This window comes from Jaculus jaculus, chromosome 11 (genome assembly GCF_020740685.1).
Source record: "Jaculus jaculus isolate mJacJac1 chromosome 11, mJacJac1.mat.Y.cur, whole genome shotgun sequence".
Taxonomy (NCBI): Eukaryota; Metazoa; Chordata; class Mammalia; order Rodentia; family Dipodidae; genus Jaculus; species Jaculus jaculus.
Window position 1 is genome coordinate 5,124,699 of NC_059112.1, and position 72,089 is coordinate 5,196,787.

At 43.1% G+C, this 72,089-nt stretch overlaps 2 protein-coding genes across 3 annotated transcripts; one reads left to right on the forward strand and one right to left on the reverse strand.

Annotated features, from left to right (window-relative positions):
- Positions 1-9,820: 9,820 nt before the first annotated feature.
- LOC101616154 (UDP-glucuronosyltransferase 2B1-like) lies at positions 9,821-27,571 on the reverse strand. Its single transcript, XM_045130186.1, has 6 exons — positions 26,843-27,571; positions 22,625-22,773; positions 18,286-18,417; positions 16,341-16,428; positions 13,975-14,194; positions 9,821-10,606 (listed from the first exon to the last, which is right to left on the reverse strand). Exons 1-6 carry the CDS (start codon positions 27,564-27,566, stop codon positions 10,327-10,329), a joined length of 1,593 nt encoding a protein of 530 aa, XP_044986121.1. The 5' UTR covers positions 27,567-27,571; the 3' UTR covers positions 9,821-10,326.
- An 11,556-nt stretch (positions 27,572-39,127) lies between these two features.
- On the forward strand, positions 39,128-54,710 carry LOC101606602 (UDP-glucuronosyltransferase 2B4-like). 2 transcript variants are annotated; one of them, XM_045130187.1, is made up of 7 exons: positions 39,128-39,136; positions 42,804-43,527; positions 45,350-45,498; positions 48,161-48,292; positions 49,750-49,837; positions 51,223-51,442; positions 54,154-54,710. In XM_045130187.1, exons 1-7 carry the CDS (start codon positions 39,128-39,130, stop codon positions 54,431-54,433), a joined length of 1,602 nt encoding a protein of 533 aa, XP_044986122.1. In that variant the 3' UTR covers positions 54,434-54,710. The 2 variants fall into 2 exon arrangements, with proteins under 2 accessions (XP_044986122.1, XP_044986123.1); XM_045130188.1 differs by lacking the exon at positions 39,128-39,136 and having other exon boundaries at positions 42,804-43,093; positions 43,451-43,527.
- The last annotated feature ends 17,379 nt before the right edge of the window (positions 54,711-72,089 follow it).

Here is a 72,089-nt window from a genome sequence, read left to right on the forward strand (position 1 = left end):
CTCTTCTCCAATGAGGTCTTTCTTGCTTATATGCAGAGATAAATCAATCAAGAAGCTAATATGTAACTTCCACACTTCAAAGTTCATCAATGAAGTGATAACTTTGACCATGTAATTTCAGATCTCTATACATAAGTGGCAGGTGAACTCAAGGTGACGAAAGTTTGTTTGTCTCCCTTATTTTTATGCTCTCTATCGCCTAGCCGAGATTGAAGAACATTACACATGCAAAACACCTATGTTAACTGTGGCATTTTGGAGTAGTGTGAAGGGCAGTGTGAGTTGACATGCTTTGGTGCCTTCTAAAGAGAAAACAAAGACACAGAGCAATCAGCATTCTTTAGATGTCTGGGCATTTGGGGTTATGTTGCTGCAGGCCATGCAACTGAGGGTCATTCTCTAACCAGAAAGCACTTACATAAGAGGGAATCACAAGGTTAGATGTTTTTGTGATGCTAGTCTCTACATTATGATTCTGATATGGCAGGACAAATGGATAAAATGAGGTGAAGGTATTGGTTGGATATTTCTCACAGCTGTTGGGACACAAGGGAAGAAAATGGAAGTTAGATCAATGTTAAAAACATTTTCTAGGGTTCAAAAATTTAGAATTCATTGGAAGAAGCTGGTAGTGATGATGGGAATAATGAGGTATATGTCACAGAAGAGATCCCCCACACAAGGTACCACTGTAAATTTTATTTATTTACTTTGTCGTCGTTGTTTTTCAAGGTAGGGTCTCACCCTATCCCAGGATATCATGAAATTCACTATGTAGTCTCAGGGTGGTAGACAAGTAGGGGAAGAAAAGGCGTGACTGAGGGAACAGGAAGGTGAAAAGAGAGCTAACCCACAGGCCTTGACCTTGAACTCACTGTGACCCTTTCATCTCTGCCACCCGAGTGCTGGGATTGTAGGCGTGTGCCGCCACGCACGGCTTGTTTGTAATACTTTATTGTTGTTGTTTTAAATTTTAACACATTGATTTGCAAGGAGAGAGAGAGGAAGAGGAGCAGAGAGAGTGGGCACGCCAGGGCCTCCAGCCACTGAAACTAACTCCAGACGCAGGCACCACTTTGTGCATCTGGCTTTATATGGGTATAGGGGAATCGAACCCAATCCATCAGACTGAAACTAAGCTCCTTAACTGCTGAGCCATCTCTCCAGCGAGTCCTCCACAGCTTGACTCACGGGAGCCCTCGGGGACACTTGGCTGTTGTTATCTGAGGGGCCCACACATTTCAGACAAGTAGAGGAAGAAAAGGCGTGACTGAGGGAACAGGAGGGTTCAAACAGAGCTAACCCACAGGCCTTGACCTTGACGTGGGCCTTCGGGGACTTGTCCACGTCCCTTGGGGGTGGTATGAGCAAAGTGAATGTTGGGGTGAAAACAGTGCAGCCAGCAGCACTGGGACAGAAAAGTAAGGGGGCATGTGGGCAAGATGGCTTGGCAGTTAGCCTCGCCATCGTCCCTTCCTGCCCAGGCTCCTGATTTTCTTCTTTCCCTCTGCGCTCTTGCTACTTTCCCCTAGGTTCAGTATATGCCGTGTTTGTTTCTGAGTCTGAGAGGTGAAACCAAACATGACGATGTCTAGTTACATGCATTTTCCAGCTGTGTTGGAAACACAATTTTCTTTTTTTTTTTTTTCTGTATGAATACCACATTTTCCTTACCCCTACCGTGACCAGTGCTGTGGTTAACATAGGCATATGGGTGGCTCTAATATGTGCTGACCTTGACTTCTTCATGAATATTTCAGGAGTGGTATGGTATTTTTATTATTACTTTTTGAGAAATTTCCATGGTGATTTCTACAGTGGCTAGACTAATTTATGTTCAAAGAAACAGTGTAAATTCATTCTTCCCTGCATACTGTACAGCATTTACAATGTGCTGTGTTCTTGAGGACAGCCAGTTATGATTGTGGTGAGATGGAACCACAGTGTATTTTTTTTTTTTTTGAGACAAGCCCAACAGACTGGCTGATTTTATTTGTTTGTTTCTTTGTTTTATTGGAGAGAGTAAGAGGGCCTCCAGCCACCGCAATCGAACTCCAAATGTATGCACCACCTTGTGCACATGTACAACCTCGCGAGCTTGTGTCAACCATCAAAATCCCAACATTGTTCTTTACAGAGATACAAAAATTGATCTCAAAATTCATATGGAAAAGCAAAAGGCCTCTATATCCAAGCATTTCCTGAGCAAAAGAAACACCTCTGGAGGCATCACCATACCTGATCTAAAGCTATATTACAAAGCCATAGTAATAAAAACAGCACAGTACTGGCATAAAAACAGGAGTATAGACCAATAGAATAGAATTAAGGACCCAGACTGTGGGTCAAGTAACTACAGCTACTTGATATTTGACAAAAGGCCCTAACAATTTGCCTGGAAAAAAGACAGCATCTTCAACAAATGGTGCTGGACAAACTGTATAACCATATGCAAGAAAATGAAATTTGATCCACACATCTCACCATGCACAGCAATCAAGTCCAAATGGACCAAAGACCTCAATAAAACAACAGAAACTCAGCTTCTACTGGAAGAAAAATTAGGAGGAACATTTGATGATTTAGGAATGGGAAAAGCAACCCTTCACAAATTCTCAGGACATGGGCATAACAGCAAGCATCTTACACAAACTGCTCCTAGCCCATAAGCCAAACCTCTCAGTCCATAGTTCTTATTGCTTTCAGGTCATTCAACTCGGACCAGAATAACCAATCAAGTTGTACTTACAACACTGCAAGGCGTCTCTTAGGCCAAGGTTACAAATCCTCCCACATTCCTCATGAAAATCAGCTCCAAAAGGCCAAGGCCACTCAGTCAGGAGTCTAGTAGCCAATGACACCACTCCTCAGTACCAACATTACTGTTGCAGTCAGGTTTCCATTGCTGGCAGAAATCACCTGACCAAGAACAACTATGGGGAAAACAGGGCTAATTTTGGCTTATAGGATCGAAGGCACTCTAACAGAATCAGAAGTTCTGAAGGATGATCCCCACAATCAGGCCTGTATACAGTGTAAGACAAAAAAAAAAAAAAAAACAAACAAACTAGGATACGCTTACCTAAGGTAGAGGTTTGGGTGAATTGCAGTGAATTCCTCCAACAAAATTAAAATTTGTTACAATCAGATGAGGAAATTCCAAATCCTAATGGGTCTAATTGAGCCATATATCTGATTTCCCCATGGTCTTACATGACATAGTGGGATCTCTCTGAAATGGAAAAAGTACCACAGTCAGGGGAAATGACAAGAATATCAAGCAAATATTAACACACCAGGTAGTTTTCTTGAAGCACTTTAATATTATAATCAACAAGGTCAACCTCACGCCTTGGTTGGCACAGGGTGTCTGCTTGCTCACTGCTCCATCTTAGGCTTTTGGGGAAATTCGCCTGTCTACATCTCCTTTTCTCACTGAGGGTGCGCTGGGCTTACGGAAGCCTGTCACAGCTTCTGGAGTTCATGTGCGGGGTCAGGGGTCTGAAGTCAGATATTCAGTTACGCAGCCAGTGCTCTATTCAGTGAGCCGGCTCCCCAGCCTTCCTGAATATGTGTAACGAAATGATCTGCAAAACCACCTTTACTCAAAAATATAGAGGACACCCCATGCATAGTCGTGGGTTTATTTTCTGGAATCCACAAGTATCGAAGCTGAGTACATCCTAACAGTCAGTTTCCTCGTGTCCTTGCTGAAAGTTCATACTGGTTGGTCCTCAGATAGACTCTGTGGCTGGGTTCTATGGGCCACACCACCACATGTCCACCACTCCCGGATCCAAAATTATGTATTAAATATATTAGCAGAACTGATGTCCAGTTCATATCTATCACTTGCAGTATCCTAAGTTCTTTTTCATTTGCTATTCCATTCTGAATTTTTTTTAATATGATTTATTTATTTACCTGAGAGCAGAGAGAAAGAGAAAAGAAGAGAGGTGGGAAAGAGAGAAGAGTGAGAGGATGGGCACACCAGGCCTCTAGCCACTGCAAATAAACTCCAGATGCGTGCTCTACTCTGTGCATCTGACTTGATGTGGGTACTGGGGAATGGAACCTAGGCTGTTTGGCTTTTCAAGCTGGTGTTTTAACCACTGAGCATTTTCCCAGCCCCCATTCTGAATTTTTTTCAAGTATAAATCAAACAAGAAGGGGCTGGAGAGATGGCTTAGCCTTTAAGGCATTTTCCTGCAAAGCCAAAAGACCCAGGTTCAACTCCTCAGGACCCATGTAAGCCAGATGCACAGATGCCCATGCATCTAGAGTTCATTTGCAGTGGCTAGAGGCCCACTGTGCCCATTTTTTATCTGCTTCTTTCTCTATCCTTCTCTCTCAAGTAAATAAATAATTTAAAAAAAAATAAATCAAACAAGAAGTTAAAATCTAACTTCAATGCTTGCTTATAAATCAATAAGATTTTAACTTTTGATCCTGCACATGTCTAGGAGCCAACTAGAACCTAGGTGACCTTAAGACCTCCAAGGTTTGTTTATAGTTCATATTCATCACTAGGTCTGCAGTCTCCTTTACATATAAATATAGATAAAATAATGATACAGTGGAGTCAGAATTTTTTCACTGTCAGTATAAAAGGGGTCTTTCAAAGAACTTGATGATATAAAAGAAACATCAGTTCACACAGTTCATTAGTGCAAAACCCATAATTCCCTGTTTCACAATATATTCGCAGAATCATGAAATCTCATTGATTTGAAGTTTAGCCCCAACACTGCTCGTTGGTTTAGTGTGACTTACCCATGTCAAAAGGTAAGTTGTAAGCAAGAAAGGTACATTTTGCTCGCCGTCGCCCTGGCTGGAGTCCAGACAGTGAGGCCGGGGTGGTGATGCTCGGGTCATGGTCTGATAAGGCAGAAGCGGCTATGGTGGTCGCGCAGGGAGAACGGGCCGAACCGGGGGCGTCAGGCTGGTACCAGCCTGCTGTTCCATGCATCAACCATGCCAGCCTGACAACCACTCCCCGAGTTAGAGTCGGGCAGCTCTCGAGGACTCTGACTGCGGGACAAGCCCCCGTCAGAAGCAGTTGGTGGGTGGCCGGGTTTAGTTCGCAGGTTCAGGGGGAGTTTCACCAGATCGGAAAGCTTGGGGGGCAGGCACCCCGAGTGTGGAAGGTCCTCAGCAGCCAGGAGGAAGAATGGGGGTGGCAGCAGCTTGGGCAAGTGGGCTACAAAGCCCCAAGGCTTGCCCGCAGGGACCCCTCCTCCAGCAAGCCCCCCCCCCCCAAATGCCAAGGCTTTCCCGAATTGCCGCCAGCCGGGGAAACGCGAGCCTGGGGCGACGCTGCGATCAGCATCCTTGCTTCCTGCGGAACGTGCGCACATCTTGGAGGTCATGTGCGTTATTTTCATTATTTATTCTCTCCTCACTGTAAAAAACCCAACAGTCCTTTAGCACATGCATGTAACATTTTCTTCTTTCCTTTTCTCTTTTTGGTTTTTCAAGGTAGGGTCTCACTCTACCCCAGGCTGCCCTGAACTTAGACTCAGGCTGGCCTCAAACTCACAACAATCCTCTACCTCAGCCCCTCAAGTGCTGAGATTAAAGGTACACACTTTATTTTATTTTATTTTATTTTATTTTATTTTATTTTATTTTATTTTATTTTTTGGATTTTCCAGGTAGGGTCTCACTCCTGCCCAGGCTGACCTGGGATTCACTATGCCGTCTCAGGGTGGCCTTGAACTCACGTTGATCCTCCTACCTCTGCCTCCCGAGTGCTGGGATTAAGGGCGTGTGCCACCATGCCCAGCTAAAGGTACATACTTTAAAAGTGTTCCAATGCACTTGGCTAAAATGTAATATTTTCTATACTCATCACTGAGCTAGAGTTCCTATTCTGACCTATTTTTAGACTTTTTTTTGAGTCAGGGTCAGGAACTCACTCAGTAGCCCCAGGCTGGCCTCAAACTCACAGTGATCCTCTTACCTCAGTTTTATGAGGGCCAAGACCACCCATCTGACTCTAACACAATTTTAAAGTCAACATAAAAGATACAGAAATCTTCTCAGATGATGGTCATAAAGACTACGTTCTTCAAACCTGTTGCATTAACCTTGTAACGTCCTGGTCAGTGGGAAACTGTTGGACCACTGCTAAGGACCAGGGTGCTAGCAAGTTCACCAGGCGGCCTGTGGGATGCGGGCAAGCGTGTCACCACACGGTGACCAGTGCTCAGTGCTCCCTCACTGTTCAGAGTTTCTTTGTCCAGGCTGCAGATAACAGTGCCCTATAGAGGTGAAAAATAAAAATAAGAGCTCTGTTTGTGGATTTGCTGTCTCATTTGTGGGGTATCCGTATGAGAGCAGAATTAGCACAATTTGAGAAAATTTAAAAATGTGTGAAAGAGCATAAAAAGTGAAAAATGATTCACTCATACTCTCCACCCAAATATATCCCAAGTTATAAATTTGTCTATTCATCCTAATTTTTATTCTGTTCATATGATGCATGTGTATTTATGCCTTATACTTGGGGAATAAAAAACTTACTACACACACTTTCTCATGATAAGACAAACTGTGGACTTGCAATATGGATTCCTAGCCTAGCCCCGCCCTTGCAACTAGAATCATAGAAAAGCTGACTTAAGATGAATAAACATATTTTCATGAAATTATTTGTCATGCTGTAGTATGTGCATACTATGTTTTAAATTAGCAATTAATGTAAGACATGTAGGGTATATTAATATTAAATTTTTCTTTTATGAGTCACTGCCCTGGCTTATTTTTCTCTACATTTCATATGAGGTCACTGGCTATATTCCTTTTCAGACACATGATGCATTTTACAAAACAAGCGTCCTTCTATAACACATTAAAGGTATTTGAGAATTTAGTGGTGAGTGAGAAAAGTACGCTGTTTTAATCGATATATACATTAAATCCAGTGTGTCGGCCTCACGGCTATTGATTCTAATTCAAAACCCACAGAAGGACTAAGCGCAGCTGGCAATGCTGTCAGCACCGCGCCGACTCGGCCTCGTCCTCCTGTGCGGCTCCTGCTCTGCTCTCCCGCCGCTGACGCTCTTTCTCCTGATGGGAATGGAAACATCGTTCAGGAATCAGTGTAGACTGAACAGAGCTGTCCAGAGCCTCGTGTTAGCTCTGGGGCCCTATCATATCACCCTATAAAATTTAAGAAATTTACACTCTGTATAGATACTGGATTTTAGTCTTTAAACAAAATCTCAAGTCTGTTTTATTTCTACTAGGGAGATAGACAAAAAGGATCTCTTAAGAGATTAAATCATAATGGCCTAGTAACAAATGGTTGGTCTTTTTATATGTCTGATAAGTGTGACATTGAGTCAATACACACATATTCTTATGGAATATCATCCCACATGCTTTCAGAGTTTATGTTCAGGCATAGGTGGTAGGAACAATGAGGTCTTGAGTATATATGTCCTGTGAATTTCACCTTGTCATCTGTCTGACAACTGTGACAAAGACATGTTCCCCAAGTTATCTTCCCTTGTCAGCGTGGGTTTAACCTTCACAGCTTTGCATACAGTAACCCAGAAACTCTATGGAGGTTACCTGAGTGTGTCTCGTGCCGCTTAACCTAAGAGCTTTCTGAAACCTTGACGTAAGCTCCATGAGCCCTGTCCCATTCTGTTAACAGGCAAAACCAGTCGATTCTACTTCCAAACTCTACTTCCAGGTGAGGAGACAATGCAGGGGCCAGGTCTTCCCTGGACAGTGCTGATCTCTTTAACAGTCACATCTTCTTTCTCTGGACACCCTGTCTGTTCACAACTTTAACCAGGTTTGCACTGCTTTCCTCACCAAACTACACATTTTCCCTATATTCCTGCTCTACTTTTGGGGTTTCATTCTCACCATAAACCTTACAATAGGCACTGAATAGTAACTGTGCCATGGGGTGAAAGTTACATTGCTGTGGTATTTGGAAACAACCTTGTTGTTTTTTTGTTTGTTTGTTTGTTCAGCCTCAAAATTTCATGACAGGAGTGGAGTGTAGCCCAGTGTTTTGTCAGAGTGGGACATGAGTGGCTTGTAGTCCAATAGCCAGAAGTCATTGTTTATCTTGAAAAGTTCGCAAGCACAGATTTGACTGCCTAGACTCACTGGCCCAGTAGGCTCAGCTTACAAGCCAGGGACTCCTTGCTCCTAGAGTTTCTCCACATGGCAGCTCTCAGCTCCTCCGCATCCCTCCCACCATCCAGTTCCAAAGACTGTGACTCACAAGGCCTGGCTTCTCACATCAACTGCTTCATTTCTTAGAACAAACTTCTGTGTCCATTATTTTTCTCTTCACTGGGACCAAATACCCAACAGAAGCAACTTAGGGCAAGAAGGATTTACTTAAGCCCACAGTGTGGTGGCGGGGGGGGCAAGGTACTGATTGCAACAGGAAACTGTGACATGACCGCTTCCTTTATGGCAGAAACAGAGACCCCAGGACGGAACCAGAGCTGTCGGGAGCCCCCCACCCCTGGCCCGGGAGCCCTACATATGCCAGGTAGACTGCATGTTCATAAAATTACCGACATCACAAAATAGTGTCACCATATGGCAACATTGTATATTCAAACCCTAACAGTCATGTCATCTGCTAATAGTTCATTATGCCTATCTTGTATTCTTTTTATTTTATAATTTTATAAACATATCTTGACTAGAACTTAAAATTTCATTCTTTCATTATTATTTTAAAATTTTAGTTCACATATATTAAAACAGGCTCTACTCTTATTGCCTTGCCCTTACTCCTGATACATTGGGGGTGCTGATACCCTGGGGGTGCTACTCAGTGGGGTTATGGTATTCACTGGGGGTCAGAAGGCCTCACTTAGTCCCTGGGATAGCAGAAACGGGGAACCATGCCTCAGGGTTTTCCTGCGCTCTCTGTGGCTCTTACAGTCTTTCGAGGCCCTAGTCTACAGTGCTCCCTGGGCCACGGCAGGCCTGTTGGCAGTGATTCCGTGTTGAGTCTCTGAAGCCTTAAGATCTCTGCTTTGATGGGTTTTGACTGACCACTGTGTCTGTCACCATGACCCTGGAACAGGTTGTCGGTATTCATGACATCACTTCCACTGCAATTTCTCCTGGGTCCTGGCAGATGTGGTAGAGGAGGCATGTCTCATGGTGGGCAGTTAGGTATCTCTTGTCTTATTGATGTACCTTTGTTCTTTCCCATTGTTTCTATCATCTGTATAATAGAACTGTTTCTCCAACCAAGAGTGAGAGCAGCTTGGATTGTAGTTGGTATGTAAACTTATTTGAAATACTTTTTTGCTGTTCAAGCCCTCTCTTTTCCATAGAGCAGTGGGGGCTTCTCTCTGATGTCTGAGTTCTCTGGCCATGGGATTCTGACTTGGTTTCCGGTACCAGGTGTGAGTTCTCTCTCATTGACAGGACCTCATGTCCAATCGGAGAACAGTTGGTTACCTGAAGAAGCTGTGTACCTCTATTGGACAAGTGTGTACTTCTTGTCCAGCTGGTTGATTTTGTAGTCTGCAGGTATAATTCCATTTGAATAGAAGTAATGAGTAGGACTTATTTGCTTTGGAGTGCATTATTTAGAAAGCATTATTTTTCAATGAAGTATAATACATGATTCTTTATAAATGGCCTCAATTTGAAAATTTTTTCAACTGTTGTTTTTCCCTTAAAATTCTGATATCTTTAGACAATATTTAAGCACAAATATTTAGATGAAAATGCAGTATTTTTAATTGGTTTATTTTATTTATTTATTTGAGAGAGAGAGAATGGGCACATCAGGGCCTCCAACAACTGCAAATGAACTCCAGATATATGCTCCCCCTTGAGCACCTGGCTTACATGGGACCTGGGGAGTCAAACCAGGGTCCTTAAGTTTCACAGACAAGAGCCTTAACTGCTCAGTCATTTCCCCAGCCCCCGTATTTGTTTTAACAAATTAATACCATGTGTTTATTAACTGGCTTTGAGGTGTGAACAGAACTCTGCAACTGCTAATAGACATGGTACGCAAAATTCAAAGCCAATACCAAAGTTTACAGATAAAGGCAAGGCCATTTCAAGCTTGAAAATTCACTCATGGAAGATTACCTTTTTCTACATCCTGATTCCCATGTTTATTCATTGTCCCTTTTGCAAATTTCTCACACACAAAGATTCAAAGCAGATCAACCCTTGACACAGTAAGTTTCTGTTGAAAGAGGAACCAGAAAACTTGTCTTGCTCCAGAAGGAACAAAATCTGGAAACTCCACCTCTTCCTGCTGGAGAACACCTGGCAGAGAGGCTTATCAGGACTTCCGCTTCCAGATTCCACACACTACGCCCTTTTCTCCTTCTTTCCAGTTTTCACAAACTTCCCACAACAGAGCAGACAACACTTAGTGATGACAAATACCACAGACAGCACACAGGCCAGCAGGAAGCCGAGCACATCCAGCGAGTGGTACTGGAACCAGGAGAGGTCATGCAGGGCTGGGCGGAGGTGCTTGGCCCCCTTGTGGCGCATGACAAACTCGATCCAGAAGACGGCGCGGTCCAGGGGCTTCACCGGCTGGTCGTGGTGGATTCTGGATAACCTCATGGCGTTCTCCTTGTAGCTGATGGGGAAACATATACACACTGATATTACAGAGAAGTTGATCTGCCATAAAATATTTGGAAACAGCCCTTCAAGTTGCTAAAAGTAACTGACATATATGTGCCACACTGTGCTGTATATTTTGCGGGGAAGAAGTGGAGGGCAAGTTGAGACAGGTTCTTATTTAGTCCAGGCTGGCCTTGAACTTACTTTGTAGCTGAGATGTCCTTTGGACAACTGAACTTCCTGCTTCTACCTCCTGAGTGCTGGGATTAGAGGCATGCACCACCATGCTCCAGAGTTCAACTATAAGTGCTATCATTTTGCTTTCATCCCCAGACAATGATTGGTTGCTAGTTATATTTTTCTGGTTGAGCAGTATTTTTCAATATGTAATAGAAATGTTGAGAGAAAAATAAACATATTTCATCAGAAGAAAAGGCAATGAATGAATTATATCTGATAAGTGAAACAGGAATAGACTTCAGAATGATTACTTCAAGCTGTTAACCAGGAATTGGATCATGGTAGATGATACATCTACTCTCGAGGCTATTTCCACTCGTCTTTTATCTGTTTGCTATCTGCCACCTAGTGGCCAACTTAGTCCAATTATGAATCTACCTTACTCAAAATTCCACCTGACTGCTCATCACAATCAAAAACAAATATTGAGAGATCTTGCTGAATCTGGAAGGAAGCCAGTTCCCAGATGGTTAGCCCACGTAGTTCTCGAAAGCGCTACATGAGCTGCTGGGGGGAAATTGTCAACACCGTGAGCAAGCAGGGGACACTGCTGTATGAAAGCAGCCAGCTGACACGATGCACGTGCCTGCGCAATGGTGGCACCCGGCCCAGGTGGGTAAGCGATCGCTCTTTGGTTGGCTGTGAGATCCACTCAGTGGCTGCAACTGGAAACCAAGTCAGAATCTTATGGAGACCAAGACTATGGACTCCAATGAGAAACGCCTACTAATCTTTGTCCAAATATGAGGCTACACCCATCAAAATTTCTCTAAATTAACAATGCTTATTCCTTTTAACCTATCCTGATCTCATTCTCCATTGGAGAGTTATTTTTCTTTTTCAAAAAGCAGCAAAAACTGAGGATGACCAAAATCTGTCAACAAGGCAAGGATAGCTGACTCCCTGGCAGGAGATGAATTGCCCCTCACACAGCAGCCAGGGCCCAGGTGAAACCACAGAGGAATTGGCAAGATAAGCAAGAGCGCTGCTTCCTGGGCCAGGGTGATGGAGACAAACACTGGGGATACTCAGAACACACCAAAGCCAAAATCCAGAAGCTAGCCGGGCATGGTGGCGCACGCCTTTAATCCCAGCACTCGGGAGGCAGAGGTAGGAGGATCGCCGTGAGTTCAAGGCCACCCTGAGATGAGTTAATTCCAGGTCAGCCTGGACCAGAGTGAGACCCTACCTCGAAAAACCAAAAAAATAAAAAACAAAAACAAAATCCAGAAGCTGCTGAGAGCTCAACACTAAGGTGGATTTAAAGCACGGCCACCATGGCTCAGGGAAGTTTGCAGAAGAAGGGGTGGAAAGAATGTAAGAGCCACAGGGTGGGAGGCAATATCCAGAGGCATGGCCACCCCCACAATGACTGACTGCTGCTCTCACAGCTCCTAACCCACAACTCCACGGTGAACACCAGCAGTACCACTAACGATGGCCCTCAGTGCAGTGGGGACAGGGAGGAGAGAATTGATGGCACCTACATATGAGGTGGCCATAGAATGTTTCTAGTTAATAAAGAAAAAAGTCCGTTCTTGGACTAGACCACTCCACATGGCGAAACCTAGCAGCCTCTTCCCATGTCCCCTGGCTCTATACTTCCTGCCCAGGTGTGTCTTCCACTCACCAGTGCTATCCCTTTTAGAACTTTCATACCTTCAATTATCTTCGTCACATCTCTAGGACATTTTCCCTTGGGCTACTGTAATTATCTCTTGAATCACAATTTGCAGGTATTAACTCAAGTTTTCCCACATCAGAGGTACGATTTATTGGCAACATTGGCATCAAAGCCCTAGATGTTGAGCATAATAACCTCAATGCCCTGTGAAATTTACTCTTATGTGATAAAATATACTACAATTATAGAATTCTATGAATGTGAAAAATATAAAAAACATACCATATATAACAGAACTTTCTAACTTAAATAGAAATGTTTTATAATTTATGTGATACATATCACAGCTCCATTGGCCAATGCTATTAATGATATGTTTCATGGCCCCAAACTCATGTAAAGCCACATGCATAAAGTGACACATGTATCTGCAGTACGTTTGCAGTGACAAGATTCATTCTTTTTTTTTTAAATTTTTTATATTTTTTTGGTTTTTCAAGGTAGGGTTTCACTCTAGCTCAGGCTGACCTGGAATTCACTATGGAGTCTCAGGGTGGCTTCAAACTCATGGAGATCCTCCTACCTCTGCCTCCCAAGTGCTGGGATTAAAGGCGTGCGCCACCACGCCCGGCAAGATTCATTCTTTATCTCTCTCTCTCTTTCTCTCTTTCTCTCTCTCTCTCTCTCTCTCTCTCTCTCTCTCTCTCTCTCTCTCTTTCTCTCTTTCTCTCTCTCTGCCTGCCAACAACTAAATGTATACATTTTAAAAAATAAATTAAATTAGAATCTGTCAAAATGGTAGAAGCAACAAAATACATTTTGAACAAATGTTTTATAGTTTCAGAAACTATAGATAAAATTGACACAATTTTGTCATTAATCTTCCAGTTTGTAGTTCGTTTCTTATGTGGGTTCTATAATATTTAAAAATAAGCTGACCACTTGGCAACTTCCAGCTGTGGGTGAGTTTTTCCTGTGGCTGGACGTTGGCTTCCTCAGCCAGACTCAGGCAGGCCCCTAGCCCTTACTCTGCACACAGGCTCTTTACGCCCTCCAACACCCCACACGGCATGAGCTCCTTGAATTTTCTTTTCTTTTTTTTCTTTACACAGCTCATCCAGGCCCTCCACATGGGATCTCTAGCCACATGTGGGCCTTTCTTTGGCTCTGTACTTCTCCCTCAATAAATATAATAATTTAATAAAAAACAAATAAACAAAATATATAAAATAATATAATATACATTACATAGCAAGGACACATGCACGCATATATATGGCAATTACATTTATATATTATGTCAAAATTATTTGTATGTGTGGAAACTTTTCTACTGATTACCCATTTGATCCATGAGTTTAATAATGACTTTATTGTTGTAAATGAGCACATATTTGAGACAGAGAATCGCTTAAATTCTTTCAAAATTAATCAACTTATGAAAGGAAATAACTCACCCCCACTGGAGATGAGAAGCCTTCTATAAATAGCACTGGTAAATAAGTAGTAATACTCACGACGGGTCATTCAGGACTGTCCTCAGGGCAGAGAGGAGATCAGCACTGGATATTGTGTTGAAGTCCACTCTAACTGCTGCTCCCTTGGAAATCATGTGAGCAATGTTATCAGGCTGATCCGCAAACAGAGGAATGCCGACCACTGGGATGCCATGATAGATTGCCTCATAGAGACCATTGGTGCCACCGTGAGCTATAAAAGCTTTTGTTTTGGGATGACCTACAATGGGGAGAATTCCATAAGTAATATTAATTACAAATATTAGACATGGATACAATATGAAACTCTAAAAAGAGGCAGTATTCAATAGATTATTATTAGAGTCATGAAATCACTTTAGAATTACAGAGCAAGAAGCTCTTGAGCACAATGGAGAGGTAAATGAAGAAACTGCCTGTAGGGCTGGAGAGATGGCTTAGCAGTTAAGGCACTTGCCTGCAAAGCCAAAGGACCTAGGTTCAATGCCCCAGTACCCATGTAAGCCAGATGCACATGGTGGCACATGTATCTGGAGTTCATTTGTGCATCTATTCTCTCTCTCCCCACCCCCCCTTCTTCCTCTCTTTCTCTCAAATAAATAAATAAAAATAAAAATATTTTTTAAAAAGAAGCTGCCTGCAAAAGTGGGTATGTGACTCAAAACCTTTAAAAATGAACAGAAGATTTGCAGAAGAGAATGTGAATAAGAAGATTTGGGGTAAAACATGCAGAATACACCCATAAATGTAGTTTACATCCACAATGAGCTATTGATCAGAGACCTACTAGATCTTCTAAAACAAACAAGACAGGCTTCTGTAAGAGCACTTAATTACCCACCAGAGGTTAATGGTAAAACCCTATGGCTGAAGACACCATATGCAGTCAGCAAGGACCATGGTGAGACCTGGTTGGAAACAGGAGGAGAGCCAGTCCCCAGACAATTAGCCCATCTCATGCTGGAAGGTGCTACATGAGCTACCAAAGGAAGTGGCCAACATCTGCCCAAGCAACTCAAAGTCTCAGTGACTCAGAAGCAAACAACCTGACATGATGCTCACCCAAGTGCAATAGTGGCACACAGCCACGGAAGGTAACCAACTGCTCTTGGATTGGCTAACAGATCAGCTCATTGGAAAGGAAACCATATCTGGAACTGGGAAACAAGTCAGAATCCTACCCAGGTTATGATTCTGCTTTGTATTGTCAAGCTCCCACTAACCTTGGGCTATAAGAGGGTCTGCACCCTTTTAATTCTCTCTAAATTAATAATGGTTATCCCATTTAACCAGTGCTGACTTCATTCTCTGTTGGGAGAGTCTGCTTTTCTTTTTCAGATGGGAACTGGAGCTGAGGAGATAAACAACCCCAGCTGAAACCACAGAGGAATTGGGGAAATGAGCAAGAGTGATGCTTTCTTGGTGAATCTGATATCAGCACAAGGGTGAAGGAGACAGACACTAAGGACACTCAACACCCACCAAAGCAGAGACCAGAGGCTCCTAAGTGCCCATCACTGTAGTAGACTTAAAATGCTCCCAGCATGGCTTAGGGAATTTTGCAGAAGAGGGGGCAGAAAGATTGTTAGAGCCACAGTTTGGGAGATTTTGCACAGAGACATTGCATCTCTCCCCCCATTGTGCACAACCCACAAACCCGATGGGGTTGACCTGCATCCCCATGGAGGAAGGCCTCTTCAGAAAAGGGGAGGTGAAGAGGGAAAGGATGGTACCAACGTATGTTGTTTACATACTAAATGTGTTCATATCTAATAAAATATAATAAAAAAGAATACACCCATAAAATGTCAATATGAGCAAATTAGTAAGTGAGAACATTTTTTAAGAAACACTGAAATCACTGAATTTAATATCATTAGTTTGTTCTTCTCTGTTTCTTGTTTATGAAAATGAATATAAATACTTTTGCTTTATTTGAGTATTTATGTAACAATTGTTCACTAAACTTGCTTCCTTTTGCACACATGTTCTGATTACATGTCTCTTTGCTATCACTACATTATCTTTTTTGTTTTTTTGGTGTGTGCATACGAGAGAGAAGAAAGAGCAGACACAAGTGAGCACGGGCACCTGTGTGCTGAATCTCTTATGTAGAGGTCAGAGGACCACTTGAGAGTCAGCCTTGCCCTCTCCCTGTTTGAGCCTTGGTTTCTCATTGCTCACCTCTGTGTTTGCCAGGCCAGCTGGCCCAAGAACTTCTGAGAGATTCTTCTGTCCCCACACACTTTCCCTTTCCCTTTCCCACAAAGAAAGACTGCAAAACCAGACCCTTGAATTAGAACATGACTGTCTATGGGCTTCTGGGATGTGAAACATCCTGTAATCCACCTTCCTACTCCCACACTCTTCACTCTCCTGAGCTTTACCAAGAAGGTCGTTCTGGGGGATCCACTTGTAGAGCCGAGTATTGGAGCCCAAGGTGTCTGGCTTCTTGCCATCAAATCTCCATATAACCTGTTACATACAGAACATATCTTATTCTAAAATTTAAATTTTAAAGTTTTACAGTGTTTTAATTTCACAGAAATTAAGAGCTCATCCATTACACATCATTTTTTTCATTTTTCTTTTATTTGTTATTAGAATAATAATTATTATTAGATTTGGTTTTTTGAGGTAGGGTTTCATTCCAGCACAGGCTGACCTGGAATTCACTATGTAGTCTCAGGGTGGACTGGAACTCACAGCGACCCTCCTACCTCTGCCTCCCAAATGCTGGGATTAAAGGTGTGCCCCACCAAACCTGGCTTATTACACATCTTTCACATGGCAGATAAGAAAATACAGGTAGGCCAGCTGTGGTGGTGCATACCTTTAATCCTAGCACTCGGGAGGCAGAGGTAGGAGGGTCGCTGTGAGTTCCAGGCCACCCTGGGACTACATAGTGTATTATAGGTCAACTTGGATTAGAGTGAGACCCTTTCTTGAAAAGAAAAAGAAAGATAGAAACTACAGGTAGTAGATCACAAGTAATATGAAAGTCATTGAAATATTGAAATAAATATAATAATTCCATTTTCTGTACATACGTTTATAATCACTCAATCATGAAGTTTTGTCATAGTAATTTACAAAACTGTGATGATTAATGACAAATTCAAGTATTTATATAGTTTGTACACAGCCAATATAATTCTGGTAGGAGAAATGTAGCCAATTTACTATTTATGAAAAAATAGATGTATTTTAACTAGGAAGTACATTTATTTGGTTTTAGGGAAAATTTTTCAGGTTTACCTCCAAGAAAATTACTATAGGAAGTTTTTATCTAATTCCATAGATTTACCATTATTGTGGTAAAGAAATGAACTATTGGCAATTTTTAATAATAAAGCTGTTGAGAAAAAAATGACCAAAAGTGTGGTATTAAGGGGTATTTTGGTCTTTAGAGGCAGGGTCTCTCTGTAGTTCAGCCTGACCTGGAATTCACTATGCAGTTTCGGGGTGCCTTGGACTCATGATGATCCTCCTATCTCTGCCTCCCGAGTGCTGGATTAAATGAGCATGCCACAGTGCTGGGCTGAGTTTTGCTTAATTATTAGCACTCTAATGATGACATTGATGTGATTATGGTTTATAATCTCACAGAGGAGGTTATTACCTCCACAGAACTGCACAATATGAAGGCCATCAACAATATTATTTAGAGGACAGGAGGACACAAAAGAATGACACATCAGAACAGGACTTTTTCCTCCATGAAATAGGGGTAGGAAAGCTGAGGAAAAAAGAGGAGAATATGAACAAGTTATAATATGTTCATGTATTAAATGTCTCAATTAATTGTCTTAACCTTCTGAAACATTTTCCTGAATTGGCCAATCTAAAATAAAGATGAATGCGCATACAGGGATTACAGGAGATGAATAAAATGTACATAGCGTTACAGGGCTTTGAGCACCTGCTTAACTTCATCTCCTCTTCCCATTGTCATCCAGCACTGAGTTGCTTTCTGATGATGTCTGTGATCAGTACAGTTGCCTCTGAAGTTTGCAAACAACTGGAAGTTACAGTAAGGCAAAAATTGATGGTTGTTGTATATTTTTCTCAAATACCACCTCAGTGCCAATATTTTAGTGTGCCTACAAAGTAAAATATTTCTAATAAAAATATGAATAAAACTTGGTTTCAGTCAAAACTCACATTTTATGGCCTGCCATATTTACATGGATATTATTAAGGGTGATTCATGAGATGAAGAAAAGATGTCATAACATTTCACTTTTAAACCAGACATTTCCTGCACTAAATCCTTACAAAATCTAGAAGAATGACTGCAGACCTGTGTACCTAGTGGACACCTTATCTCACCTTCTGTGGAATCTGTGCCAGGGCTGATGCGATCAAATTGGCCTTTTCTTCTGTCAGGGTACTGACCATAGACCCCAGAGAAAATACCACAATGCCATCCTCTCCAGAACTCTGCACAAAGTCCTCCATTTCCTGTGAGTAAGAATTTATTCCATCACAAAGCAACGCCAGTTCAGCAAACACTAAAGGAGGGGTCCAGCCCTAAGGTATGGTGGTGGATTTGCAATGCCAGTGTAAAGATGCAAAGCACCCAGGGTTCCTGAAGTGTGTTTGTTGGTGGTATGGCTTTTTTCTCTCTGTGCTTCATCCTGTAAGAGCAGGCTACTTCTTCTGCCATTATGGAAATTCCCCTGGATATGTAAGAGTCAAATAAATATATATCCCTTCCTCCATGCCTGGTCTGGAGGTTCATCTCAGCAACCTAAAGCTGTTTGCTATAGAAATTAGTACCAGGACTGGGGTGAGATGAATCTGACCATGTAGTTGTGGGTCTTATAGAACTTTTTTGTGGTTTTGCAAAGTAGGGTCTCACTGTAGCCCAGGCTGACCTGGAATTCATTATGTTGTCTCAGGATAGCCTTAAACTCATGGCAATCCTCCTACCTCTGGCTCTGGAGTGCTGGGATTAAAGGTGTGCACCACTACCCCCGGCCTTATGGAACTTTTGATTTTTAGGAATGGGCACAGACTTGGTGCTTGCAACTGAAGATGCCTTCTGGAACAATAAACCATGTATTATGGACTATTATTGTGAGAATTTGAAAATGCTAATATAGAGAATTAAACTTGAAGGCTTGGCTTATGAACTTTCTAAGGGGAAGGAAAGGCTGCAGAGGACTTTGTTAGAATTGGGCTGCTGGCATAAGGGCTGGCTGCATTCTGCTGCCCAGACCTAGAGAGTTTAAACAAGGTTAAATTTGTAATGGACTTATATGCTTGGCTAAATATATTGAACTGGAGATTTAAGATTTTAAGTTAGAAAAACCTTAAGCAAGATAAAATTACAGCCACAGAGACTACTTTTCGGTTACTATAGCTGCTATTGTCAAACACATTAGCAGTCTTTCTTTTGTTGTTGTTGTTGTTTATTGGTTTTTCAAGGTAGGGTCTTATTGTAGCCTAGGCTGACCTGGTATTAGTCTCAGGGACATTAGCAATCTTAAGGAAGATGGCCCAACTGCTTTACATTACAACAATGAAGAGGATTCCTGAGAAACGACTATGATAGAAATGCAAACTCTTTTGGAAAGAGTTGACAAGAGTAGGAACCTACTCTTCCTTCAAGGTTATGATTTATTTATTTATTTATCAACAATTTATAAATAGGACAACATAACATTAAAAGCTTCTGAAAGACAAAAGTGGGAAAAAAAACAATCCAAATAGTGAGACAGCCTATAGAATAGGAACCACTAGGCATCTGATAAGAACTGACCTTCAGAAAAACAAAAGGATGTAAAATGCAAACATAAAGGAACAAGTGATCTAATCAAAAACAGTGAGATGAGGGCTGGAGAGATGGCTTAGCGGTTAAGCGCTTGCCTATGAAGCCTAAGGACCCTGGTTTGAGGCTCGGTTCCCCAGGTCCAACGTTAGCCAGATGCACAAGGGGGCGCACGCGTCTGGAGTTCGTTTGCAGAGGCTGGAAGCCCTGGCGCGCCCATTCTTTCTCTCCCCCTCTATCTGTCTTTCTCTCTGTGTCTGTCGCTCTCAAATAAATAAATAAAAAATTAAAAAAAAAAAACAGTGAGAAGAAAGTTGGGTTTGGTGGTACACCTTTAATCCCAACACTAGGGAGGCAGATGTAGGAGGATTGCTATGAGTTCAAGATGAGTCTGAGATAGTGAGAACAGACCTCAAAAATACAAACAAACAAAACAGAGTCGGGCTGAGCATGGTGGTGCACGCTTTTAATCTCAGCACTCAGAAATCAGAGGTAGGAGGATAGCTGTGAGTTCGAGGCCACCCTCAGAGTACATAGTGAATTCCAGGTCAGGCTGAGCTAGAGCAAGACTCTACCTCAGAAAACAAACAAACAAAAAAATACCAGAGTTGGGCTGAAGAGAGGGCTTAGCAGTTAAAGCACTTGCCAGTGAAGCCTAAAGACCCATGTATGGTCTCTCTCCATATCCCATGTAAGCCAGACACACAAAGGTGAGGCAAACAAAAGGTTGCACATACTCACTATAGGTGGAGCAAGCATCTGGAGTTCAATTTCAGTAGCTGATGTCCTGGCCACACCACTTCTCCCTTTTCTTTCTCTCTCTCTTTCTCCCCCTCTTTCTCTCTCTCTCTCTCTCTCTCTCTCTGTCTTGCTCTTGCTGCCTCTAAAAATTTTAAAAACAGTCAAATGATCTCAGCAGATATTTCTAGAAAAAAAAAAATTAACACCTGGACAAACAAGAAACATGGCCAGGCCACAAAACCTCACAGTCTACCCCCAGTGACTTCAGTCCTCTAGAAAGTCTCCACATCCTAAATGTTCCCTAACCTTCTAAAACAGCACCACCAGCTGGGAACCAAGTGTTTAAACACATGACTCTGGGGGATGTTTTATACAAAAACCACAACAGCCAGTCTGAGAACACTCAAGGGTCAAGCAGACCTTGTCTCACAAAATAAAAGCTGACCTGCATCCCCAATGAGAAGGGTCCTTTTGGAAAGGGGCAGGGATGAGGGAAAGATGGTACCAACACGTGTTGTTTACATACTAAGTATGTCCATAACTAATAAAAATAAATTTTAAAAAATTCAGGCTTACTAATCTGCAGGCAGAATGAAAAACACAAGCATTTCAATAGTTAATTGAACAATATATAAAATAAATACTGTATGTAACATGCCCAAAAAAATAAGATAAAATAAAAACAAAAGGCTAGCCAATGAAACAAAGAAATTGAGATTCTACTGCTCTAGTCAGGATGGCTGTTGTCAAAATACCAAACAATAAATATTCCCAAGGAAGGAAAAGGATCCCTTACACATTATTAACAAAAGTGGAGAACAGTACAGGCAGTGTGGAAAACATGAGAGTAGGTCCTCAAAAATGCTAAAAAGTGGGCTGGAGAGATGGCTTAGCGGTTAAGCGCTTGCCTGTGAAGCCTAAGGACCCCGGTTCTAGGCTCGGTTCCCCAGGTCCCATGTTAGCCAGATGCACAAGGGGGTGCACGCGTCTGGAGTTCGTTTGCAGTGGCTGGTAGCCCTGGCGTGCCCATTGTCTGTCTGTCTCTCTCTCTCTCTCTCTCTCTCTCTCTCTCTCTGCCTCCTTCTCTGTCTGTTGCTCTCAAATAAATAAATAAAAAAAAAAATGCTAAAAAGTGAATTGCCATGTTACCTAGATGATGCACCTCAGGGCATGTATTTGAAAGAAATAACATCTGCATGCAGGAGAGATACCTGTGGAGTAGGATTTATTGCAACACACTGTTCACAACAGCAATGTACAAAAACAGTCTAGGTGCCCATCGACTGACGGTTGGATATAAAATATGGTCTATGTACACAGTAGGATATTTATCAACTCATAGAGAATTATATCACTTGCAAGAAATGACTGAGATTAGAGGGCATTATGATAAGCAACAGGATCCTGAAACAGAAATATAAGTGTTACATGTTTTCTTTTATATGAGGGAACTAACTCCAGACCAAAACAAATCAGTGAAGTAGAATGATTGAAGGGGAAGGGGCCAGAGGGAGTATTGAGGGGCAGAACAGTAGAAAACAGAGGAGAATGGACGTGATCAAAGTGTGGTGTGTAATCTAATGTCACAAGAAGCACATTAATGTGACTATTAATGTGTTACTGAAAGTGACACTAATAATGACAAAAACGATGCTTGCTTTCTGCTTATCTCCTAAAAGTATGATGTTATTTTGGAATGTATTAGATTATTTTACTACTTCAAGTGAAATAACATTATATGAGTTGACAGAATTCTATTCTGATTGTAATTTAAAGGCTGTATTCAGAAAGCAATGGTAGGAACTGGAATATGTACAGGATATGTTTTCTCTTGTAAGTCTCTGAAGGAACCTTTATTTTGAGAAACATGTTACCTGATGGAGGATGACTGAGGTGTCCCAAAGCATTGTATTTGGTAGGCATCTAATTCATAGTTTTAGAATGAATGAATGATTCTTTTTATGAATTGCATAACAGAGGCCCTAATATAATTGACCATATCCTAAAAGGATCCAAGAGAGCCTAATTTTTTTTTTCTTGACAGTATTAAATGCAGAGACTTGTTGAGGCATGAAGATATATGATTATACATCTGGCAGAACACTTTATCCCACTTTTTAGATGATTTTTTGAAGCAAACAAGAATAGGGCTACCTTCGGCAGAGGTTTGGCAGGTTTGCAGTGGAGTCCTCCAACAAAGTGAACATTGGGTAAGAGTGGACGAGGAAATTCCAAATCCCAGTACATCCGAATGAGCCATATGTCTGCTTTACTCATTGTCTCAAATAATGTCGTGGGTCTTCCTGTATGAAGAAAGAAAGAAAATTGCAAGACAGTGACAGGATTATGTCTGAAATGCTGCATGTGATTTCCAGAAATGAGTTGTTGTAGACATGATATTAAAAGGTTTTACAAAGCTGGACATGATGGTGCATGCCTTTAATCCTAGCACTTGGGAGGCTGAGGTAGGATGATGGCTGTGAGTTCAAGGCCAGCCTGAGACTATATTGTGAATTCCAGGTGAGCTTGGGCTAGAGGGAGACCCTACCTCAAAAAGAAAAACAAACAAAAAAAAAAAAAAACAGGGCTGAAGTGATGGCTTAGTGGTTAAGACATTTGCCTGCAAGCCAAAGGACCCAGGTTTGATTCCCCAAGACCCATGTTAGCCAGGTGCACAAGGGGGCACAAGTGTTTGGAATTTGTTTGCAGTGGCTGGAGGCCCTGGCGCACCCATTCTCTCTCTTCCTCTTTCTCTGTCAAATAAATAAAAATTAAAAAATAAAACCCCAAAATCTTTTTTACACTATTATCAAATGACAGATCATCTAAACAGAAAATATACAGAGAAATAATGGAACTAAATGACACCAGAGGTAAAATGGACTTAGTAGACATACACAGAACCTTCCATCACTCTACTAAATACAAAGTCTTCTCAGTAGCTCATGAAACCTCTAAACTACACCAAATTTTTAGAACACAAAGCAAGCCTCCACAAATTTAAGAAAATTGAAATAACTCCTTGTATTATACCCAATGATGATGCTATAAAGCTAGAGACTAACAAGAAAAAAATAACAAAAGAAACATTCAAACTTTTGGAGATTGTTCCAGGAATACCTCATTGAAGAAATCAAGAAGGAAATCAAAAGATTTCTGTATCTGAATGAGAATGAAAACAAAAACAACTGACACCAAATCTCGTGAGACACAATGAAGATGGTTCTAAGAGGGAAGTTTATAGCTCTGAATGCTTACATACTAAACTAGAGAATTCCCAAATAAATAACTTATCCATCTTAAGGCATTGGAAACACAAGAACAATTCAAACCCCAAAGTACCAGTCAGAAAAAAAAAAAAAAAAAAACCTTCAAGATCACTGAGATCAGTGAAATAGAAATAGACATAGAAAAACAGTTTTTTAATATTTTGTTTTTACTTATTTATCTAAGAGAGAGAAAAAGGGAGAGAAAGAGAGAGAGAGAAAATGGGTGTGACAGGGCCTCCAGCCACTGCAAACTTCAGATGCATGTACAACCTTGTGCATCTGGCTTATGTGGGTCCTGGGGAATTGAACTGAGCTCCTTTGGCTTTGAAGGCAAATGCTTTAACCACTAAGCTATATCTCCAGCCCAAGAAAATAATTTTTAATTGATAAAACTAAGCACTGGTTCTTTGAAAAATTAAATATTGCTGAAACCCAAGGAAAAGTAACTAAAACAAAGAGATCCTAATCAACAAGATGAGAGATGAAAAGGGGGTTATTGCAACAGATAACATTAAAATTGGGAGACTCTACAGGGCACATTTCAAAAACAGTGGCAGATATAAAGCACAGTGGTAGGGAATTCAGTCATGCCTTATGCTGAGAAGGAAGTCGGAAACCTGTGGCTCTGAAGGTCTTAGGCCCCAGAGGGAGGCCTCCACTGTTAATTGGCTAAAATGAGAGGTAATTCCTGTCAGAGTCTTCTAAGTGGCTATGTTTATCCCCTTTGGTCCATACAGCTATCATTCTTGGCTAGAAAAATCTGCTTCTTACAGAATGGAGACCAGTGACAATGGTCAGAAAAGAGAGCCAACTGTCTGGCGCAAGAGCGGTTACCTCTATCACACCTTCCAGAGCGCAGGGAAAGTGGACTAAATATGAGCGCTGTTCTCACAGCCAGCCAAGGAGTCTTTTCTAGGGAAAAGGCAGTAGACACTGAAGAGACTCTGATCTCATCCAAGCAGAAGCTTTGAGAAGGCTGCCAAAAAGCCCAACACTAAAGGACACCTAACATGCTCTTCAATGCCCAGGCAATATTGCAGAAAATGGGAAAAAAGATGTAATAGCCACAGAGTGGGCATTGCCTCCACCATAGAGACTGACTGGTGCATTCATGAACCCACAATGAACACAGATAACTCCACTGAGGATGCCTCCAGGGGAAGGGGGAAAATACAATTTTAGCTTGCCAAAATATGACCCACAGGCTGGAGGGATGGCTTTGTGCCTAAGGCATTTGCCTGCAAAGCCAAAGGACCCAGATTCAATCCCCCAGATCCCATGTTAGCCAGATGCACAAGAGGACACCAGCATCTGGAGTTTGTCTGCAGTGGCTGGAGGCCCTGGCATCCTCTCTCTCTCTCTCCCCCTCTTTCTCTGTCAAATAAATAAATAAAGTAAAGTAAAATATTTTTTAAATATAAAAAATATATGACCCATTTGCAATATGGCCATATTTTAAAGATCTGAACAAAAAATTGTATTTAAAAATTGCTACACTTTAAGCCAGGCGTGGTGGCACACGCCTTTAATCCCAGCACTTGGAAGGCAGAGGTAGGAGGATTGCTGTGAGTTCAAGGCCACCCTGAGACTACAGAGTGAATTCCAGGTCAGCCTGGGCTAGAGTGAAACCCTACCTTGGAAAACCAAAAAAAAAAAAAAAAAATTGCTACACTTTGATTGTGGATATAAATACACATTTCCATTATGTCATCCATTGAATCACATTGTCTCAAATTGACAAAAGTAATCCCTATGAATTTAGAAACTACTTGAGCTCTAGAATGAATATTACTGTGCATACAGAAATAATTTTCACAGAGTAGTCAATATTATTTCTATAATATAGTAATTCCCTTGCTCTTTGATTCTTCAAATGAATTATGACTTTTTAGAGCATATGATTGAATTCCTTGTAACTACTATTGTCCCTGGCCCCTAATCAAAGATTGACAATTGTGATGGTTTGATTGGGTGTCCCCAATTGACTTAGGAGTTTTAATAAAGCTTGTGATTTGTATCTCCAGCCTCCTGTGGTGTCACTGTTGGTGTATCATGGGGTCCAGCCCAGCTGGAGGGATGGAATTGGAAAATCCAGACACAATCACTAGTTCTTTAAATCCCCAACTTTCTGGCTGCAGGAGGTATCACTGTGAGCAGATCCTGGGGTCCAGCGCTAAGGTGTTGGTTACTGGGGTGGAACTGAATTCCAGCCCGAGATTCGCAAAGTGCTTGAGCTCTGCCTGCGGTTCCTGAAGGGTGCCTGCTTGTGGTGCTGGCAGTGGTGCTGCCTCTACGTGGGTCTCTGAAAGTGAGCCAACTTCTCCTGCCTTTGTGGAGCTTCCCTTGGATCTGTCAGATTCAATAATTCCCTGCCTCCCAGAAGCTGTGTGTGGTTGGATGTTCATCCCAGCAACAGAAAGCTGACTGCTACCCTGGGTAATATATTTGAAAGTCACAACTGGACATTATAAATTATTAAAGTACAAATGTCATATCATATTTGATGTAAACTGTATTTTAAAATGAAACTAATGAAGTGTATGTCCATTCCTCAGCAAGATTTATGCATTAAAACTCATGATATATAAGTATTAATCTAAACTATGCATGAATATGTATGAATCTGGAAGTATAAGACAATTAAATTCAGTTTTCTGTGTCTGCTAAAGAGATGCTATTTTATAATTGTGAAACTTTTCAAGGTATTATGGATAAATATTTTAATTTCTAAGAGAACAAATTAATAAACCAAAGAATATAATTTTCCCAATGCTGTATATATAGATATGGTAGTTATTAGGTATAAGATCTTAATGTACTTATCTACAATAGTTAACAAATTTTATTAAAGGAAGTATTTTACTCAAGATGAACAGAAAGTATTATTGAGGATTGAGAATTGTTCAGAGAACCCTCTATGGCTCACTCAGTTTCAGGATTATTTCCTGGAGTGTTCTGACCACACACCCAGTGTTACACAATTCTTGGAGTTTACTTGACCTCCTTCTACTTTCACTGTACACTTCACAAGTGACTTCCTGTCACTCACACACACCCAAAGACACAGGAGGTTGTGTCTCACAGTGCTGATGACACAGCTTACCCAGGACTTCACTGTAAAACTGATTCCACTTCTTCTCATTCACTGTTTGGAAGCAAAAGTCAAAATACAGAACATAAATCATGTTCTTCACCCGCTCCATGAATGTCATCTGATGACTCAATTCTGACAGAACAACAGGGACGTAGGACGGAGGGAATGGAAGGCCCGCGCTGTACTTTTCATACGTGTACCCAGGAGTGAAGCGCAGCGTGTACACTAAGGATGTGTTAAGGAGCTCGGCCAGCAGCTCACCACAGGGACTAATGGCATCTGCGAGAACCACATCAAACTTAGATGCTCGTAGCTTTGCCATGAGACTCTTGTTCAAAACCGCATCTCTGCAGAAATCCTGGATCATATCAGAAGATTGCATGAATGCCTCTTGTATATCTGAATGGAATGTCCAAAGTGATATGTCTTGAACATTATGTGTCCATTGGCTAATCCAATTTGAAAAAAATTTTTCCAAACTCTCTTTAGTCATAGATGTAGAGAAACTCTCAAACTTAATAGCAGATGATTGGCTGGGATCGATGAGAATGGAAGCTGAAGACACCAGAACCGTCACCTCATGACCTCGCAAGACAAGTTCATCCAGGATTGTCTTCATATTAATCCAATGGCTGTATTCCATGGGCCACACCAGCACTTTCCCACAAGTTCCCAACCTAAACAAGGACATCAACTGTATCCACAGGATGACTGATGTCCACTTCACAGACATCTTGCTGCAGGGGAAGCTCTCTTAACATTGTTTCCTCTGTAATCTTTTTTGCTTATATGCCAAGAAGTTAATATACAACTTTTATAAGAAGGCAAAAAGAAGTTAATATACAACTTTTATAAGAAGGCAAGAAAAAGTTAATATATAACTTTGACACTTCAGCATACACCAATGACAGCTGATCAGATGTATCTCCATGTACTCGAGGTTATGAAAGTTTGTCCCTTCATTTTAGGCTTGCTATCTCTCAGTTAATATGGGATGACCTTGTGTGTATGAGTCTCATGTCTTCTCACTGTAGAGTAGCGTCAAAAACAGTGGTGACTGGGGCGGTAGAGATGTTTCAGCAGTTACTGTGATTGCCTGCAAAGTCTAATGACCCAAGTCTGATTCCCCAGTACCCACATAAAGCCAGGTGCACAAAGTGGCACATGCATCTGGAACTCATTTGCAGCAGCTAGAGGCCCTGGCATGCCCTTTATCTCTCTTTCTCTTCTCTCCCTCTCTCTCTTCTTGAAAATAAATAAATTAATTAAATAATTGCATCAAAAACAGTGGCAATTGATATAGAGATTCATATATCTATAGTCTCCACATATAGTCATAAAATCAAATAATAGTATAGAGGAATCAGCATTTCTAATGGGTCATGATTGATATTAAAATTGGGATAATATGGGCTAGAGAGATGGCTTAGCAGTTAAAGTGCTTCTTACCAGCAAAGCCAAAGGACCCAGGTTTGATTCCCCAGTACCCATGTAAAGCCAAATGCACAAGTGGCATATACATCTGGAATTCATTTCCAGTGACTAGAAGCCCAGGTTCACCCATTCTCTCCCTTTCTATCTCTCTCTCCCTCTCTCTCAAAAAAATTAATAAATACAGTATTTTTAAAAAGAAAATATTGGGCTAATATACAAGACACATGCTATACAATTTGCTTAGTTACAATGTACAACTCAGCATTTCATAACACATTCACAGAATTTAAAGTAACAAAGTAACCAATTTTAGAAAAGTTTCATCTACCAAAATAAAATACTAGTTAACAATCAACTAGATGCAAGTCTGTGCGTCTCAGTCCTGGGTAAGGACTTATCTATCTATGGTCTCTATATATTTGCTTAATCTATAAAACCGTGACAGGGCTCTGAATTTTTAAAACATACAACCCATCCATCTATGCCTGTATGCCCACCTCAGACTGTACAGATGACAGACTTTTGACGGGCTTTCCTTCAGAAAGTGCCTCCTCCAACTTTGTTCTTTGTAACGTTATGGTTTTCAACCTTGCTTTTAAGACTGTGTTTTGATGCTTTCAGTTCTTGAGTACGTATTTGAATTTTGGGGTCCTCTTGTGAAGCCCTGCCATGGAGCCAGCTGGTGTTTGCTGGTGCCGCCTGGGGGTAAGTGCAATGAGCAGAGTATCAGCAGCGAAAAAGCATGAAATGCTTGAATCTGAAAGTATGAGATCTGTCCTCTTTTGTTCAAACTTTAATTTCCTTGAAAATGTTGTGCACTTTTTGTAATACCACTTACACTTATTGCTTAATATTTTCAAATGCATTTTATAATACGTATTTTCGAAGTTGTTTTGAAATATTTATGTTTCCTTATTTACATGTGATAGAGAGAATATAGGCCCACCAGGACCCCTGCAAATGAACTCCAGAAGCGTGGATCACTTTGGGCCGCAGGCTGTACGTGGGTACTAGGGAACTGAGCCCAGACCAGCAGGATTCGCAAGTACCTTCAATCATCAAGCAATCTCTTCTGCCTCAAGTACATTCTTCTGACATATTGTGACCTTCTTTCACTAATTTCCTTTTGGTTGTTAGTCTGTACAAGTTAATTAAAGATTGATGTGAATGTTTTATGCTGAAAACTGCTTGTATAAATTATTATTTTCTACCCCACCAACGCTCAGTGCAGAAGGCAAGGGCTGGGCCCCAACCTGGCCAGCAGCTGTCCTGCCAGCTTCCGCTTACCCCCTACACCAGCAGACCCCAGCTAGGGAGAGGGAATGTACCAGAAGGTTATAGGTTCTCTGGGCTGGGTGATCCTCCCCATCCACACATATTTGGTTGCTCTAGAACTAACATATAAGAAAAGAAAAACAGCCAGGCATAGTGGCGCACGCCTTTAATCCCAACTCCTGGGAGGCAGAGGTAAGAGGATCGCCATGAGTTTGAAGCCACCCTGAGACTACATAGTGAGTTCCAGGTCTGCCTGGGCCAGAGTGAGACACTACCTCGGGAAAAAGAAAAGAAAAACAATAAGCTGCTTTAAAAAATATGTAGTTACTATTTTAATCATTAAAACAAAGGCAGCTTTTATTTCAAGGTGAACATGAGAGCCTGGACTTAAGTGCAGCCCTGACCAGCTGTCAGCATGCAGCTATCTGACACACAGGGATAGTCTTCGCAGTAAAGGGAGCTACACACCACCAATAGAGGGGAAGAGACAAGTCACAAAGATAAGAGGAAGGCCCTTAAGGTCTGTTCACACCTGCTGTGTCCTTTCTGTGCCCACTAGATAGGGAGTAGGCCACATTCTCAACCTCAGCTGCTGCCAACAGCTGCCCACAGGCACAGCTGGAGCAGGCTGTTCACTACAAGCACTCTGGGTTGAGTCAAGTATACACAGCCACATGGGTGTCACTTTTACAGCTCACATCTCTGAAAGATGGTGGCTTAGGACCAGACATCAGAACACAAGACCAGGGTTGGGTATAAAGCAACTGCTGCTTAAGCTGGCATGCCTGAGTTTGATGCCCAGACACTACAGAGAAAGTCAGAAGCCACAGTGGGTGTCCAATCCCAGCACACTGACACTAATGACAAGACAAAAGGTGGAAACATGAACACATGTGTGCACATACCCACCCACACACCCCTCAAAAACATCTTGTGAACAGTGACAGCAAACATCCAAGCAAGGCCCACTCTACCAGGGGCAGTGATGGATTCCCACAGACATGGCCCAGGGCCTGCCTAAACTTCCTGATAGCCAGTACAAGGATGCAAAGGCTGGTGGGCAGGTTAGAGGAAGGGTGAACTATGTGGAACAAGCTAACCTAGGGGAGAGATGGCCCCAACTCTAATGCCCAAGGTTGTCCCAATGTGTCTGGAAGGAAATGCCTCAGCACGGAGCTCCGACACACCTGCCCTCAGACAAGGACACGGAGGGTGCTGTCTCAAACGCCACAACTGATCCTGGCAGCAAATCATGATCACATAACAGTGGCACAAGGCCAATATTTCACAGGCTAGCATCCCCCACACCCCAAGAGCGGGGCTCTGAAAGAGCAGTCCCTGCCTCACATACTCCTCTGTGGACTGTCCCGGGGGACTCTGGGAGAGGGAGGGAAAGCACCATGTCCAGCTGGAAGCCACACGGGACAGATGTGAAGCAGCATGGGACAGGCTGGCCCCACCAGAGCCTGCCAGGGCCAGGTGCACAAATGGGATGGGAACCACCCACCCAGAGACAAGGGGGCACGTATGAATGCAGACCACTCACAGCAGCGGGTACATGCAGCCCCCACACTATCTCTGGCTCAGGTGGTGCCCTAAGTCACTTACAGACAACCTTTTTCTGTCTTCTGAGGACAGTCACAGGAGGGCTGAGAATGACCAGGATGGCAGTGATAAAGGAAGGGAGAGGTAGCCGGAGTATCTGTGCTGTATTTCAGCTGGGAAGGGATGCCACTCCCCGGCCTGATGTGTCCTCATGCAAGTCCCTCACAGGTAGACTATGCCACCAAGGTGCTGTTCTCACACTATCAGCGCCTCCACACACATGCTTCTCATTGCAACACACTCCTTTTGAGTCGTACCTGCTACTATCTTTTTAATTTCATCTGTTCATCCCATTGAGAGGCATATGGAAGAAAGGCAGAATAGGAAACCGTGAAAAGTCTCTTTTTCAGAAGAAAAAAAAAATCAAAGAATCAAACAGGTTTTTAGGTAACAGATTATAGAAATTGGAACCAACACATACAGTCAGACTAAAACCAGAGACAAAAATAGCAAGTGTGGGAAGTTTCCTAAGCAACATGGGAGCTCTAGAGATGCAAAAGCACCTGTGGCTCTCTGCTCCAGGCCACTGCCAGAGGCTCAGCCAGGAGAAGTCCCATCTCAGTGGCAAGTATGGGGCTGCTCAGGCCTGGCCTGCAAGCTCAGTGGGATGCAGCCTGGGTCTCATAACCTCATGGTGGAGAGGGGGGTTGGTAAGGCAGACCAGGTCCAGAGGATAGCCTGCACCCTGCTGCCTGCTTCCCACACACAGTGCCAAGGTGCCAGACCTCAACGCTGAAGAGGCAGCTGGCACAGACAAAAAGAAAACTGGCTAGGAGGGATGACCGCCACCACTGTCACCTCCCCTGCCCAGGGAACACCATCAGGAGGGGACATAAAAAGCCAAAATGAGCAGAGAAGTTTGGAGGACTTGGCCCAAGCGGGATTGGGGTAGTGAGTGCTGCTGACCGCCAGAGCCATCCCAGACCCCCTAACGGGCCCCAGGCATTAAAATAAGTCTTCACATCTGTGTATACCAAGACCCCACAGCTGGCTTAAACACCTACGAGTGCTGGGAACATTAACACACCTGCTTTAAGATGAAATAAAAATGGTAATTAAAAGCAATGTGATAGAGGAGAAAGAGATAAAAAAAAAAAAAAATGTGTTCCTAGAGGTTCCAGAGAGAAAGCTGCTGGTAGGAAGCAGAAGGTGCTTCCAGGGTAGAAAAGCCAATAAAGATGAACAGAAGCTGTGGGAGCATGAGGGATCCAGGGGCACCCACCCCACCTTAGGACTCCTCAGAAAGGGCATGGCCAGTCCTACCTTCCAGCTTGCTGGCCCCCTGGTCTCCGCTGAGCCGCTCAGCCTCCCTCTGCTCTGGAGCCTCCAGCCTCTGTGTTGGGAGGACTGCCATTTCACCTGCACAGACAGAGACGCCAATGGTTTAGCAAAAGATTGTGGGGTGGCAGATGTTTCCTAAAATGACTCTCCATCATTGCCCCTCCCTCACCCATCAGCACAGTTTATATTCAACCTGATGATTACCAGGGAAGTAATAAAAAATATTTAACAATCAAAAAAAAATTATTATTTTCTGATGAATTTTTAAGATATCTCTTTATAATCATAGAAGTAAAGATAGTTTTATTCCTTCATTCCCCATGTGGATTCCTCTCATTTCATGTTCTTGTCTACAATGCTGAATTGAAAAGAAGAGAATGTCTTTGGAGGAGGATCGCCATGAATTCAAGACCACCCTGAGACTACAGAGTGAATTCCAAGTCAGCCTAGGCTAGACTGGTAAGAACATACTTTAAAAAAAAAAAAAAAAGCCATAGCCGGGAGTAGTGGCACATGCCCTTGATCCCAGCACTTGGGAGGCAGAGGTAGGAGGATCACTGTGAGTTCAAGGACACCGTGAGACTACATAGTGAATTCCAGGTCAGCCTGAGCTAGAGTGAGACCCTACCTAAAAAAAAAAAAAAGCCAGGCTTGGTGGCTCATGCCTTTAATCCCAGCACTCAGGAGGCAGAGGTGGGAGGATCATCATCAGTTCGAGGCCACCCTGAGACTACATAGTTAATTCCAGGTCAGTATGGACCAGAGTGAGACTTTACCTCAAAAAACAAAACAAAACAAAAAGCATAGTTTTTGTGGACATATCATGTGTTAGTGCCATCTTTTCTCTTCTCCCTGTCCCCAGGGGCCTCCTCAGTGGGGTTGCTGGTTTTCCCCATGGGGTTGTGGGTTATGCGTTGTGGGAACAGCAGTTAGTCACTGGGGAGGGTCAGTGCTTCTGGACATGGTGTCCCAACCTGGAAGTTACAGGTCAGAGCCAACCTGTGGCTCTTAATATCTTTCCACCCCCTCTTCCACAAAATTCCCTAAGCTTTGATGGATGTGTCTTAAATCTACTTCAGTGATGAGCTCTCAGGAGCCTCTGGATCTCTGCTTTGGTGGGTGTTGAGTGTCCTCAGCTTCTGTCTCCTTCACCCTGGTGCTGATTATCAGGTTCACCATGGAAGCAGCACTCTTGCTCATCTCCCCGATTCCTCTTGGTTTTCGCCTGGGCCTCAACTGAGATGTGGGGGGTGGTTTATCTCCTTGGTCTCTCTACCTTCTGAAAAAGAAGAACAGATTCTCCAGTGGAGAGTTAAGTCAGCATAGGTTACATTAGATAAGTGTTATTAATTTAGAGAGAGTTTGATGAATGTAGTCAAACACTAGGGGGAGCTTGATAATGGGGAGCATATTTGTCTCCCAATTCCAGCTATGGGTTCCTACCACTACGTGGCTTTCCTGCCTAATCAGATAGTCACTGGTTACCCACCAAGGCTGTGTGCCACCATTGCACTGGTGTGTGCCTCTTGTCAGGCTGGTTGCTTCTGAGTAGCTCAGACCCTTGCTTGCTCACACCACTGTTGGCCACTTTTCCCCAGCAGCTCACGTAGCGCTTTTCAGCACTAGACGGGCTGTATGGGGACTGGCTCTCTTCCAGATTCCAGCCAAGTCTCTCCATGTCCTTTGTCAGCAGCATATAGTATCTTCAGCAGTAGGGTCTTACCTTTTATGTCAGGTGGGTAATGAAGTGCTTTGACAGAAGCATCTCTTGTTTTGAGGACCTCATAGGTCACTCTGATCACCAACTCAGTGTGGGTGCAGGTCAGAGCCAAAGTTTCTAACTTCATTTAACTTGTTATTGACAACTTTCATAATTGTACACAATAACGCATGGTAATTCCCTCCCTCCCCTGCCCACTCTCCCCCTTGAAATTCCATGCTCCATCATACCCCTGCCCCCTCTCAATCAGTCTCTCTCTCTCTTTTTTTTTTTAATGTCATCATCTTTTCCTCCTATTATGATGGCGTTGTGTAGGTAGTGTCAGGCACTGTGAAGTCATGGATATTCAGGCCATTTTGTGTCTGGAGGAGCACGTTGTAAGGGGTCCTACCCTTCCTTTGGCTCTTACATTCTTTCCGCCGCCTCTTCCACAATGGAGCCTGAGCTGTAGGGTCTTACCATTAACCTCTGGTGGTTAATTACATGCTCTGACAGAAGTATGTCTTGTTTGGTTTGGGAGATCTAGTAGGTCTCTTTGATCAACAGCTCCTTGTGAATGTAGACCACATTCTGGTAAGGGAATTACAGGCCAGTGCCAAGGGAAAAGAAAAAAGAAAAAGGCAGAAAAGAAAGAGAAACAAGAGAAATTTGAGGCAAAGTTAGGTTTCATCTCACCCTCTCCAGGGCTCTTTGATTCAGGTGCTCCCTCTAAGATCCTCTTGAGGGTTCCACCTTTTAGTCTGACTTCCAGAACATAGGATTCTATGGTACCAGTTCAGTTTGCATTCAGTTTTGTGTCCCCCCCTTCCCACCTTTTCCCTTCCCCCCAGCCCAACCTCCCTGTGGTCCAAACCTTGAAATGCTATTCAGGTATGTCAGCAACTCGGGCTGATCCAGTGGAACCACGTGAAGAAACTCTCCAAGACACATCATAGTTAAAACTCCTAACAGTAAAAACAAAGAGAGAGATGAGAGAATATCTTTTTAAAACACTGATTTTAAGTCCACCCTAACTGAATTGTAATGAAGTTTTCTTAGTGAATGTAAACCAATCTCTTACCTTCATATATGTGTGTGTATGAAAATATATTATAGCAGCTATTACATGCATCATAATGATTTTTGGAGTTCATACCCCTCAAATAAATAAACAAAAATAAACAAAAATTTAAGCCGGATGTGGTGGCGCACACCTTTAACCCCAGCACTCAGGAGGCAGAGGTAGGAGGATCACTGTGAGTTCAAGGCCCTCCTGAGATTACATAGTGAATTCCAGGTCAGCCTGGGCCAGAGTGAGACCCTACCTCAACTCCTCCCCAAAAAAATTAGAATTAAAAAATTTAAAAATTAAAGTAAATAAAATATTTATTGAAAAAATAAAGAAGCTCAAGCAAGTTCAATATCTGGAAGTCAAAGGATGATAAAGACCACCATAAAAACATGCAAAAATAGGGGCTAGAGAGGTGGCTCAGCAGTTAAAGGTGATTGCTTACAAAGCCAAGTGGCCTGGGTTCAATTCCCCAGTACCTATGGAACGCCAAATACACACATGGTGCATTTTTCTGAAGCATGCTTGCAGTGGCAGGAGGCCCTGGTGCGCTCATTGCCCCTCTCTGTCCCCCCACCACCACAACTTGCTAATAAATAAAAATATTTTCTTGAGCTAGAAAGATGGCTTAGCAGTTAAGGTGCTTGCCTGCTAAGCCTAAGGCCCCATGTTTGATTCTCTAGATCCCACCTTAGCCAGAGGCACAAAGGTGAGGCAGGTGCAAGTCCACACATGCCCACTAGATGGTGGAAGCATCTGGAGTTTGATTGCAGTGGCTGGGACCCTGGCAAACCAATTCTCTGTCTCTATCTCTCTCTCCTCTTTCCCTATTCTCTAATATAATTTTTTAAATATATATTTTCTTAAAACATGCAAAAACAATAAAAATCGTATTAAAACAGAAGCACAAAGTAAAATAAAAATCATTTATTAGTTTTTTAGTAGTTTATCAAGTTACAATAATAAATGACAAGACAGAAAAGATAAGAAAATTAGTTTAAATGCCCAGAATAAGGGCTGGAGCAATGGCTTAGCAGATAAAGCACTTGCCTGCAAAACCTAGAGACATAGGTTTGAGCCCACAGAACCCACATAATCCAGATGCACAAGGTGGTGCATGTGTCTGGAGTTCGTTTGCAGTGGTTGGAGGCCCTGGTGTGCCCATTCTCCATGCCCTCTCTCATAAATAAATAAATAATTTTTAAATACCAAGAAGAAATTTTTACTTGTAGATTAAATTCTCTAATCAAAATATATAGGCTGAGCCTACAAATAACAAAACTTAACAATATTTTTAATATAAAAATTTATTTCACTAATAAAAGGACATGTAGACAAATATAAAAGAGTGGGAAAAGAGCTGGGTGTGGTGTCGCACGCCTGTAATCCCACCACTCAGGAGGCAGAGATAGGAGGATAGTCATGAATTCAAGGCCACCCTGAGACTACTTAGTGAATTCCAGATTTGCCTGAGCTAGGGTGAGACTCTACTTCAAGAAAAGCCAAAAACAAAAAAAAAAACCTCCCACTCTTTTTCTTTTAATTTTCCCACACAAAGCTGGGAAAAGATAATTTTTGCAAATGAATGTCATAAGCAATCATTAACAGATATACTCTCACTTCATAGAGCAGATGTTGAGTCAAAAACTATAAAATCAAGCTGGGCATGGTGGTGCATGTCTTTGAGCCCAGCACTTGGGAGGCAGATGTAGGAGGATCACTGTGAGTTCAAGGCCACCCTGAGACTACATAGTGAATTCCAGGTCAGCCTAAATTGAAACCCTACCTCAAAAAAAAGTATATATATATATATATATATATATATATATATATATATAATCAGACAAAGTTCACAATACATTAATAAAAAGTATTATAAAATTAAGAGAAGATAACTGTAAATAGATGTGCATCAAAAGCTAGACATCTGGGCTGCAGAGATTGCCAAATGGTTAAGGTGCTTTCCTGAAAAGCCTATGGACCCTGGTTTGATTCTCTAGTTCTTACATAAAGCCAGATGCAAAAAGTGGCTCATATAGTTGGGGTTTGTTTGTAGTGGCTGGAGGCCCTGGTGCTCCCATTCTATCTTGCTTCTCTCTCACCTTGCAAATAAATAAAATTTAAAAGATTTAAAAAATTCACAGATTGGGGCTGGAGAGATGGCTTAGCGGTTAAGGTCCTTGCCTGCAAAGCCAAAGGACCCCGATTTGATTCCCCAGGATCTACATAAGCCAGATGCACAAGGTTGTGCACATATCTGGAGTTTATTTGTGGCTGGCTGCCCTGGTGCACCCATTCTCTCTCCTTCTCTCTGCTTCCCAAAATTAAAATATTTTTAATTATTAATTTTGCATTCCCACTAAATTCATATCATATTTGCAACATCAGAAAATCCTAACATATTTTGAGACTGTCTGCTCTTTTTTGTATTTTTCATTAGACTAAGTTAGATCAGGTCTCAACTGTTAGACAAACATTAACCATCGAGGAAATTCCATCAATTGAAGAGACTAATTATCAGGATTCCCCTTAACCTGCAGGCATGTGAATGGGCATCTGAATAAAATTTAAATCCAATTCAAAACAACATCAGGGTTAAACAGACATGTGACAGGCAGTGGACAGGGCCCATCATGGTAATACTTCTGTCCTCGAGTCCCAGTCTCTGCACAGACTGTTTCTTGGGCTTGGAGGTGTCTTTGGTCACCTTGATAACCTTGCTTACTTTTGCTTATCCTTCACCCTTCACCTTCTCCTTTCCCTACTCCGTGTGTAAACAGCCATGTTGGTGCCATCATTAGCCTCCTCCCTGTCCTCCCTCCTCCTAGGGGACCCTCCTCTTTGGGGAATGTGGGTCGTGCATTGTGGGGGGTGACCATCAGTTATGGGGAAGAAGCAATGTCTCTGTGTATAATGTCCCAACATGTGGCTCTAACAATCTTTCCACCCCCTCTCCCATGAATTTTCCTGAGCCATGTTGGGTTCATTTCAGGCCTACTTCAGTGATGAGGTCTTGGTCACCTCTGAGAGTCCCTGGATCCCTGGTTTGGTAGAAGTTGAGTTCTCTGTGTCTATCTCCTTCACCCTTGTGCTGGTACCAGGTTCACCAAGAAAGCAGCACTCTTGCTCATTTCCCCAATTTTTCTGTTGTTTCAGCGTGGCCCTGGTGAGGTGCGATGGGATGATTCTTTCAACAGGTTCTGTGTCCATCTAAAAATAGAAGCAGATTTTCCAATGGAGAGTGAAGCCAGCACTGGATAAATGGGATAACCATTATTTTTTTAGAGGAAATTTAATAGGTGTAGGTCTTCTTGAAGCCCAAGATTGGTGGAAGCATGATATTGAAGAGCAGATTCTATTTTTGAACATGGTTCTTACTTGTTTCCCAGTTCCAGCTATGGGTTCCACTGAGCACATCCATTAGCCAATCCAAGAGCAGTTGGTTACCCACCATGGCTGTGTGCCATTATTGCACTTGGGTGAGCATCACATCAGGTTGTTTGCTGCTGAGTAGCTTAGACCACGAGTTGCTTGGACAGATGTTGGTTATTTTCCCCCAGTTGCTCATGTAGCACCTTCTGGCACTAGACAAGCTGACTGACTCGCTGCTCAATTCATAGTAGCTAAGAACTGGAATCAACCCAGATGTCCATCATTAAACAAATGGATAATCAAGATGTGGTATATCTACATGATGGAATTCTACACAGCCGTAAGGAAAAATGACACAACGTTATTTGAAGAAAAATGGTTGAACTTGGAACAGATCATTCTCAGAGAACTCACCCAATAACAGAAAGACAATCGTCACAGAATCTCACTCATCCATGGCTCCTAACCTGAATCTGCCCAAGATGCTGACATACCTAATAGGCATCTCAAGGATCAGACAATAGGGAGGGGGGAGGGGAGGACACAAAACTGGCCCCAAATGGAAATGGTACCCTAAAATCCTATATCCTGAAAGACAAACTAAAGGGTTGAATCTTCATCAGGTCCTTGCAGGGAATACCTGAATCAAAGGCTCCTAGAGAGGGTATGATGAAGACTAACCTTAATCTTTTCTTGTTTCCCTCTCTCTCTCTCTCTCTCTCTCTCTCTCTCTCTCTCTCTCTCTCTGTCTTTCTCTTCTTTCTTTCTCTTTTATATCACCTATATTTTTCTTCCTTCTTTTCCCCTTTGTGTTGGCCTGTAACTCCCAGTACCAAGATGTGGTTAACATCCACAATGAGCTGTCTACTAGAAACACCTACAAGGCTTCCCTAAAGAAGACAGATTTCTGTCAGAACACTTGATGATCCACCAAAAGTTAATGGTAACATCTACTACTGAGGACACCATAAACTGTTGGTACTGAACATGGAGAGACATGACTGGAATCTGGAAAAATAAAATATTTTTTAAAAAAGAAATACTTTTTAAAAAAAAAATTCAGAGATTGAACTATCCTCTGAACACTTGTGTTCATACCCATATATTTATGCTACTCTCGCTTTTGGTTACAGCAGCTTTTCTTGCTGGACGGCGGTGAAATGACCATGGTGTGAGTCATCGCTACCACGTCCTCCCAGGCTGAGGGAGCATTGTGGAAGAGGAGGCAGCAGGATTGTAAGGGACAAAGAAAAGAAGGCCTGCTTACAATCCTGTCTTCCAGACACAAAGTGACCTCACAATGCCTGACACAACCTACACAAGACCTGCGTAACACAGGGGAAACGACGTCAGAATAGAAGAGGGGCCAGTGGGAAAGAAGAAGGGATTTGGTGGAGGGGGTTCTGGAGTGGGAAGGGGGAAGTCAGAAGGTATAACAACTGTGTTTATGCCGTCTATATGTGTATAAGTTGTCAGTAAAAAGTTAAAAATAATTCTGACATTGTGTTTTTTGAATTTTGTTCTTTATTAGTTAGTACATATGCAGTGTGCAAACAGCCATGTTGGTACCATCCTCAGCCTCCTCCTTGTCCTCCCTCCTCCAAAGGGACCCTCCTCTTTGGGGAATGTGGGTCGGGCATTGTGGGGGTGGCCATCAGTTTTGGGGAAGAGGCAATATCTCTGTGCACAATGTCCCAACATGTGGCTCTAACAATCTTTCCATCCCATCTTCCATGAATTTCCCTGAGCCATGTTGGGTTTGTTTTAGGTCTGCTTCAGTGATGAGGTCTGGGGAACCTCTGAGTCTCTGGATATCTGGTTTGGTAGGAGTTGAGTGTTCTCTGTGTCTATCTCTTTCACCCTTGTGCTGGTTCACTGAGAAAGCATCACTCTTTCTCATTTCCCCAATGTCCCTATGGTTTCAGCTGTGGCCCTGGTGAGGTGCCATGGGCTGATTCTCTCCTCAGGATCTGCGTCCATCTGAAAAAGCAAAGCAGATTCTCCAGCAGTGAATAAAGTCAACAGCAGATAAATGTTTTGATCTCTTGACTATAAAAGAGTTGTTTTGGGATGGAGAGATGGCTTAGTGGTTGAAGTGCTTGCCTGTGAAGCCTAAGGACCTAGGTTAGATTTTCATATCCCACATAAGCCAGATGCACAAAGTGGCGCATGCTTCTGGAGTTCGTTTGCAATGACTGGAGGCCCTGACAGGTCCATTCTCATTCTCTCTGTGTTTCTTCTACCTATCTGCCTGCAAATAAACAAATAAATTATTTTTAAAAGTGAGCCCTAGGGTGTAACATCTGCTGCTGTCTGGCTAAATGTATATACTATGCTTATCAAACTGCCTAGTAAGCTCTTTCCTTAATGCTCATACCCTTATATTAATGCTACTCTCACTTTTGGTAGAGAATCTTCTCTTTTCAGATGGCAGTAACCTTGGAATGACTCAGAAAGCATCATGGTGCTGGAAAGAAGTGACAGGAGTGCTCAGCACTGCAATATCTCTATCACACCTTCCAAGGCTCAGGGTCTAATGCGCAAGAGGTGGAGGAAAGAATGTAAGGGCCAAAGGAAGTGTAGGACTCCTTACAACGTGCTTCCTCCAGACACAAAATGGCCTGGACATCCATGACCTCACAGTGCCTGACACTCCCTACACAAGACCATCAAAAGAGGAGGAAAAGATCTTGACATCCAAATAAAAGAGAGACTGATTGAGTTGGGGAGAATGGAGTTTCAAAGGGGAAAGTGGGGGGTATTACCATGGGATATTTTTTATAATCATAGAAGTTGTTAATAAAATTTTGAAATAAATAAATAAAATAAAAATACCTCCCCCAAAAAATTTAAAAGTGGACTGGCACTTCCGCTGGGACCGCCTCTTACTGCGAGTCAAGGGCTTGCTGAGAGCAGCCAGCCAGGTCGCCCAGCTGCACGGCCCCACGGGGCGCCTGGAAGAAGCTGCAGACACCCGAATTCAGGAATGGAGGCTCCCTGGCGTCCACCCTGCAAACGCTGCTGTTCTTCGCAGCTTTCATGATCACGGCTCCCACTGGGCTTTATTTTACAACAAAGTCTTACATGTTTGAAGGCGCCCTCGGAATGCACGATGGGGACAGCCGTTTCTGCGCTGCGCATGTCCGTGCGCTGGTGGCCCTCTGTGCCCGGAATGAAGGTGCCCGACCGTGGCCTGGAGGCAAACGGGATTAAAGTGAACATAACCTTTTGGTGGCATTAACGTTACTTTTGAAATCTGCTATATACTTCTGCTCTATTAATAAATGAGTACCTTTTATTTAAATAAAGTTGAGAGAGCATGTTAAATCAGTCAAAAAATAAATAAAAGTATAAATAAATAAAGTGTTTAATTGAGCCAGTGTGGTGGCTTATGCCTTTAAGCCCAACACTTGGGATCACTGTGAGGTAAAGGCCACCCTGAGACTACGTAGTGAATTTGAGGACATCCTGGGTTAGAGTGAGACCCAACCTCAAAAAACCAAAATAAAAAAAAATGTGTTGAGCTGGATGGTGTATGCCTAATATGGCAACAACATTCATATGAGAAGAAAATTATTGAATCACAATGACAAAAGAAGAAACCTGGGCTGGAGAGATGGCTTGGCAGTTAAGGCGCTAGCCTGCAATGTCTAATGATCCTGGTTCAACTCCCCAGGACCCACATAAGCCAGACGCACAGGCGGTGCATGCATCTGGAGTTTGTTTACGGTGGCTAGAGGCTTTGTGTGCCTATTCTCTCACTCTCTCTCTCTCTCCTTGAAACTAAATAAATTTAAAAAATAGTAAAATAAATAAATAAATAAATAAATACAAAAAACCTGACCTAGCAGCTTCAGGGCTTTATCTCAAGTTCTGCACAGGAGGGCTTACCTCACTTTCCAGTGTGTCTTCGACACAGCTCTGACACCTCTATCACATTTCAGGTACACCACAGGTGCCACGTCATCAAGGCAGCAGACGGAAAAGCACTCACAGTCGTGGGCAGACTCACTCTCTCACGTTTGCCTTTCACTTTTTGCACTGAGATGCAGATGCTCTGGGAGTCCTCTTTTTTAAATTCTTTTATTGACAACTTCCATAACTGTAAGCAATGTTCTACGTGACAAGCTCTTTGTGTTACTTTGGTGAGCACAGGTTATAGTTTAACTAGGTTCTCCTTTATCAGCCAGAGCCGAGGGGTTATGGTTTGAAAGGAAGCCTTGTGTTAAGCCGAGATGTCTGTGAAAGTAGCCGCAGCTCTGCTCGTGCTGCGGCTCGGCGCTTTCCTTGGCCCTGCAAGCTGTGGCAAGGTGCTGGTGTGGCCCATGGAGTACAGCCACTGGATGAACTTGAGGGTCATCCTACTTGAGCTCCTCCGGAAGGGCCACGAGGTGACTGTCCTTAGGAGTTCATCTTCCAGTTTTTTCAGCACCGACAAGACACCGGGTGTTAAATTTGAGACTTACCCCTCGTCCATAGGCAAAGGTGAAGCCGAGGAACTTTTTGTGGAATCCCTTAGAAAATGCATTTATGAGCTGCCGAAACAACCGTTTTGGAGATACTTTTCAGTGCTTCAAGAAATAATGTGGGAAGATTCCAGGTATTTTGAGATTCTCTGCAGAGATGCCGCTTCTAACCAGGAACTTCTACAAAAGCTACAAGAATCCAGGTTTGACGTCGTCCTGGCGGATGTGTTCAGTCCCTGTGGAGACCTGCTGGCTGAGGTGCTCCAGGTGCCCCTCGTGTACAGCCATCGCTGCTTTGCCGGCTACACCTACGAGAAGTTCAGTGGGGGGCTCTCACTCCCTCCTTCCTATGTGCCCATTCTCCCCGCAGAGTTAACCGATCACATGACATTCATGGAGAGGGTGAAGAATATGATGTATGCGCTTTATTTCGATTTCTGGTTCCAGACGTTTAATGAGAAGAGGTGGAATCAGATCTACAGTGAAGTTTTAGGTAAGTACTCTTTCCCAGTTGGTACTGTGAGAGTCTAAATTTTCTAGATTTTGGAAGGTGAATTTGAAAGGATAGAAAAGCAGAGGAACTTACCTTTCGTGAGTATAACAATGAAACAAATGTCTGAAATCGCCTGTCACACTCAAAACAATGTAGAAAAGTGTATGTTCTTGTGTCAGAAAGCCTTGGTCATGTCTCACAGTCTACTCAAGGAAAGCATGGACACAACACAAGATACTGGACAGCTTTCTAAGAAATCATCAATCCATTTAATTAGTCATATTATATTATCTCTTGCAGCAGTAATTCTAAGCTCACTAAATATCTAATGAAAGTAGACATGTAGATTGAGAATTTAATGCATATTCCTAGCACAATTATCTATGTATCATTAAGGACTTTCCACCCTGATTAATAGTCATTTTCACATTAAAAATTTAAACATTTTCTCACTTGACCTTATAAATTCCTTTACAGTTGTGAAATACTATGTCTTTATCTCAGACACAATAAACCTATGATTTCCAGGTTTTCATGAGTCCATATTCCTTCACTGTACATTTAAAATTAATCTGGTTATCACCTCTATCATGGCTTCCAAGGTTCAGGGTCCATTGTGGAAGAGATGAAGAGAAGAATGTAAGAACCAAAAGAAGGGTAGGACTCCTTACAATGTGCTACTTCAGACACAAAATGGCCTGGATATCCATGACCTTACAGTGCCTGACACTACCTACACAAAACCATCATAATAGGAGGAAAAGATGATGACATTAAAATAAAAGAGAGACTGATTGAGAGAGAGAGGAGATATGTTGGAGAGTGGAGTTTCATAGGAAAAAGGGGGGAGGGAGGGAATTCCATGATTTATTATCTATAACTATGGAAGTTGTCAATAAAAAATAATAATAATAAATTAATCTGTTTATAAACCTGTAACATTCAAGAATGGGCCTAGAAACTACTACTTTACAGTGTTCAAGTTTTACCTGTTAAAGAGAATATTCAGAATGAGCAGACATCTCTCCACATTCTAAAATATGTCAATACTTACTTGCAAATCAAGTATAACTAAATATTATAAACCCCATTAAAGGAAGCAAAGGTAGTAGTAGAATAAGGGATGCAGTCGTACTCAGCAATTCTCTTTCTGGTCAGCCTGAGCTATGTAGTAAGACCCCATCTCGAAACAAAAATGAAAACAAAAGCGATAGTTATTCATTCCAGGCGTGGAACCATGTGCCTGTAACCTCAGCACATGGGAGGCAGAGCAGGAGGACGCGTCGTTTAAGGTCAACATTGGCACAACAAGTTTAAGACCACCCCGGGCTTCATCAGACATTACATCAAAACCAACCAAACAAACAAAAAAACCCACATTTGTTCACTTAAAAATCAAGTGTTAAGGTTCAGCTCGTAACTGTGCAACCTGGATGGAATACTCTAGGGCAAGGTGTTTCCCTGGGTAGAGAAGGATTAATAAATCATGACATTCATATATTTGTTTATATTTTCAATGGCATGTTTAAGTACTTGTTAATTGTGAGATACAGAGGTGAATTACAGATGTGGTCCTTGTTCACAAGTCTCTCATCCTGTGACTTTATTTCTAAATGTAAGTATGAACGATGTAAATATGTATTACATATATTCTATACACAAACATATATATAAACATATCTGTTATATCAAAGCACACACACTTGTTAAGGGCTGTGGTCACAATATCAAAAGTTCCTCCAGAAAATTACCTGAAAAATGTATGCTCACCTGGAATTTTTGTAATTTAGCAAATACTTCTGCTGTTCTTTTTTCCCTTCAGGAAGACCCACTACATTAATTGAGACAATGGCAAAAGCAGACATATGGCTGGTTCGGACCTATTGGGATTTGGAATTTCCTTACCCTGCCTTACCAAATTTTGAGTTCATTGGAGGACTACACTGCAAACCTGCTGAGCCTCTGCCTAAAGTAAATACATTCTGTTCTTGCTTCTGTCTGGTTTCAGTTTTTAACAGGGATGATTGTACTGCATTTTTCAGAATTCTTATCTCCAAGGCAGGAGGAAGGGACCTTCCAGTGGAAACTCTCATCTATACCATCACATGTGTCTGAATTTAATTTTCAGTATAGAAGAAACCAGAAACTTTGTGAACATTTGATGATAGGGTCAGTTAAATCAAAGTCTTTATTACTCAACACATAAGAAAACATCAGTTATTTATTCAAAAAATACTGATGTGACTAGCACATGCCATAGGCAAGGCTCCCCTTGAAACATCACCAGTTCCACTTTGAAAGAGTGTGAACAAGAAATAAAAGTTGTGAGAAATGCTAAAATGAGAAAACATCAAGATGACTAGCAGTAAAATCAGTCAGTTAATATAAAGCATAATAAGGGGCCTAATTTTGCATATTTAGAGAAAACCACTAACTTCTACCACTTCCCCTTAGTATGTAAGTACAAAAGAATTCAAAATAGTATACAATGATATTACATATGAAAAACCAAAAGAAGCACTTTTATGCTACAAAGAAAGCAAATACCAATTTATACTGCACTGCTGTGATCTTTTGTATTTTTTTACTGTAATATTGGCAGCAATGTAAAATCTGATCTTAATCAGTTTAAATATCTGAGGATTTTTAAAAACTTTTTTCATTTTATTCATTTATTTATTTATTTGAGAGAGAGGAGGATGAGGAGGAGAAAATGGGCAAGCCAGGGTTGCTAGTCACTGCTAGTAAATTCCAGATGCATATGCCACCTTGTGCATCTGGCTTACATGGGTACTAGAGAATTGAACCTGAGTCCTTAGGCTTTGCAGACAAGCACCTGAGCCATCGCTCCAGCCTTAAATATCTGGTTTATTTTTTTAATTTTTATTTATTTATTTGAGAGCGACAGACACAGAGAGAAAGACAGATAGAGGGAGAGAGAGAGAATGGGCGTGCCAGGGCTTCCAGCCTCTGCAAACGAACTCCAGACGCGTGCGCCCCCTTGTGCATCTGGCCAACGTGGGACCTGGGGAACTGAGCCTCGAACCGAGGTCCTTAGGCTTCACAGGCAAGCGCTTTACCGCTAAGCCATCTCTCCAGCCCTTAAATATCTGTTTTTAAAGTCAACCGATAAGGATGCGTAGAGTAATTCGCAAGGCAAAATGCAGAAGCAAGGTTAGTAAAATTGTATGCAGTCCAACACTGTTCTAAAAGATTTCTCTATTCACATTAAGGAGAAAGTACGGGTCAGTGGAGTGGCAGGAGAAGGGGTGCAGGAGGGTGTGAGGTCCTTTGAGGACTGGTCGAGAGCTTGCCTAACATGCACAAGGCCTTGGGCTTGATTCCTGGCAAGAGAGGAAGAAAGGAAGGAAGGAAGGAAGGAAGGAAGGAAGGAAGGAAGGAAGGAAGGAAGGAAGGAAGGAAGGAAGGAAAAAAGGGAGGGAGGGAGGGAAGAACGAAGGAAGGAAGGAAGGGAGGGAAAGAGAGAAAGAGAGAGGGAGGAAGAGAGGGAAGAAGGGAAGAACGGAGGGAGGGAGGGAGGAAGGAAGGAAGGAAGGAAGGAAGGAAGGAAGGAAGGAAGGAAGGAAGAAAGGAAGGAAGGGAGGAAGGGAAGGAAGAATAGAAAACAATGACCTAGTCATTGTAACTGGGAAGAGCAGAATAATAAAGTTATAAGAAAGTGGAATAAAAATGTCAAATATTATCCAATCTCTATGGGGGGGGGTATAGTGTGTGTTATGTGTGCATGTGGGTGTATGTTCCTATGCATGTGGGTGCACAGGTGGCCGTGTGTGCATGTGGAGGACACAAGTCAATGTTGGGGATCTTCCTCTGTCATTCTCACATATACAGCTTTCATGCAACTCTCTGCTTGCAAATTAATTAATTAGGGCTGGAGAGATGGCTTAGTGGTTAAGCGCTTGCCCATGAAGCCCAAGGACCCTGGTTCAAGGCTCGACTCCCCAGGACCCACGTTAGCCAGATGCACAAGGGGGCACACGCATCTGGAGTTCGTTTGCAGTGGCTGGAGACCCCAGTGTGCCCATTCTCTCTCTCTCTCCCCTCTTTCTCTGTCTCTCTCAAATAAATAAATAAAAATAAAAACAAAAAATAAAATAAAAAATAATTACTTAATTATTTTTTGTTTATTTGTATTTATTTGAGAGTGACAAGCATAGAGAGAAAGAGGCAGACAGATGGACAGAGAGAGAGAATGGGCACACCAGGGCCTCCAGCCACTGCAAACAAACTCCAGACGCGTGCGCCCCCTTGTGCATCTGGCTAACGTGGGTGCTGGAGAATTGAGCCTCGAACCGGGGTCCTTAGGCTTCGCAGGCAAGCGCTTAACCACTACGCCATCTCTCCAGCCCTAATTAATTATTTTTAAATTTTTCAGTCTTGCAAGATAAAGATGTCTTAAAAATCTTGTTTGCATTGAGTGAATATATTAGAGATGATTACCATTATATGTGTGTGTGTGTACTATGTCTATGTTAACAATTTTGAAAGGAGCCCATACTCTCATCATTAATAATACTGAATTTTCTTCCCATAGATGCTTATGCCAGTCTTTAAAATGATCCTGTGGTCTCTGGCTCTGTCATGATGGGGACTTTTTTTTTTTTCTCTGCAGGAAATGGAAGACTTTGTCCAGAGCTCTGGTGAAGATGGCATTGTGGTTTTTACTCTGGGGTCAATGGTCAGTAACATGACAGAGGAAAGGGCCAATGTGATTGCCTCTGCCCTGGCTCAGGTTCCCCAGAAGGTGAGAAGTGTCTCCTCCACGGGGGTCACTTTCAGTGAGACATCTGATTACAGAAATTTCCAGTGTGAGATGTAAAATCATGATAATTCCAATTTATCTCAGAAGTCACTTTTAAAATTAAAATATATGTGGAAGGAGCTATGATTGTACAGAGAATGCTTTTTTTTTTTCTTCTTTTTTTGGTGTTTCTAGGTAGGGTCTCACTCTAGCCCAGGCTGACCTGGAATTCACACTCAGGGTGGCCTTGAACACAAGGTCATCCTCCTACCTCTGCCTCCCAAATGCTGGGATTAAAGGCGTGCGCCACCACACCCAGTTGAGAGGGTGCTTTCGATAAATAACTTTTGTATGAGTACTGTGCTCAGGAAGAAATACTCTTAAAATAATAGTGAACTTTGGTATTATGATGGTATTCCAGGCAGACACACAACAACCACCCAAGCCTGCCCTGGCACTTCTTCACTTCCTCTGAGATTACTGAGGCCTCTGTCTATACTATGAATGTAATCAAAATGTACTTAGATTTCTCATCAGTAAGTCCACGGGCCCAATGACAATAAATGGGTAATCAAAATTGGGATTTGTGCCACATAGTGCCACATTTCTATGCCATCTCAGCCTCACACGCTCCCCTGCATTATGAACCAGGTCAACTCAGAGAACCGTTCACAGTGCTATTCCAATAAAGAATGATAAGAGTTTACTAGCCCTTTGTCCACCAAACCAAACAGAAATGGAAAAAGAGAAAAAGCTGGCCTGCCTTGCTGGACTTGGCCTTGTGAATGTCTGAAACAAGATTAAAGAGAAAGAGTAGAGTCAGGATGCTGCTCTGAGCATAATGCCACAAGGGTCAAATTCTAATATAACAACTTATGGTAGAAGTGGTTATGATTACCACAAATTTTGTTCAAAAATATTGTCATCACCGGGTGTGGTGGCACACCCCTTTAATACCAGCACTTGGGAGGCAGAGGTAGGAGAATTGCTGTGAGTTCAAAGCCAACCTGAGACTACCTAGTGAGTTCCAGGTCAGCCTAAGCTAGAGTGAGACCCTACCTCGAAAGACAATGTGTGTGTGTGTGTGTGTGTGTGGTCTTTGAATTTAGCATATGAGAGATAGTATAAAATAGAGATTCATAAAATAAAATAGATATGTAAGTCATTGCAATTTTTATGATTTGTTCTATAATTATAAATTTCTTAAATCCTTGTACTTGATGTACTTTGGCTATGCTACTGTTTACTAAATATCAAGGTGGTGTGTCAAACCTCAAGTAAATACAAAAACAAATGCAAGAAAAGTATGGTCTCTTAGCATTACCATTTTAATGTTTCTTCATTTCTTCATCTACCATATAATAGTTATCTAACTCCAGTATTTCCTAATCTCTTTAGAATTCTAACGATAATAATTTCAAATTTGACTAAAGTAATAAGAGATCGGCTTACTTTAACAGGTTGTGTGGAGATTTGATGGCAAGAAACCAGACACCTTAGGCTCCAATACTCGGCTCTACAAGTGGATCCCCCAGAACGACCTTCTTGGTAAGGCTCGGGAGAAAAAAAAGTAGTGAGTCACATAGCCAGTAAGTTAAGAAGATAACAAGTCAATAGGAAACAGATTTATAAACATTTTATTCTAGGAAAAATAAATGAAGAAAGCTAGCGATATTTTCTTAATGACATAAGAATATTGACATACTCTTATTTTCAGTATGGCCAGAATCCATGTTTTTAATATTTAGTTAGTTATTTGAAAGAGTCAGATAGAAAGAATGGGTGCACCAAGGCCTCTGCCCGCTGCAGATGAACTCTAGATGCATGTGCCACCTCAGGCATCTGGCTCATGCGGATGCTGTGGAATCCATTTTATCTCAGGTGCAGTTTCCTCTCAAATAAATTTCCAGTCACTTCCTAGATTGTCTTTACCTGCAACTTTTACCTATCCTTTCACCTGCCGTAGGGATACTTAAAATGTCAATGAGATAACATTTTTTTGATTACTGACTTGCTCTGAATTTACTATGCCAATAAAATCCGCATCATAATGGTGCTACATTTAATGATGACATGTTCCTGTCTTAACGGTGATCTACCATCACACACACCCAATTTCCAACTGCCCGCAGTCTACATCTGAGACTCACTGGCCACGCTTCCTTGAGGAGGACACATTCTCCCACATGGGAGAATTTACATTTACAGCTGTTATGTATTCTACTCAAATGCCTTTCTGTGCACTTCGCATCCCACCTCCCCTGTGTGGACATCGTTTAACCCTGGTTGGTTTTAGGGAGTTTCCCTACACTTTATAACAATTGAAAATAATTTCAGCCCATTTTCATGATTATAATAATCTATTACAGGGGCTGTAAAGATAGTTTAGTGGTTAAGGTGCTTGCCTGCAAAGCCAAAGGACCTCGGTTTGATTCCCCAGTACCCATGTGAGCCAGATGCACAAGGGGGTACGTGCATCTGGAGTTTGTTTTCAGTTGCTAGAAGCCCTGGTTCACTCATTCTCTCTCTCGCTCTCACTCTCACTCTTGCTCTCACTCTGCCTCTTTCTTTCTCTCAAAATAAATAAATAAATAATAAAATAAAGATTTTTTAAAAAATAATCCATTACATAAGAAATAGTCATCTTTTTGTGTCTTATATTGTGTCTAACATTTATATTTAATAATTTTCTTTTTTAATTTTTATTTATTTATTTTTGAGAGAGAAAAAGAGTCACATAGAGTGAGAGAACAGGTGCACCAGGGCCTCTAGCCACTGCAAACGAACTCCAGATGCATGCATTACCTTGTGCATCTGGCTTACAGGGGTTCTGAGGAATCAAACCTGGATCCTTTCACTTTGCATGCAAGCCACTTAACTGGTAAGCCATCTCTCCAGCCCCAATAATTTTCTCTAATGTGTTCTAATATCAGGTCATCCAAAGACCAAAGCATTTGTAACTCACGGTGGAACCAATGGCATCTATGAGGCAATCTACCATGGTGTCCCGATGGTGGGCATCCCCTTGTTTGGGGATCAGCCTGATAACATTGTTCGCATGAAAGCCAAGGGAGCAGCTGAGCGGGTAGACTTCCACACGATGTCCAGCATGGATCTGCTCAAGGCGCTGAGGACAGTCATCGAGAACCCCTCGTGAGTAGCACAGTTTCTTTCAAACACCTAGATTTGACAGGTTCTCTCAAGCAGGACAGCAGCGTGAATCCAGTTTTGCGTCTGTCTGTGAAAACAACTCATGATTTTAACCACTGTGGAATGTGTTTCTTTCAATCAGTTAAGAGTGCAAATTACCCCATAACCTCACCTCACATGTAGTTATTACTAAAATGTGATGCTGAAATGTAGCTAAATCAGAGTTTTCTATAAATACAACCAAATTCACAGAAGATAAAGCTGAAGGTATACTACAAAATATTTCAAGACAATGCCTAAAATTTATGAAGCTATTTCTTTTTTGGTTTAAGTAATGCATGTTTATTGGTTGAACAAGGATAGTTTTATACGTGCTAATGATATATAGTGACCAGTCAGGATAATTATTGTTCCAGCTCCTTAAATATTTGCAGCTTGTTTTGCTTAAACTCACAGCAATCCTTCTACTTCTGCCTCCCAAGTGCTAGGATTAAAAATAATAAATAAAATATCTTTTGAAATGTTTTTAAAAGATCACTGCTGTACTAATTTCTTAAAGGTTTCTTTTAGGCTGAATATATATTTTTGTTCTCCCAAATTTTTATCATTATTATAACAGACTCATTACAATATATAGCTTATATACAGCAAATTCCATTTGTTTCAGGCTTGTCAAATAATTTGTATATTTTACCTAGTTAAAAATCCTTCACTGAGCCAGGTTTTGTGGAACGCTCCTTTATCCCAGCACTGGGGAGGCAGAGGTAAGAGGATCGCGATGAGTTCGAGGCTACCCTGAGACTATGTAGTGGATTTCAGGTCAGCCTGGGCTAGAGTGAGACCCTACCTCAAAAAATCAAAAAATAAAAAAATCCTTCACTGAAAGCTCATTTTAGAATACCTTTGTCACCCCAGAAAGAAGCACCATATGGCTTACAGGTAAATGCTTCCCAACCTGCAGCTCTTGTCCATTACTAACCAGGCCCGAGGCTTGGGTTGCAGGTCAGGGTCTTACGCCTGTGTCATGCCCGTATGGCCACGGAGCACTAAGCGTGCTGCTTAGGTACCATGATGCCGGTACATTTTGCCCAAACAAACTCCAGATGCACGCACCGCCTTGTGCATTTGGCTTTACGAGGGTACTGAGGAATCAAGCCTTCAGTTTTTCCACTTATTGCATTACGGATACATGGGATGTTTCCATGTTTGATGATTATGAACACAGTTATGTATGTCCACATGTGCATATGTCATTTCTTCTTTTAACAGTTTTATTTATTTATTTGAGAGAGTGAGGGAATGAGGTAGACAGCAACAGAGTGAGTGTGGGTGTGCCAGGGCCTCAGGCCACTGTAAACAAACTCTAGACACGCGCACCACTTTGCGCACTAGGCTTCATGTAGGTACTGGGGGATTGAACCCAGGCCTTCAGTCTTTGCAAGGAAGAACCTTTAACCTCCGAGGCATCTCTCCAGTCCCTTCTTTTCTTGTATGTAATATGCAGAAGCAGGGTGACTGCTGCACAATGGGGCACACATGGTAAGGAGTGTATTCCAGTCTGGTCTTCAGGCACATTATAGTACACTAAATCATTAAAACACAAAGACTGGGCTGGAAAGATGGCTCACTGGTTAAAAGCATTTGCTTGCACAGTCTGGTGAGCTGTGTTCAATTCCCCAGTACCCATGTAAAGTAAGATTCACAAATGTTCACATGCATCTGGAGTTGGTTCATGGTGGCAAGAGGTCCTGGTGTACCCACAACTCTATTCCTTTCCCCTCTCTCTTTCTCATAAGTAAATAAAAACACTTTCTAAAGAATAAAATACAGGGATGAGAGTGACTGCTTAGTGGTTGAGGCACTTACCTGGAAAGCCTAAGGACCCGGGTTTGATTCCCCAGGACCCACATAAGCCAGATGTACAAGGTGGTGCATGCGCCTAAATTTCATTTGCAGTGGCTGGAGGCCCTCTCTATATATATGTATCTGCTTATTATCTCTCTCTATCTCTCTCTCTAATGAATAAATAAATAAATAAATAAATAAATAAATAAATAAATAAAATATTTTAAAAGTAATAAAATACAAAGACTGTCAGGATGGATTTTCAAAACCATGATACAATCCCTCTAGATAATCTTTCTCAATTGGCATTCAGACTGTCACCGTGCTTTTGGCTACTTGCTCTCCAGGAAAAAATTTCCTTCCATGACTGATTTTCTATTTTAGCTTTGGAAAATATTTCTCCATCACACAGTTGAAACTTACATCCAAACTTCTTAAAATGCTTCAAATGCCAGGGCTGGAGAGATGGCTTAGTGGTTAAGCGTTTGCCTGTGAAGTCTAAGGACCCCGGTTCGAGGCTCGGTTCCCCAGGACCCACATTAGCCAGATGCACAAGGGGGCGCAAGCGTCTGGAGTTCGTTTGCAGTGGCTGGAAGCCCTGGCGCGCCCATTCTCTCTCCCTCTCTCTCTCTCTCTTTCTCTCCATCTGCCTCTTTCTCTCTCTGTCACACTCAAGTAAATAAATAAAAATGAACAAAAAATTTTTAAAAAATGCTTCAAATGCCAAAAACACAGTTCTGACTGCGACTTATGGAGCTTATTTCATGTTTTACGATGTTTCCCAAAACCCTTTCATAGACTTAATATGTGTAAGCAAATGACCTGGCTTTCAATGTTGGTATCGTCATATTTCTTCTATCTGTCCTCAGCTACAAGGAGAACGCCATGAGGTTATCCAGAATCCACCACGACCAGCCGGTGAAGCCCCTGGACCGCGCCGTCTTCTGGATCGAGTTTGTCATGCGCCACAAGGGGGCCAAGCACCTCCGCCCAGCCCTGCATGACCTCTCCTGGTTCCAGTACCACTCGCTGGATGTGCTCGGCTTCCTGCTGGCCTGTGTGCTGTCTGTGGTATTTGTCATCACTAAGTGTTGTCTGCTCTGTTGTGGGAAGTTTGTGAAAGCTGGAAAGAAGGAGAAAAGGGCGTAGTTGTATCTGGCTCTGAAGTTGGGAGGCCTGAAAAGATGAACCTCTGCCAATACGAGCCAGCAAGAGAGGCTGTGCCAGTGCGTCCCCTCCTCCCGGGAAAAGAAAGCTTTTCATGCCTTACCTAATCAAGTGTGCTTTCCAGAAACTTAGCATTTGTCTATGCATTAGAAATAACTTTCAAGGTCTGGAGATATATCTCAGTGGTTAAGGTACTTGGTTGCAAAGCCTAGCAGCCTAGGTTTGATTCCCCAAGACTCAAATGAAACCAGATGTACAAAGTGGCACATTGCATCTGGAGTTTCCTTGCACAGGCAAGAGGCCCTAGTGTGCCCATTCTGTCTCTCTGTCATAAATAAATTTTTTAAATTTTTTAAAAGAAATAAAGTTTAGCCAAAATACAGGGAAAGTGGGAAAAAGTAAAAATCAAACATAAAAGAGTGTTTAAAAGCTACTCCTGTAATTGATGTTACACTGGCATACTTTAGAAGATAGGGTATAATGTTTTTGCTCTTTTAAGAAGCTTAATTATCTCATCCTTTCAATAACACATATACAGAAACATAAAAACATTTGGTGCTGGGTGTGGTGGGGTACGCTTTTAATGGAGGATCACAGGAGTTCAAGGCCACCCTGGAATTCACTACACAGTGAATTCCAGGTCAGCCTAGGCTAGAGTAAGACCCTACCTTGAAAAACCAAAACAAACAAACAAACAAACATGGACTGGACAGATGGTTCAGCAGTTAAAGGTGCTTTTCTTGAAAAATCTGATGTTTAGGGTTTCATTCCCAAATACTCACATAAAGCCAGAGGCACGAAGTGGCACATGTGTCTTGAGTGTATTTACAGTGGAAGAGGCTCTGGTGTGTACATCCTCTCTCTCGCTCTCTCTTTCTCTCTCTCTTGCAAATAATAATTTAAAAAAATATTTTTTTGGTTTATTTTTATTTATTTATTTTAGAGTGACAGACAGAGAAAGAGGCAGAGAGAGAGAGAGAATGGACGCGCCAGGGCTTCCAGCCGCTGCAGCCAAATTCCAGATGCGTGCGCCCCCTTGTGCATCTGGCTAACGTGGGTCCTAGGGAATTGAGCCTCGAACCGGGGTCCTTAGGCTTCACAGGCAAGCGCTTAACCACTAAGCCATCTCTCCAGCCCCCCAAAAATATTTTAACCCTAGCTCATCCTAACAGAAAACACCAGTTTTGGAGAAGCTATAGGGCTGCTCCTGGGTCTCTATAGTCTCCTTTGGACAGCATTAATCCTTGATTAAGTTTTGGTTATCTGCTTAGTTGTAAACACTTAGAAAGAAATGTATAAGCGTAGCTAAAGGAATACTTTATATATATGAATGGCCTATTAAGTAACACAATAAGATTTTTCCAAGAGGGGAAACAATCAAGTCCTTAAGACATGTTGTTCCCATCTCTAATAGTTCTAATTCTATAATAAGGAAAAACAACCATAGATGTCAAAGGGTTATTTTAAAATCAAAAATATATATGGATGACTCTTGACCAAGGTCACTTAATTCAGAAGACTTTCTTATACTGGGAACAATGATGAATCCATTCTAACTTGTGCCAGGACATCAGTAAATATGTCCTGAAGCCAAAAATATATTGCACAGCTCCTATGGCACTCGGTGGCTCTATGGAACCAACCATTGGCCTTGGCTACCCCAGGACAAATTTAAAAAGGTACGCTCTAGAAGGCTATTATATAAAATATGGCATAGTCCCCATTATATTTTAAAGATTTATTTTTATTTATTTATTTGTTAGAGACAGAGAGATAGAACGAGAGTGAGAATGGGCACACCAGGGCTTCTACCCACTGTAAAAGAACTCCAGATGCATGCACCACTATGTGCATCTGGCTCATGTGGGACCTGGAGAGTCGAAGCTGGGTCCTCAGGTTTCACAGGCATGCACCTTACCTGCTAAGCCATATCTCTAGCCCTATTCATCATTATTAAGGTTAAAATGTTGTATGCATATACACACACACATATATATTCTTGATAACTGCTAATATCTCGTCTGTTTTATAAGCCATACAGAAACAGATTTAGGTGATGTCAGACACTACTGTGCCAGTTGAAGAACAGTTCTGGAAGACAATCTCAGCCTCCTCATGCTCAGATGGTCCTGAGACAGTCCAAGTCCACCTACCTGGGGTCCTTCGAATGCTCCCCAAAGTCTAAAAGTTCACAATAAGGATAACCCGAAAGGCAACCATATTGCTTTGTGTTCACCTCTCATTAACTCCTTACTTTTATTCTTTCTCCCTACATTTTCTTCCAAGACTATCTTCCTGCGCTTTGTCAATGCACTTTTGGGGTCATTTAGAGTAGTTCCCCTCTCTGGGAGAGCCTCTCTGACTGCCATATTTCTACACCCCCACTCAGTCGGAGGTGATTCAAGATCGGACATCACTGTCTCTTGTCCTCTAACAGCAGTTAGACTGTCTTCTCTTGAGGAAGGGCAACAAGAGGGGAATACGGTAGGGTGACTGGACCCCTGGAAGTAAGAAAAAGGAAAGATAGTTTGCAGTTGCTAGAAATCAAAGATGATCTGACTTCTTACCTCTTGCCTAGTTCCCTAGACCTGTTCTCCACAAACAACCAGGACCCCTCCTGAGAGGGAGGTCTTTTATAGGACTGAAAGTTTATAAGTACCTTTGCAAAGGGTGGGAAGGCTCTCTGACCACTTGGGAACTTCCAGTTGTAGGTGAATTTTCTCTCAGTTGGGCTTGGGTTGACCTGGCCCAGGCCCTGCCTGGAGGTCCCCAGCCCTCACTCTCCACATGGTTCTTTATCCCTTCCGGCTCCACACATGGCAGGAGCTCTTTGAACTTTCTTTTCTTAACACAATTTTTTCAGGCCCTCTACATGGGATCTCTAGCCACATGGGTGCCTTTTCTTGGCTCTGTACCTCCTTCAATAAACATAATAATTATACATATGGATAGATAGATAGATGGATAGATAGATTACAGATGGAGATAGAGATAGAGATAGAGATAGAGATAGAGATAGAGATATATTTGGTTTTTTTTGAGGTAGGGTCTCACTCTAGCCCAGGCTGACCTGGAATTCACTATGGAGCCTCATGGTAAATCAAGCCACAAAGATCCCAACAGCTTTCCTTCCAGGTACATATCAGGGGTGAATGTTGGATGCTGTCTTCCTTGATAAGAAGACAGGGATTGGGCTGGAGAGATGGCTTAGTGGTTGAGGCACTTGCCTGCGAAGCCAAAGGACCCAGGTTCCATTCCCCAGGACCCATGTAAGCCAGATGCACAAGGGGCATGTGCATCTGGCATTTGTTTGCAGTTGCTAGAGGCCCTGGCATGCCCATTCTCTCTCTCTGATTGCAAATAAGTAAATAAAATTTTAAGAAAAGAAGACAGTGATCCAAGTCTCATGACATTCTCCAGCACAGACATTATTTTATCTTACAAAGGAATGAAAACTTTAAAATGAAGATCTAAGCTGGGCATGGTGGCACAGGCCTTTAATCCCAGCACTCAGAAGGCAGAGGTGGGAGGATTGCCATGAGTTCAAGGCCACCCTGAGACTATGTAGTGAATTCCAGGTCATCCTGAGCTAGAATGAGACCCCACCTCAAAAAAAAAACATTAAAAAATAAGAAGACAAACTAACAAAATAATAGAAATCAAATCAATAAATTATTTTTATCAGGGAAGATTTATAACCTATGAGAATCAGAGGAAACGGCGTCCATGCCCCACAGGCTGCATATGGAATGTCTTCCAAGGGCCGCTATGCTGAAGGCTTTGTTTCCAGAGGCAGCAGTACTCAGAGCTCAGGCTTCGGGAGGTGTCTTGGTGTTGAGTGTTCTGACCTACAGGAAGTATTTAGACCAGGAGGGCTCCGACCTACGGGACCCATTATGGGTTTGTCATTACGTCTATGACTCATTGGGAGGTAGTGGAAAGTATGGAGGGGTAAAGCTGACTGGGGAAAGTGGCTCAGTGGGAGGGAGGAGAACCCCTGAAGGAACTCCAGCTCCCGGGCCCTTCCTCTGCGTCGCTGCTTCCCAACTATCGCTGTGTTCTCACTGTCATGACAGTCTTTCTTCAGATCAAAAACAATTGATGCAACAGTGTGCTGAAGCCTCTGGAACCGTGTGTCAAAATAACCCTTTCGTATGCCAGTTAGTTTCTCTGGCAGGTTGTCTGACATTAAGCAAACGCTGGCTTTCACAAGCAGAATGGGAAGCCTCCGTCTCAGATGGACCTGAGTGGCCATGTGACCCTGGGTTCTACATGTAGTAATAGGCCGTGCTGAATGTTTGTACATGTAATGTCTCTGCTCAGAGTGCTCCTCTACAACTCCAACAGCTGCCAGCCAGTGCCCATACCTCCAGGTAAAGCCACAAGGCTCCAGGGGCCCGGTGACCGTGCCTGGAGTTCCATCTGCTTGGGAGATTGAGACAGAGGAATCGTTTGCTTGAGTCTAGGAGCTCCAGGCTTACAATGCTGTCTCCCGGACTCAGAGTGTCTTTAATATTCATGACCTCACAGTGGCTGATGCTATCTACACAAGACCTATGTAATAGGAAGGGAAAAATAATGACATCAAAACAGGTGGAAAGAAAACAGGATTCAGTGGAGGAGGGATTTGTGAGGGGAGGAAAGGAAGATGGTAGAGAGGATTATGATCATGGTATATTGTCTATATTTATGGCAGTTGTTGATAAAAACACTTATTACAATCTATGAACAAGTATACTACAGTGATTATTACTTTCAATAGATGCCACATCACAATTCTCACCATCTGCAGTTTTTAATGGAATATTAAGAGCGTTTCACAATAGATTAGGTACTATAGAAGCCTGGCCTCAGAAGCTCTCATGTGTGGGGACAGATTCATGGAATTAATGTTTAACAAGCTTCCCATCAAGTTATGTTGCCGCCCTTGAACTTTGGTGAGTATTGCACTGTTGCAACGAAGAGATTGCGGCGTGAATGACGCAGCGTAATGTCTGAAGCTCAGTGACAAGAGGCAACCCGTTCCATCTCTGCCCTACCATCCTCCAGCCTCTCTGCGAAACGGGCGGTGACTCTGGGATTCAGCTGTGCGCATTACCTTGCTGTTCAAAACTCTCTTCTGCCAGCATCCCATCACTCTCAAGCATGACCTTGCATTCCGCCAAGGACGGACGCACAGCTGGCCCTGGCTCTTTGCAACAGTGTGATGGGGCGGCCTGCACCGCCCGCGGGACCTTCCTCCCACCCGAGCCCGGCTGCCTGCGCTCGCCGCCGCCCCGCCGGCCCGCACCAGGCCCTCCTGACACTCCAGCTACGGCGCGGTGCGCCTCTTCCAGCCTCTCCTCCAAGCTCCTCCAACTGCCTCTCATAAAGCCACGTCTACCTTGTCAGGTGTCACCATAGCAACAACCCCCAATCTGCAGTTCCAAATTCCTATTGTAACAAAATGCTGCATGGTTTGCACTTTACACAGCGGCTTATTAGCCCCTAGTGAGCCGGTGTTACTTGGCTCATTCCCCTGCTGTTGTTGTCTACCTAATGTTGGCAAGGAGGTGGCGTCCAGCCTCTGCTCATGCCATGCTGTCCCCTGACATCATGACGCTTCCACTTGGGACTGTAAGCCAAAAAAAAAAAAAAACAAAAAAACTTTTTCCTACCTTAAGTTGCTTCTTGTTTGGTGTTTTTTCCTAGCAACTACAAGGTAAATACAACACTAAGCATGAAGCTTCTGACACACGCTCTGCCATTATGGAAACATTCGATCTATATCCAAACCATAATGAAACTTATATTTCCATATGGCCACAAGTGTCTACATTTCATTACCACAGGTAAAAGCGGGATATGTGGGAGACTGCAAGAACAGTGGAAATCACAAAGTAGACTTGATATCCATGACCTTACAGTGGCTGACACTATCTACAGAAGACCTACATAATAGGAAAAAAGAAATGATGCCATCAAAACAGAAGATAGGGGCTGGAGAGAAAGCTGGTGGTTAACGCACTTGCCTGCAAAACCTAATGACCCACGTTCAATTCCCCAGCACCCACTCTAAAGCTAGATGTAGCGACACATGCATCTGCAGTTTATTTGCAGCAGCTGGAGACCCTGGCACACCCATCATCTCTCTCTCTCTCTCTGCTTGCAAATAAATAAAACAAAACAGGAGACAGTCTAATTGGACAAAAAAAGGGGTTCAGTGGAAGGGGTATATTTGGGAGGGAAATTGGAGGTCATGAGAGGACATTTTGATCATGGTATATTGTCTATACTTATAGTTTTCAATAAAAAGTTTTTTAAAAGATCAGTATTAGTTAAATGAGGGTCTTTATTTTCAACACACAAGAAAGAATTCATCATTCACTCAAGAAAATATAAGATGATTTGGCATATTCCAAAAGTAAGTACTTGATACAAGGAAACAAAGACAACACAATTTCTGTTTCCACACACCCCATAGTCTGTGTGCACAGACTCTCTAAGTAAGTACATTAAAATATGTAGAAAGGAAAACTCACAATGTCACGGAGGTACAGAATTAGGACTGTAGATAGTAGTCCAGAGTCACTGATAACTGGGATTAGAAAGGGACGTCAACAAGGAATATGAGGGGAGAGAAAGACACAAGAAGAAAAGCAGTAACATATTAGCCTATTTTTTGCACCACTATAAGGAAATATCTGAGGTGGCCTCCTTTACAAAGAGGAGTATTGGCCAGGCGTGGTGGCGCACACCTTTAATCCCAGCACTCGGGAGGCAAAGGTTGGAGGATTGCCATGAGTTTGAGGCCACCCTGAGACTCCATTGTGAATTCCAGGTCAGCCTGGGCTAGAGTGAGACCCTATCTTGGAAAAAGGAAAAACAAAATTTAAAAATGAGAGTGCTAGCCTGGGTAGACAGTGTGTCCAAGACTGAGGTGTCACATCATAGGATGGTCTTCCTTGTTGGAATTTTGAATGTCACAGGGCATCACATTGTAATAGACAGAGAAAGCATGCTGGCGTCTCTCCTGGTTTCTTTTCCTCTTCCTATAAAGCAACCAGTCACGGGACCTTCCACCCAGATGATCCTAACCCAATTGCCTCTCTGAACTCCCGCTGGATGGGAATGCCTTACATAGCATGGGCTAAGATTTGGGTGACTACTGCTCATCTTAATGCACCATGGGGCTCAATTTCTTCCCTCTTTTTCAGACAGAGGCTTGTTTTTTTTCACCTGATGGATTCGTGTAAAGGCAGCTGTCTATTATCAGTGTATGTCTACACTGTTTACTTTGAATTAACATGTTAGTATAACAATGAGGATAATTGCTGATTAGCTATTTTTATTGAATTCTTATGACTGTATTTCTTTCTTGCGTGCAGTACATTTCTCATTGTAGTCTTTTATATTATTTATTTTATTATTATAAAGCTCAATTAGGAAGGTACCTTTCCCTCATAGCACAGTCTTCCCCCTGTTGTCTAAATGACAGGGATAAAGAGAGTTTTCTCTACTGATATTTCTGTTGTACCACTGTAGCACTCTGTGGGCTAAGTTCATACACCAACTATCTCTATTGACTCTCCATCCCCATCTGACAGTCTATAGTCATTCCACCTCTAGAAGCCTATACCGCAAAATAAATGTCAATGGTCTGGGGAGATGGCTGAGTGAAGACACTTGCCTGTAAACCCTAATGACCAGAGTTCAATTCCCCAACACCCACGTAAAGCCAAATGCAGAAGGTGACCCTTAAACCTGGAGAATTTTTGCAGTGGCACACCCATTTTCTCTGTATCTCTTATCTCTATCTCCCTCTACTTGCAAATAAATAAAAATACTCAAAACAATTAAATAAAATAAAGTAAATGTTGAGCATCTTCCAGATACTACAAGAAAAAAAAAACTAACAAGAAAATAACAATGAATATTAGCCAGCATTTACTGAAAGTCTATAAGTTAACTACATGATTATAAGAGTTCTAAATATTTTAAGAATGAAAAATTCATTGCAACAAATAGAATTAGTTTATTATCTCCAAGAAAAGAAAGACTTTTTTTTTTAAAAAAATGAAAGACATATTATTGAGAATCTCCAGGAGTAAAACTGGAAAATCTCACGGTCAGAAACAATTTAGAATTAGATCTGAGGTACACACATAACAATATCACAAAAGTTCAAAGTCCATGGTCAAAACAGGATCATAGGTGATTGTAAAATAGCAGTCACTGAGTTAGTCAGAATGATTCAGCAGTTACAAGCCATTTTCACCCACAGGAACACATGATCATTGTGTACCTGTGAAGTGATTAAGGCTTGATCGGAAAATTAATCTGAAAAACTCAACTCTTAATACTCAAGTTTTCTGGGCTATAGAGATGGCTTAGCCATTAAGGCACTTGCCTGCAAAGCCAAAGCACTCAGGTTCAATTCCCTGGGACCAATGTAAGCCAGATGCACAAGTTGGCCCGTGTGTCTGTAGTTCACTTGCAATGGTTGAAGGTCCTGGTGCACCCATTCTCTCTCTCTCTCTCTGACTCTCTCTCTCACTCAAATAAATAAATAAGTATTTTTTAAAGACTGTTTTTTCCTGAAGTAATCAGAAATCTAATAAAGGTAAAACAAAACATAAGAAACTGTCCTCAGGAATTACAAAACGCTGGGCCAGGCATGGTGGTGCACACCTTTAATCCCAGTCTTTCCTCTGGAGGCAGAGGTAATAGAATCTCCATGAGCTAAAGGCCACCCTGAAATTACATAGTGAATTCCAGGTCAGCCTGGACTAGACCAAATCCCAACCTCAAAAACAAACAAAAACTAGAAAAGACAATACAAATTTTGTTTCCTGGGCCAGTAGCCAAAAGATAGAGAGGTGTATGTGTCCAAGATTTTACACACATACCATAGTGTGAAAAATCGTAAAGAAGAAAACCAGTAGCTTGAGAAGGGAATTGCATGACTCTTGGAAATTCAAAAAAATGTGAAAGTGTATGGGTACATGGAACCACCCTAAATACAGTAACAAAAGCCATGTGTAAAGGGTTAATTTGGGGCTGGGGCGATTGCTCAGTGGTTAAAGGCTCTTGCTTGCAAAGCCTGCTGGTCCAAGGTTCAATTCCCCAGCCACTCATATAAAGCCAGATGGACATTCATTTGCAGCAGCAAGCTTACTCCGGGGAACCCATACGTATACACCACACACATGCAAACATAAATACATGTTTTAAATAATTTACCCTAATACTTTAAAACAAATACTTTTTTGTTGTTCTGGTGTTTTGTTTTGTTTTGTTTTGTTTTGTTTTTGAGGTAGGGTCTAGCTCTAGCCCCAGCTGACCTGAAATTCACTATGTAGTGTCAGGGTGGCCTTGAACTCACAGCAGTCCTCCCACCTCTGCCTCCCGGGTGCTGGGATTAAAGGTGTGCGCCACCACTCCAGGCAGATTTCACTTTACTAAATCTATGAAGTGTCTAGCCCCTTGGTAGGCTGCCTCAACATCGTTTTACCCCAGTTCCCTCTTCTCGTCTTGAAACAACCCAGTCATTCTACTTAGGGATTAAGATTTTTATACCACATAAAATTCATTCTCATAGAAAAATAACACTTTCTTTTTTATTTTCTTTACTGATATCACATTTAATACTAACTTTCTCTGCAGTTCTCTCTCCCTTACTACTGGCTCTTTCTGCCTTGTTTTATTTTCTTCCCGCAGTGTATGCTTTGAAACAATTTCTTTTTTTTTTTTTTTTTTTTTTGGTTTTTTGAGGTAGGGTCTCACTCTGGACCAGGCTGACCTGGAATTAACTCTGTCATCTCAGGGTGGCCTTGAACTCATGGCAATCCTCCTACCTCTGCCTCCCAAGTGCTGGGATTAAAGGAGTGCACCACCACGCCCAGCTTGAAACAATTCTTTAAAAAAATCTCAAACTGGGGAGATGGCTTGGCAGTTAAAGCACTTGCTTACAAAGCCTGTTTAGTCTGGGTTCAGCTCCCCGCCATCCACATAAAGCCAGATGCACAACATGACACACGTGTCTGAAGTCCCCTTGACACACCTTTTCTCTCTTTCTTTCTCTGCCTCTCATATATAAAAATATTTTTAGCTCTCCAAATTATACAAAATCATGTTGTCAATAAAATATTATATGTTGGGCTGGAGAGATGGCTTAGCGGTTAAGCACTTGCCTGTGAAGCCTAAGGACCCAGGTTCGAGGCTCGATTCCCCAGGACCCACATTAGCCAGATGCACAAGGGGGTGCACGCATGTGGAATTCGTCTGCAGTGGCTGGAGGCCCTGGCGCACCCACTCTCTCTCTTTCTCTCTCTCTGCCTCTTTGTCTGTCGCTCTCAAATAAGTAAATAAAAATAAACCAAAAAAAATTTTTTTTAAATTATATGCCTTTTTAATGTTTTTTTTCTTATCCAAGACATACCTTAATTTTAGTTCTGTATTTTTGACATATAAAATTATATGTGTGTGTTTGTGTGTGTGTGTGAATTATACACACACACACACATACACACACACACACACACACACAATGGGGTGCTGGGCACATAAAAAGAGAATGAAGGAGCCCTTTGTAGCCTCTTTCCCAGACATCCTTTGAGACATAAATATCCACATTTCAGCCTCTTCTGACCCTCTGGCTTGGTCCATGGTTGATGAAACCCTTGTAACGTAGACAGCAGGCACCCCCTTGCCCAAATAAGGCTACGGACCCCACGGGCTAAGGAGAAAAATCTGGTTTTATAGCTGAAAGAAAACCACCTGAAACCAGAAGTGGAGAAGAAACAGTACATGCCTGAAGACATAATATGAAAATTGCAGGAATAAATATCCTTTGGCAAGTTATGTGCTTAAGTACTCCCAAGAACTTCCCTTATTGCAACTGCTTGCAGACCCTCACTGCTAAGCTTTGGAGGTATAACTATTTCTGCATGCAGACCCTCACTGCTAAGCCTTGGAGGTATAACTTTTTCTGCTTGCAGACCCTCACTGCTAAGCCTTGGAGGTATAACTTTTTCTGCTTGCAGACCCTCACTGCTAAGTCTTGAAAGTATAACTTCTCCCCCCCCCCAACTTTTCTGCTCCCTGCTGTGGGTCATGGGCCAAAACCCTAAGCTTGCTTATCCTGACAATAATGATCCTTTCTGAAGAAACCCTCCCAGCCCCATGGTGTTGCAGGAGGACTGCTGTTGCTGAAAGAGCCTGGCTGCTGACTGGACCTCAAACCTCAAAGGCTGGTGTGTTCTTCCCCCTCTCCTCCTCCGCCCAGCACAGCAGCTGCCAGGAACCACAGCCGTGTGTGCCTAGCTGTTTCCTCTCAAGGTACAATAACGTGGTCCTGGAGTTTCCGACTTTCCTTCTGCATCTGTCTTTAAATTCGTTACAAGATTTAAAACCTGCAACGGGGCCAGGTGTGGTGGCACACACATTTATTCCCAGCACTCAGGAGGCAGAGCTAGGAGGATCTCGATGTGAGTTTGAGGTCAGCCTGGGCTAGTGTGAGATGCTACCTCAAAAATAAGTAGATAAACAAATAAGTAAGACTCTTCAAAGAGGACCCCCAATCCCTCAGTCTCTTCCCCTCAACTGCTCTCCCTTCCTCTCTTTCTCTCTTACACACACGCACACACACACACACACACACACACCACACACTTAGTGTTTAACTCAGTAATCTTAATTTTGAGCAAAAACCAAGGAGGAAGTCATTTCTGACCTGTCTTCCATGAAACAACAGTTTTTGAAAGCACAGTTTATAAATTTTTATTTTTTTAATATATTTTATTTATTTATTTGAGAGAAAAAGAGGTTGAGAGAGAGAGAGAGAGAGAGAGAGAGAGAGAGAATGGGTGCTCCAGAGCCTCCAGCCACTGCAAACAAACTCCAGGCGCGTGCATCCCCCTGTGCATCTGGCTTATGTGGGTCCTGGAGAATCGAACCGGGGTCCTTGGGCTTCGCAGGAAAGCGCCTTAACCGCTAACCCATCCCTCCAGGCCCACGGTTCATAATTTTTAAGACACGGGTGCTAAGAATTACCTATCCTGACAGGAAAGGGTTATCCTAAAGAGACATGCGTGCTCCTTTTATCAGACTTTTTTTTTTTTTTTTTTTTTTTTTTTTAGTTTTCGAGGTAAGGTCTCACTCTGGCTCAGTCTGACCTGGAATTCACTACGCAGTCTCAGGGTGACCTTGAACTCAGGGCGGTCCTCCTACCTCTGCCTCCCGAGTGCTGGGATGAAAGGCGTGCGCCACCGCGCCCGGCTTATCAGACTATGAACACAATGGAAATCAAAGAACCCAAGTTGGTCCAGGACCCCTACGCTGGAAGGAGAGACTGGTGCCCGGCTTGCCAGCCACCGGAGGCCCGGCCCCCCTCGGGAAGAGCCACGAGGCTCCCCGCCTCCTCCGTCTTCCTTGCAGAACGGGCACGCCGCTGCCCGCGAGCTTTCGCTGGAGGGCGCGATGGTGCCCTGCGTGCCAGCCACGTCGGGCTTGAAGGGCGCAGGGCGGCGGAGCCCGCTCCGTGCAGCCCGCCCGCAAGCGCGGGACCGCGGTCTGCGCCCGCAGCGGCCGCCTAACGACCCGGCGCAGGGGAGAGGATCGCTGCGAGTTCGAGGCCGCCCCGCCCTGAGACTGCATCGTGAATTCCAGGTCAGCCTGGTCTAGAGTGAGACCCTGCCTCGAAAACCAAAAATAAACAAAACAATCCGAGTCGTCCCAAGATCACTGCCTCAGAAGGCATCATGGTGCTGGGAAGAAGTGACGGGAGTGCTCAGCAGTGTAATATCTCGATCACACCTTCCAAGACTCAGGGTCTATTGCGGAAGAGGCGGCGGAAAGAATGTAAGAGCCAAAGGAAGGGTAGGACTCCATACAACATGCTCCCTCCAGACACAAAATGTCCTGGACATCCATGACCTCACAGTGCCTGACACTACCTACACAAGACCATCATAATAGGAGGAAAAGATCATGACATCAAAATAAAAGAGAGACTAACTGAGATGGGGAGGGGGTATGATAAAGAATGGAGTTTCAAAGGGGAAAGTGGGGGGAGGAAGGGTATTACCATGGGATATTTTTTATAATCATGGAAGTTGTTAATAAAAATTTGAAAAAAAAAGTTCAAGATCATCTCTGGCTACATAGTGAGTTTCAACTCAGCCTAGGATACATGATTTCCTGTCTCTAAAATAATTAAAAAATAAACAAACTAAAAAAAATCCTCAAAGAAAGCAATCAGAAACAGACGAGATTTAACATTATAACAGGAAATTAGGAGGGCGTCAGTGCAAGTTGGAAATCACTCATTTATATTAACTGTTAACTATTCTTATATCACTGCTGGTTCCTCCGTGGGTTTCTATTGGTCAAAGTTCAGCCAGGCAAACAGACAGTGTGCTGGAATATCTGTTGTAGGAGGAAAGACATTTGTAGCAGACTCTATTCCAGACAGACAACCCAGTTGTAAACCTTGGTGAGAGATTCTTTCAGAGGACAGGTCAGCAATGGACAGGATCTATATTTTGCCCTTCTGCTGGGGCTATGGAGATTGCTCAGTGGTTAAGGGCACTTGCTTGCAGTCTGGTGGCCTGGGTTCGATTCCCCAGTACTCATGTAAAGCCAGATGTACAAAGTAATCCGTGTATATGCCAAGATGCCCTGGCACACCCATTCTCTCATTCTCTCTCTCTCTCTCTTCTTACACATAAATAAAACATTAAATAAAAGACAGAGAGAGAGAGAGAGCGACTTCAGGGAATCAGGGCTGGGCCGAGGCATCACGGCTGTCCAGCGGCCACGGACTGGCCGCAGGGCTGACGGGCGGCGTCCGTGCCTCAGAGTGCTGCCCAGCGTCCAGATGTGCCTGAGGGCACAGAGGAGCATCTGCTTCTGTCCTACACAAGCTTCAAGCACGCCGTGGCCTGTGACTGCCCCGTCAAGCTGCGCTCGCCTCTTGCAAAGCCACTTGTGGAGCACACAGCTCCCAAGGAGGAAGACGGCTGCCTGTGGGCACGCACTGGCCCCTGGGCCAGGCGGAAGGAAGTGTTGATAGCGTGGGGGGCCCGCCGGCGGGAGCCGGGGGACTGGCAGCCCCGCTCGGAGCTCCCCCACAAGATGCGGCCCTTGCGCTTGCTGGGGGCCATGGCCAAGGTGACTTCCACAGCTCCCACTGCACCCAAGTCCACCACGGCCCCGAGGCTTCCATCTCGCAGGGCACCCCATGCACAAGTGCCAAATACGAGTGCCAGCACGCCACCAACAGCGACAGTGGCCCCGCAGGCTCCGACTGTTGCTGCCACCACCGGGAACACAAGCGGCCCCTTCCATACTCAAGCCCCGCGTCCCCCAACAGTCCCCAAAGGCAAGGTACCATCGTTCAGGTGACAGCAGCGCAGCCAGTGCTGAACACAGCAAGGGTGTCCACACCACGCCCTTCCACCCCACCTCAGAGACCACCCAGCCCGCCCCGGGCTTGGGTCTGCTCCACAGAGGTGACCACCACTCCCTCCATGACCTCGCTGTCTTCCATGGTGAGGGCCACCCCCCGAGCACCAACTGCAAAGCCAACTGCGGGCCCAGCGCCAGCACCTCCCACCAGCCCAAGCCCCGAAATACCGACCACATCCCCCACAACACAGCTGCGCCCTGCACCAACTACCCAGGGAATTGGTGGGCCAGGCACGCCCCTGGCACCAAAGCAGGTAGAGACCAAAGCCGCGCCTGGTACTGCCAACACTGCACCAACACCTAGAAGCTCAGGGGGACGCTAAGGTGCCAACCACAGACCCCAAGGTCAGCACCTGGTAGTCACTAGTGAGCCCCTAACCCCATTCTTGGTGAAGAAAAATTTCCTCCTGGCAGGGCTGGCTCCTGGGGTGACCGTTTTCATCGCAGGGCTGGCTCCTGGGGTGACCCTTTCCGTGGCGGTGCCGGTGCTGATGGGCCTGCAGACCCAGGCGAGCTTCAAGAAGATTACACACAGGTGGACTGTGATCAAGGACACCCAGGCACAAGTGAAGATGTGAACGTGGAGGGAGGGCAGGCTCCAAGGCCAGCGTCCTCCATAACTTTCCATGTTGCCTCTGAGACCAAAGCAAGGGCTTCCAGGTTGTTTTGTTTGTGTTTGTTTGTTTTTGTTTTGTTTGGGTTTTGGTACAATTTCAGAAAATGCAGATGCTTAGACACATGTAATCACTACCAGATTAACTCCATGATCGTGAAAGATTCGTTGCTTTTAATATTTACTTCTGTAAACAATCAGTCTGTCCACGGGGCTGCAATGGGACCAGGAGGCAGAGCCCTGGACACGTGGCCGTCAGCGTGCTGAATCTTGACCAGAACTGAAACAATGACCGCTGTCTCGGAAAATAAATAAACTGAGCCTAGGCTTCTGAGATCAGAGTACCACGGCAAGCCAGGGGGCCTAAATTTGAGCTGCCACTGTCCCAGAGTGAGGGCTTGGAGATAGAGGACCCCGATACTGAGCAGCCAAACAGTGCAGGCCACATTTTCTAATGCTCCTCAGCTGAGGCAGTCAGGAGCCGTCAGTCAGTGGTCAGTCAGTGGTCAGAGGACTCCAGGCTGGTAATCCCGACTGAGGTGGATGGACCTGCAGCGCCACCTGCCCGCCGCTCTCTGCTACAGCCTGAACGCTGACACTTCTACTTGACCTCCACAGTGGTGTCCAGCAAACAATAATATAATCAAACAAAAAAATGAATAAATAACCAGGCGTGGTGACGCATGCCTTTAACCCCAGCACTCGGGAGGTGGGGGAGGCAGAGGTAGGAGAATTTCCATGAGTTCGAGGCCACCCTGAGATTGCATAGTGAAATCCAGGTCAGCCTCGGCCAGAGCAAGACCCTACCTCAAAAGACCAAACAGTAAAAAAATAAAAATAAATAAACAAACAAAAATGAATCAATAAATAAATAGAAGTCAGGTGTGGTGGCATGTGCCTCTAATCCCAGCACTCGGGAGGCAGAGGCAGGAGGAGCGCTGTGAGTTCAAGGCTGCCCTGAGACGACATCATGAATTCTAGGCAGAGTGAGACCCTACCTCAAACAAATAATCATACAGTCAAGTCCTCCACCTGGATGGATCTCAGTGCTGTGCATGCAGCTGCTTCCCAGACACCCCTAAGATGAGAGCATTGGCCACCCAAGTGGGTACAATGTGGAGGCAGACAGGAGGCTGGGAGTTTCTGCCTCATCCATAGACCGCAAAGTTCAATGCGGCCGCAAATAAGCAGAGGGAAAGCTACTAAAAAAAGCAGCTCTGGTGGACATTGCAGGCTCAATACCAGTATAAATCAAAGTCCACAAACTCAGCAGATGGCCCACCCATCCCCTCACCCATGCATGGAACTAGCTCTCGTGAAAGATGCAGCTCTACTGCTCCCCCTTGCACCCCCTCTTTCGCTTTCTACACTTCAGTATAACGCTCGCTTATCATATTAAAACAATAGGAGAGTTGGGAAGCAGCAGTGTCAGTCCACGCCCAGCATTACGAGGCTGAGTTCAGTCCTCGGCAGCACCCCAAGGAAGAGTGCGGAGATCAGTGGTGGGGAAGGGGGACAAGGCGGGAGAAAAGGAATAAAGGAGTTAACCAAAAGTAAGGATGTGTGAATGAGTAATAGCAAAACCTATTTGTTTCTGAAGATTTACTTTTGGGGGGAAAGGGGTGGCTGGGCAGATAGACAATAGACATGCCAGGGCCATTGCAAACAAACTCCAAGACACACGTGCCACCTTGTACATCTAGCTTATGTGGGTCCTTCGACTTTGCAGGGAAGCATCTTAACTGCTAAGCCATCTCTCCAGCCTGAAACCTACAAGTTTGCAAATTAAAAATATGACTTTAGAAAAAGTCAGGCATGGTGGTGCACACTTTTAATCTCAGCACTCGGGAGGCAGAGGTAGGAGGATTGCTGTGAGTTTGAAGCTACCCTGAGACTACATATTGAATTCCAGGCCAGCCTAAGCTAGACCTCAAAAAAAAAAAAAAAATGAATTTAGGGGCTGGTGAAATGGCTTAGCAGTTAAGGCATTTGCCTGCAAAGCCAAAGGATCTTGGTTCAATTCCCCAGGACCCATGTAAATCAGATGCACAAGGTGGCACATGCATCTGGAGTTCATTTGCAGTGGCTGGAGTCCCTGGGCCACCCATTCTCTCACTCTTTCTCTCTGCCTCTTTCCATCTCCCACTCTCTCAAATAAATAAATTTTAAAACTATGATTTAAAAAAATGTGGTACATACATCTGGAGTTTGTTTGCAGTGGCCAGTCTCTTTGTAGCCAGGCATGTAATCCCAGCCCTCGGGAGGCACAGGTAGAAGGATCAGAGTTCAAGGCCACCCTGAGAATACATAGTGAATTCCAGGTCATCTTGGGCTAGAATGGGACCCTACCTCAAAAAAACAAAAATAGAATAAAATAATAAAAGTGTGAATAAAGGTGCTCTAATGGGTAAAGCTGTCCCCAGAAGCCACTTAATAAATTTAACTCTCAGTGCCAGAGACACATCATCCCTATGAGTGGTTGATCAGGGAGGCCACAGGAGTCCCTAAAATAACAGGCAATTATTCTTACTTTGCCTACCAAACTATTACTGAAGATTAAACATGCTTTAGCTGTAG

Bases quoted from the DNA above. Each gene is read 5' to 3' on its own strand.
- LOC101616154 (XM_045130186.1), bottom strand. From the start codon at position 27,566: ATGTCTGTGAAGTGGACATCAGTCATCCTGTGGATACAGTTGATGTCC. The intron at 22,774-26,842 runs GTAAGCTGTGTC...TTCTTCATACAG, and splicing joins GTTTTACAGTGAAGTCCTGG to GAAGACCCACGACATTATTT. The intron at 14,195-16,340 runs GTAAAGCTCAGG...TCCCCATTGTAG, and splicing joins CCCCCAGAACGACCTTCTTG to GTCATCCCAAAACAAAAGCT.
- LOC101606602 (XM_045130187.1), top strand. The intron at 49,838-51,222 runs GTAAGGCTCGGG...TTCTAATATCAG, and splicing joins CCCCCAGAACGACCTTCTTG to GTCATCCAAAGACCAAAGCA. The intron at 51,443-54,153 runs GTGAGTAGCACA...ATCTGTCCTCAG, and splicing joins ACAGTCATCGAGAACCCCTC to CTACAAGGAGAACGCCATGA.